Consider the following 72,089-nt stretch of genomic DNA (forward strand, 5'->3'; position numbering starts at 1 on the left):
ACCAGCAAGTTATCTAAATGGTAAATTATAGCATTACCTACTGTAGTTGTTCTCCTTGTTTTTTCTGGAATATGAATATAAAAAATGACAGACAAGCCTGGTATGGTGGTACATGCTTGTAATCTCAGCACTCAGGGAGGGAGACACAGGTGTATCACTGTGTGTTTGAGGCCAGCATGGTCTACAAAGAAGTCCAGCAGTGCCAAGGCTACATAGAGAAACCCTGTCTTGAAAAGCAAAGAAAAATGACAAGTGAATCCCAAAGTCCTTGATGAATTCTTTGCTGTAAGAACAGCTCTCCTTATTAAACAAATGCAAATAAGTATATAGAATTCTGTTCTAGGAAGCCAAAAGAAAAAGATTAAAAGTCAGATCATAGAAGGGAAAAACACATTCTAGATGTTACTGACATAAATATGTTTGATTACAAAGAACTGTATTTTTAACCCCCCCCCCCCATTTCTAACTTTTCCAGACAGAGATGAGAAATGGGATGTCTCTGTACAACTGGCACAAGGAGTATATAATAAGGCTCTAACACAGGAAGTGGAAGTACTGGCTGAATTTTTTTTCTAAGATTGGTTCCCACTGAATACTCATTCTGTAAATAAGGATGTATCAAGAAATAAACTGCCATGAGATTGAGTGCAGGGAATTTACCCTAACTTATGATTATTCGACTTGCAAAGCATGTAGTATCATTGATGTAGTTAACAACACTGATCATGTATGACCAAGACGCGAGGAAAGAACTGCATTGTGTTCACTGACATGATCCCAACACAATAGAATGGGTCTCACTGTGGCCTTTCCATGATCTTCAAGCAAAAAACAGGCCCAAACTTATACCTGAGGAAAAAATAAAAACAAAACTATCAAAGGCAATTCAAAAGAAATATTATGAAACAAAAGCAAATATCAAAATGTAGTCTTGTGGAGTGACAATTTCAACAAAATTAATTTCTAGCCTATGTAACATTAAGAACATGCAGGTGATTTTCCAATAAAATATCAGATTAGAAACTGCCTTAGTTCACACTACGGGAAGAATTAAGAGAAATATAACTCTATTCCAAAAGAGAAATCGGGAAAAAGCTTCAGAAATAGTGGTAGAACATGGCAACAGCACAGAGAAATAGAAAGGCTGTACAGTAAAAATTAAGTATTGCTGAGTATACATGACAGGGTATGGGAAGCTGAAGCCTCATTACCAAGGTAGTGTGGAGGTCCTGGTTAAAAAAGACTCAGTCAAAACCATAGGACATCCCAGAGTTCTCATAAATCTAAATCCAGTGGGAGGATTCAGTTGAATATTCTTCTTGCTTGGCAAACCATCATTAGAGAAGAAATTTGTTTGGTTACTCTCCATGTCTCTGATTGTTATAGTCATAAACCACCTTAAGAGGTGTCTACCCTTTGGGACAGTTATTCATCGGACCTGGAAGTAAGGATCAATCATAAGTCCCAGGTAGGTGATTGTTACATAAAGCAATCATGGAGTACTAGATGCAAATACACTAGGATGTTAGGTAACAGAAAGCTCAGATTTTGAAGAATACCAGGCTTTGTGACTTTAATCCGTGTGATAAGGAGAATTGGAAGGTTCATTATCTGCAAATAACTGTGGAAACTAAAAGGTCCATGTCCAGTGTCATTGGGGTGTTTGGTTTCTGGTGATAATACTTTGCCATTTTTTTTAAGTGAAAACAGGGAAGCATTCAATTACAGGAGGCTCCTCTTTTCAACACGGAAGTGATTACTATGGAGGTCCTAAAAGCTCAGACACAAGTTGTTCAAATCACATCTTGGTGCTGCATATGTTTCCTTAATGCTACAATACACTCAAGAGACAACAGATGGCTTGGATACTACACAATCCAGCTTTTACTAACTGGAATGTCTCAGGAGAGTAAGTACCTGTCCCACATATAGATTGTCAAGTGAAGTAAACATTTAGCTGACTCAGCATGCAAGGATGGAAAGCTACCAAACTCAATGTATTCCTGACAGACAATTGATGCTTGACTTGTCTTGCCTCAGCATCAGCATGAACAGTAGGAAAAAATAGAATAGTATAACCTCAATAAACCACCTTCCCAGCACCGAAAACTGCAATGTTAGCATGCCTAGACAGAAACTGTACTAAAACTTTGTCTTTCAAATGTCTTTAAGCTGGGCATGCCTTTAATTCCATCACTCAAGAAGGCAGAAAGGCAGGCAGATCACTGTGAGTTCAACTCAAACCTGGCCTACAAAATCAAGTCCATTACAGCCAAGGCTATGCAGAGAAACCTTACCTCAAAAACAACAGCAAAACATTATTTTTCTGACACTTGTATTTTTTATCAAATTATTATAATTACTTTGATGTTATTTTATGTTTTAAAAAGTCCTTGTTATTATTTCTTGTGGCTATATAACTCACTTTCTTTTTTATTGTGAAAGCAGAATATTTAAATTTTCATTTTTATGTAATTCTTGCCATACTTCTTTCAGATTCTTTTACTTAATACTGCTTTTGTCATTTCCCTGCGTGTATACTTTATTTCTTATATATACTTTCTATTTTAGCCCAGTTAATTGTTAAATTCAGAGACTAACCTAGACTGTCTTTGACTATTTTTCCAGTGTATTTAGTGATGAAAGATTTGACCTTATTTAATTTTATGCATTCTACTGTGTCTGTTTTGATGGTCTGTTCTGGTGGAATTGCTCCTACAGCAGGGTTTTTTGTTTTGTTTTGTTTTGTTTTCACTCTGTGAGTGATGGTGGAGATTGAACCCTGTTAGGAAGACTTTTTATTAGGACTACTCAATAAAAATGAACAGGAGCCTTCCACAGAGGACCTCTGAAAGACTCTACACACCAGGGTATCAAAGGAGATGCTAAGACTCATAGCCAAACTTTGGGCAGAGTTCCGGAATCCTTGGTGAAGAAGAGAGAGATAGGAAGACCTGGAGGGAACAGGAACTTCACAGAGAGAAAACCAGAACTAAAATACTTGGGCCCACGGGTTCCTGCAAAGACTGATATTCCAACTAAGGACCATGCAAGGAGAGGACCTACATACCATGTTCAAGGGAAACCAATTGGCTGCTCAGTTTCCAAGTGGGTCCTCTAGTAATGGGAACAGGGGCTGTCTCTGGCATCAACTCAGTGGCAGGCTCTTTGATCATCTCACCCTGCTGGGTGCAGCCTAAAATGAAGCAGCCAGACTTGATGAAACCTGATAAGCTAGGGTCAGATAGAAGGGGAGGAGGTTCTCCCCTATCAGGGGATTTGGAAAAGGGCATATGGGGAGAAGAGAGAGGGTGGGTGTGACTAGGAGGAGATGAAGGAGGGGGCTACAGCAGGGATACAACATGAATACACTGTAATAAATATATAAATAAAAATGAAAAAAAGCTGGAAGATAAATATCTGTAAGAACAAATGGGAATGTGACAACACAGATATACCAGAAACATTAAAACCCTAGATCAAATGATTTCTCCAAAAGAACATAATTTTCTAGTGACAGAACATAAAGGTACTGAAATTGTTAAAGTGAAGACAAATAAGAAAACTCTAATGGTAAAAGTTATAAACTCTCTCAGTAAAATACAAACAAGCAAATGAGTGAAGTTATAAAATTTAGATCACTGGAGAATCAACAAACTGCATGAGAAATTCAGCAAGGAAATTTGAGATTTTGGTGAAAAGAGAAAATTCCATTAATGTTAAAAATGACAAAACCATAGTAAATTTAAAAATATTGTGGAAATCATTATCAATAGCACAGGTAAAGCAAAAGAAAGAATATCAGTCACTGTAGGTAAAGTAAGGAAATATGATGAAGGAAAATCTTTGTATGACTACAACTTTAAAGAACTCTGGGTTGGACATAATCAAGATACAATACTTGGTAATCCATGGGAAGAGGGAGGAAGAAGCAGAGGGATATTAAGGAATATGTCCAATGTACATCATAGAGTTATATGAAAATACCCTATGTACCATATACAATAGGAATATACAATTAATTTTTTAAATTTTCTTAAATGTGTATTAAGAAAGAGAAAACAGGACAGTACAGGAGCCTGCCACAGAGGGCCTCTGAAAGGTTCTTCCCTTCAGGGTATCAAAGCAGATGCTGAGACTTATGGCCAACGTTTGGGTAGAGTGCAGGGAATCTTATGAAAGAAGTGGGAAATAGTAAGATCTGGAGAGGACAGGAGCTCCACAAGAAGGGCAACAGAACCAAAATATCTGAGCACATGGGTCTTTCCTGAGACTGATACTTAAACAAAGGACCATTCATAGAGATAACATAGATCCCTTACAGATGTAGCCCATGGCAGTTCAGTGTCCAAGTGGGTTCCATAGTAATGGGAACACGAACTGTCTCTGACATGGACTGATTGGTCTGCTCTTTGATCACCTCCCTCTGGGGACACAGAGGAAGACAATGCAGCCACTCCTGATGAGACCTGATAGACCAGGATCAAAAGGAAGGGGAGGAAGACCTCCCCTATCAGTGGACTGGAGGAGGGGCATGAGTAGAAAAGGGGGAGGGTAGGTAGGATTGGAAGGGGAGGAGGTAGGGAGCTACAGGAGTGATACAAAGTGAATAAATTGTAAAATAAAAATTAAAATAAAAAAGTTTTAAAAAGTGTATTTTATGTGTATGAGTGTTTTGCCTGCACATACATTAGTGCACTGTGTGAATGCCTGGTCCCCATGGAAGAGAAAAGAAGGCACCAGATCCTAGAACTAGAGATACAGCAGCTTGTAAGCCCCAAAGTTGTTGCTGGGAACCTAAGTAGGGTCCTTTGTAAAAACAAGAAAGTGCTCTTAACTGTGGAGTCAACTCTCCAGCCTCTAAAGTTTGTCTTATTGGTAACATGCAGCTATCTACAGAGAAAGCATCTGTGTTTCTCTCTCTCTCTTTCTTCTCTCTCTCTTATAAATGAAAATACTGAAACCTTGGAGAAGAAAGAAGAATTTAGATACAATCTAAGGACACAGAAAATCACGTTAATATAATTATAGAAGAAATTTCCTGAAATTTCAAGAAATAACCAAAAATCCAACCATATCATTTACAACTACAAACACACGATCAGAAAATAAACTTTTCATGTCAAATTATAATCAAAACGCCAAATTTTCAGACAAAATTTCAAAACAAAGAAACAATCTTAAGACCTCCAGGACAGAAATGCCAACTTATAAGGCCAAACCCATAAAATAGATATCTGTAAACATTAGGAAAGCATGCCTAAGTCACTCGTTTCCAACTCCAGCAAAACAAAATGGAAACAGCAGAAACACAACCCCCTAAAAACCCACCCCAACATAATAAAACCTACCACGAACAAAACAATATGAGACTATGAGACCTAAAGCTCTGAAGCTTCAAGCAAAAAAAAAAAAAAAAAAAAAAAAAAGACAGGATGCTTCAGGATATTGGGGGAAAGTTTTTAAAGAATACATCCAAAACATAGAAAATAGGAAAAATGGAAACTATGCAAGTTTCAAAGTTAGAACCTACAAAGCATCCATACAACAAAGGAAACAAATCACAACAAACACACAAGAAAAAAGAGAACAAGCATTCTTAAGAATGTCAAAAAAAAAAAAAAAAAGGCAACCTGTGTACTTTGTTTACAGGAAAGTACATTAATGTAATTGGTGTGGAAAACTATATGGACTGTCCTTAAACATTAAAACAGAAGTTCCACTAGTAGGTGTACAGCCACTAGAAGTAAAATAGGTATGCTGAAATAAACTAGGTCTGCACTCCATCATCATTACCACTTTTTATAAAAAAGTGGGAGGGAATGAGGGAGCGGGACACAGCTGGGATACAGAGTTAATAAAATGTAACTGATAAGACAAAAATAAAATTAAAAAAAGAAAAAAAAGAGGGCTTAAAATAAAATATTGACTTGATTGATGCTACCTTCAAATCAATCAATATTACCTAATATAATAAATTACAGTTTATTAAATCAATTAAAAAATAAAATAAAACATTCTTTTTACTGTCTTCTACTAAGTTTGGAAAAAAATAGCAAGTTCAAATCCTTTATATGAATTCCTTTTACCTTGTGTGAAAGAATAGTATAATTGCAAACTTTACTCAGTTTTGATAGCTGGTTATTCTTCTGTTACATTTCAGTAAAAGCATTGTTCTTCACTTAGTATCCTGAAAGGATATTTTGAAATTATCAGGATTTCATGTATAGGATAGCCTGGTTTAGGACATTTGCTCATTTCTAATGTTCTATTTGATTATTTTTGCAATTCCACTTACAGATACTTGAATACTGTTAATATTGGTAACACTTAATATTTACTAGGGTATGTTTTCACATATATTTTTTTTTTCTTCATCAATAGCCTATTGGCATTTTCTGTTAATGTTAAAATAACATTAACATTTAAAATCATCTTGATACTCTTCAGATATGATCTATTATGTTTCTTTTTAGAAGAATGTGGATAATCATATAATAGAAAAGAAATCTGGGGAAAAATGAACCTGTTTATAATAGTGAATATGACTCCTTTTCACAAATATATCACGATTTTCTACTTGTATTTACACTAACATCTCTAAATAGTAGTGACATATTTTAATATATTAATGTTCATTATCAGTTAATGTTAGTATAAATGAAACATGTTTATATACTTTCTTATATACAATTATATTGTATAGCATAGTATATGTACATGTCTTAAGTAATAATATTCTTCTATAGTATAATCTACATTTTAGTGTCACATTTATATTCTGTTACTACCATAAAATGTTTGATTTCAATTTTATAGCATTAATTTTTAAAATATACTTGATTATGTTTATCTTTAAAAATATTCACATATATTCTAATTTCTGTTAATGATAGTAGCTGATTTTCAAGTTTTAATCTTTATTTCGTTATTGCAGTATGTTTTAGTAACTTTTTCAAAATGTTGAATAGACACAGTGATGATAGGCATCATTTTTTATTTCCCAATTTAAAAGTGTAGCATTCATATTAAGGATGACATTTAATTTTATTAGTGCTGTTGATTCTTTGCTACTAAGGTAACATATTCTCTTATAATGAATAAATGTTTTTATAAAGCATTATTTCATATCACTTTAGGTATGAGTTTTCGTCATCTACTGTGTCTATTCGACATGTTAAGCCTGGACATATTTGCATTGACTGGGTTCATTCTTCTAGTTTCATTTCTTCTATTAGCAACTAGAAAATGTCTTAACTTTCATTTTTTAAAATGCTCTGTGCTCTCCAATATCTGCGTGGTGGCAAAATTCAGCTAGAAGTTGCCAACTACTGCACATAAGAGCCAATAAGTACTAAGGATTTTTCACCATCCTTTCTGAAGCAAGAAACTTCTATATCTTTGTCGTTCCAACTTCTTACTTATTGATCCACTATGTTTTCCCATACTACTGACCTCATATTCTAGTCTCAAATAAAAATATCTATTCTATTTCTTCTTTTATGCTAGAGGTAAGGGTTATATATTATTGTGTTTGACTACTCATGATTGGTTTATTAAGTAAATAACTACTTAAATTCCTTAGTGACATATGTGAGAGACTGTGTTAAAAAGCTGTGAACTTCACTGTGAACAGCGAATGGAACACAGTGTAAACAGTGTAAAATGATCTTCTGAAAAACTATCCTTTAAAAAATTACACAAGCTATAATAAGAGGATGCACTTTAAAACCAGGACATGTGGAGAATTCGATGACATATTCACATTATCTCTGTGGGAAATGTAAGGCCTGGGAGGAACAATCTTGGCTCTTTAACATGACCAAATATAATAAGACATAATACCAGGTGTATTCCTTTGCTGTACTTGTATTAGCTTAAGCTAACTGTAAACATCACCTCTTGCGTTGCTTGCCTTAGTAATAAAAATGAGAAGTGCTCTGTTTGCACTTCTCTTGAGCTCAAATGCCTTGAGTCCCCTGATAACCCTCAGTCAGATCTATGACATTTCCTTCAATCCATGGAGAGTTAGCCTCAATGGCTGGTGTGGATCAACAACATAGAGTAGGTTCTGCTTCCCTGATAATCTTCTCTTATCCAGTATAGTGGACTAATTATATTGACTGATTTTTCTCATGCTAAATCCTTTCAATTCTAGAAATAAACCAACCTTACCATATTATATGTGCTTGGGTATTTATTCATTTCCATATGTATGCTATAACATATATTCAAACATTGTATGAGTACAAACAAGATACTTATTCAGCTTCAAAAAACTCAAATCTCTTCATGTAAAGCTTTACAATGTGATATGAAAAAAAAAACAGTATAAGTGGTATTTCAAGGGATATTTTGGCCTGTAATAGATGTTTAAGAAAAAATATTTGCAAGATTCAAACAGTTCAAGGGTTATGAAAACAATAACATTACACCTAAGCAATTAAAATGTAGAGAAAAATGATACTAAATAAATAAATGAATTAGATAAAGCCAAATGAAGGAAGTCTGTAGGCATCTCAATCTCCTGGCGGGTTTCCTCATAAGGGGAACAGGGACTATCTCTGACATGAAGTCAGTGGGAAGTCTTTGGTCACCTCCCTGTGTATGTGTGTCTTGGGTGTGTGTGAATGCAACCTTGCCAGGCAACAGAGAAAGAAGATGCAGCCAGTCCTGATGAGACCTGATAGGCTAGGCTCAGATAGTAGGGGAGGAAGACCTCTCCTATCAGTGGACTTAGGGGACTGACATAGGGGGATAAGTGGGGGGGGTACTGGGAATGGGAGGAAATAAGTGAGGGGTCTATAGCTTGTATACACAGTGAATAAATTCATAGGATGCCTATGAGCAGTAGTTCTACATCCTCTCCATGCAGGGCCCTTGGTAGTAGCTATTGTCCTAAAGAAGCTAAGTAACAAGAAGGACCCTAGGGAAGATGCTTAATCTTCATTCAGAAGGGTAAAACAGTATTGACAACAGAAGCAGTAGAAAACAGGGAATAGGACAGGTACCTAACACAGAGGTCCTCTGAGCGAATCTACCCAGGAAGGTATTGAAGCAGATGCTAAGACTCATAGCCAAACCTTGGGCAGAGCACAAGAAATCTTATGGAAGAGGGGGGAGATAGAAAGACCTGGAAGGAACAGAAGCTCCACAAGGAGACCAAAAGAGCCAAAAAAAAAAAAAAAAAAAAAAAAAAAAAAAAAAAAAAAACCAACAACAACAACTTGGGCCCAGGGGCCCTGTAGACACAGATAATGAAGCCTAATTTTTTTCAACTTTATTTTTTTATGAATTACAGTTTATTCACTTTGTATCCCAGCTGCAGCCCCCTGCCTCATCCCCTCCCAATCCCACCCTACCTTCTTCATTTCATCCCATGCCCCTCCCCAAGTCCACTGATAGGGGAGATCCTTCTCCCATTCAATCTGATTTTAGCCAATCAGGACTCATCAAAACTAGCAACATTGTCTTCTTCTGTGGCTTGGTAAGGCTGCTCACCCCTCAGGGGGAGGTGATCAAAGAGCTAGCCACTGAGTTCATCTCAGAAACAGTCTCTATTCCCCTTACAAGGAAACCCACTTGGACACTGAGCTGCCATAGGCTACATCTGTGCAGGGGTTGTAGGATATCTCCATGTATGAACCTTGGTAGGAGTATCAGTATCAGAAAAGAACCCTTTGCCCAGATTTTTTAGTTCTATTGTTCTCCTTGTGGAGCTCCTGTTCCCTCCAGGTCTTTATATCTCCCCCTTCTTTCATAAGATTCCCTGCACTTTGCCCAAAGTCTGGCTATGAGTCCCAGGCTCTACTTGGATACCTTTCTGGATAGAGTCTTTCAAAGGCCCTCTATTGGAGGCGCTTCTAATGTTCCCTGTTTTCTCCCTCTTCAAATGTCCTTCCCGTTTGACTTTCTGAGAGAGGATTAATCATCTTACCAAGGGTTCTCCTTCTTGCTTAGCTTCTTGAGGTGTACAGATTTTAGTATGTATATCCTATATTACATGTTTAATATCCACATGTTGGTGAGTTTATACCATACATATCTTTCTGCTTCTGGGATACCTAACTCAGAATGATCTTTTCTAGATCCCACCATTTGCCTGCCAATTTCATGATTTCTTTGTTATTAATTGCTGAGTAGTATTCCACTTTGTAAATGTACCACAATTTCTGTATCCATTCATAAGCTGAAGGTCATCTGGGTTGATTCTATTACAAATAAAGCTGCTACGAACATGGTTGAACAAGTATCCTTGTGGAATACTTGATCATATTTTGGATATGTACTTAGGAGTGGTATAGCTGGATCTTGAGGTAGCACTAGTACTAATTTTCTGAGAAAGCATCAGATTGATTTCTAAAGTAGTTGTACAAGTTTACATTCCCACCAGCAATGGAGGAGTGTTCCCCTTTCTCCACATCCTCTCCAGCATGTATTGTCACTTCATTTTTTTTGATCTAGCCATTCTGATGGGTGTAAGGTGAAATCTCAGGGTCATTGTGATTTGCATTTCCATGATGATATTAGTACATCGAGCATTTCTTTGTTTCTCTTCCATTTAATATTCTTCTGTTTAGCTTGCACCCCTATCTTTAAAATGGATTACTTGATTTGTGGATTTTAACTTCTTGAGTTCTTTGTATATTCTGGATATTAGCTCTCTGTCAGATACAGCATTGGTGAAGATGCTTTCCTAATCTGTACTCTGTTGTTTGTTTTGATGACAGCTTTTCAGTTTCATGAGGTCTCATTTATTGATTGTTGATCTTAGCGTTCATGAAGTTGTCTCCTGTGCCAATAAGAACAAAGCTCTTTCCCACTTTTTCTTCAAACAGATTTAGTGTGTCTGGTTTTATGTTGAGACCTTTGATCCACTTGGACTTTAGTTTTATGCAGGGTGATAGATATGGATCTATTTGCATTTTCCTATATGTAGACACCCAGTTAGATCAGCACCATTTGTTAAAGATGCTGTCTTTTTTCCATTGTATGGTTTTGGCTTCTTTGTCAAAAGTCAAGTATCCGTAGGGGTGTTGGTTTATTTCTCGGTCTTCTATTCGATTCCATTGATTCCCCCATTCTGTTTCTATGCCAGTACCATGCAGTTTTTATTACTATTGCTCTGTAGTACAGCTTGAGATCAGGTAGGGCTATACCTCCAGAATACCTCTTCTACAGGATTGTTTTAGCAATTCTGGGTTTTCTTTTTCCATATGAAATTGAGAATTGTTCTTTCAAGGTCTGTAAAGAATTGTGTTGGCATTTTGATGGGAACTGCATTGAATTTGTAGATTGCATTTGGCAGGATGGCCATTTTCACTATGTTAATCCTACCCATCCATGAACATGGGAGATCTTTCCATCTTCTGATATTTTCTTTAATGTCTTTCTTCAGAGACTGTAAGTTTCTTACAAACAGGTCTTCCACTTGCTGTAGAGTCACACTAAAGTACTTTATGTTATTAGTGGCTATTGTGAGAGGTGTTGTTTCCCTAATTTTTTTCTCAGCCCATTTGTCTTTCCTATACAACAGGGCAACTTAGTTTTTAAATTAATTGTGTATCCATCCACTTTGCTGAAGCTGTTTATCAGCTGAAGGATTTTTCTGGTAGGATTTTTAGGATGACTCTTGTAAACTATCATATCATCTGCATATAGTGATACTTTGACTTATTCCTTTTCTGATTTTTATCTCCTTGGTCTAAGTTAGTTATCTTATTGCTCTAGCTAGGATTTCAAATCCTATGAAGAGAGTGGGCAGCCTTGCCTTGTAGCTGATTTCACTTTCTCTTCATTTAGTTTGATATTGGCTATAGGCTTACTGTATATTGTCTTTATTATGTTTAAGTATATGCCTTGTATCCATGATATCTCCAAGAATTTAAACACGAATGGCTGTTCAATTTTGTCAAATGCTTTTTTGGCATCTAAGGAGATGATCATGTGGTTTTTCTCCTTCAGTTTGTTTATATGGTGGATTATATTAATGAATTTCTGTATACTGAATCACCCCTTCATGCGTGGGATGAAGTCTACTTGGTCATAGTGGGTGGTATCTTTTAAAGAATTTTATTAGGTACATATTAAGTATCAGTTTTCAAGTATTTTACTAAGTATTTTTGCATCGATGTTCAGAAAAGAGGTATATCTGAAGTTCGCTGTTTTTGGTGGGTCTTTCTGTGGCTTAGGTATCAAGGTTACTGTGCCTTCATAGAATGATTTTGGTAATGTTTCTTCTGTTTCTATTTTGTGGAATAGTTTGAAGAGTATTGGTGTTAGCTCTTCCTTGAAGGTCTGGTAGAATTCTGCACTGAAACCATCTGGTCCTGGGCTGTTTCTGGATGAGAGACTTTTGATGACTGCTTTTATTTCCTTGGGGGATATAAGACTGTTTAATCTATTTACCTGATCTTGATTTAATTTTGATAAATAGAATCTATGAAGAAAATTGTCCATTTCATTTTGATTTCCAAATTTTGTGGCATATAGGCTTTTGTAATGAGACCTAATAGTTGTTTTAATTTCCTCAGTGTCTGTCATTATGTCCCCCTTTTCATTTCTGATTTTGCTGATTCAGATAATTCCTCTCTGCCTTTTAGTTAGTTTGGCTAAGGGTTTATCTATACTTTTTTTTTTTTTTTTCCAAAGAAACATATCTTGGCTTCATTTATTCTTTGAATTGTTTTCTTTGTTTCTAATTCATTGATTTCAGCTCTGGGTTTGATTATTTCTAATCACCTCCTATTGGTTGTATCTGCTTCTTGTTTTTCTAGGGCATTTAGGTGTGCCATTAAGTTGCTTGGAAGGCATGTCTCAAGCTTCTTTCTGGAAGCACTTAGTACTATGTACTTTCCGCTAAGCACTGCTTTCATTGTGTCCCATAAGTTTGTGTAAGTTGTACCTTCATTTTCATTGAATTTTAGGAAGTCTCTAATTTCTTCCCTAACCACAATGTCATTGTGTAGAGAGTTTTTTAATTTCATTGTATATATAGGCTTTTGTCATTTCTGTTGTTGTTGAGGTCTAGTTTTAGTCCATGGTTGTTGGCTAGGATACAAGGGATTATTTCATTCTTCTTGTATCTATTGAAGCTTGTTTTATGCCCCACTATATGATCAATTTTTGAGAAGGTTCAATGAGGTGCTGAAAAGAAGGTGTACTCTTTTAAGTTTGGGTGAAAAGTGCTGTAGACCTTTATTAGGTCCATTTGTTTAAGGACCTCTGCATGTTTCATCGTTTCCCTATTTAGCTTCTGTCTAGATGATCTATCCCTTGATGAGAGTGGAGTGTTGAAGTCTCCCACTATTATTGTATTGGGCTCGATGTGTAATTTAGGGTTTAATAATTTTTCACTTACATATGTTGGTGCTCTAGCAGTTGGCATGTAGATGTTCAGGAATGTGATATCCTCCTGGTGCCACAACAGAGCAGACAGGACCATGCTTGGGGCAGAGGCCACTGCTGGCCTCTTCTGCCAAGCAGGAGGACCTATGTTTGGGGCAATGTGAAGTGCAGGGGTATTGAGTATTCACTATTCTCAGTCCCCAGAGACATCCACGGGTGACCTGGATCCAAACTGTCCCAGCTCACAGGTTGTCCCCTCTTTCCTTGGAAGCCTAAATGTGATATTATGGCTTCAGCTACCCCTCCACTCACTTATTTCGGAGTTTTAGATCTGGTGCCCCCTCTGCACACTGGTTGCTGCCATCTTGTACTGCACACTGAAGACTTATTAGTGGCTACTAGGAAATAGGATCCACATAGAAAAAAATAGGTCACAGTGAGGCTATGCCTCTGAGGTGCATATCTTACTTTTGCCTCCTCTGGGCTCTTTCTCTTCCTCTTGACCCATATGCTATGTCTGTCTGCCTATCTCCCCCTCTGCTCATTCCTGTGTGTCAGAAATATCCAGTATTATTTTAAAAGTTGCCTTAGCTGTGTCCTGGACCTGAAGAAAAGTAGGAGAGCAGACACTGATGGGTACAGTAGTAGACAGTGGAGATGGAGTCACTCATGTCATTCCTGTGGCTGAAGGATATGTCATCAGCAGCTGTATTAAACACATTCTAATTGCAGGAAGAGATATATTTTATTCAGCAACGCTGTGAGACCTAGAAGTAGAAATCCCTCCTGAACAGTCCCTGAAAACTGTGAACGCAGTGAAGGAATGCTATAGTTATGCCTGCCCAGATTTAGTAAAAGAGTTTAACCAGTATGACAGTGTTGGGTCAAATGGATCAAACAGTACACCAGAGTCAACGCTGTCTCAAAGAAAGAGTTCTCCATTGATGTTGGCTATGAGCGATTCCTTGGATTGGAGATTTTTTCCAACCAGTGTTTGCTAATCCAGATTTTATACAGTCTATCCCAGAAGTTGGAGATGAAGTCATTCATAATTACTCTATTGATGTCAGGGATCCTCTTTACAAGAACATTGTCTTCTCTGGTGGTTCAAAAATGTTGAGGGACTATGAACATCACTTGCAAAGAGATTTGAAAAGAACTGTAGATGCAAGGCAGAAGTTAAGTGAGTTGTAGATTGAAGGCCAAGCCTATTGATGTACAAATCATTACTCACCACATGCAGTGGTATGCAGTCTGGTTTGGAGGGTCAATGCTGGCTACCAAGTATGCCACACCAAAAAAGAATATGAAGAAATTGGACCTAGTATTTGACTTCACAATCCAGTGTTTGGAGTCATGTTTTAAAGTTGACTTCTTGTTTATTGGGGTTAGGCAGATGGAAACAAAGTGATCTTTCTGATCCCCTTCCAGGAAGCCCACCCACCTAATGAGAGCACATTTAATAGAATGACTCCTGACAGAGAGTTTGTGCATAAAATGCTGAGTTGGATCCACTGCCAGAGTAAAAAGAACATGAATCTAAATGAGGGGTTTCACTACCAAAAATAAAGGGGGGGGGATCTGGTAACAATATGAATATCTATATGTGAAGTGTCACTTTAAAAGATTGGGATCTAAAAATCATGTGGCTTAGTCTCATTATTGTAGTAACCAAAAACCTTGAAAACTTGAGTGAGTATACATAATTAATAAAGAGAAGGAATACATAGACAGGCTTTTCTTCTTAAAGTTACTTTGTATTCTAAGTCCTCTTCCTTGGTCTTCGGTTTTACCTTCTTCTCCCCTCACTCCTGCTTTTCCCAGTATTTGAAGGCAGATTCTATATTTCTCAGTATTTGAAGGAGGATACTGCTCATGAATAGTTACAGATAACGACATCTGCCGGGAAATCTTTAAAGAGCCAAGAACCAAGACAATGGTTGGAATACCTGCCAATTTATGGATAAACAAATTGTTCGTAAACTTTCTCTCCCAGTTAGCCTACAAAAGGTGACTTCTAAAAGGAGATTTCAGAAAGTATGACTCCAAGTAAGGTGTCCTGACAGAGAATCAACTAAAAACCCTCCATGTATTAAATCTTGTATAAGACTGAGAAACAACACACCCTGTGCCTCAGGGGGCGCCAGAGAGGCGGGACTTCCAGTCATGCACTCTCCAAAGTCCTTGCCTTAGAGACAGCTTTGGTCACTTCCTTCTTCACTGTTTGAGGACTGAAGACTTCGAGGTGGCGAGGAGCGCTCACTAAGACTCGTGACTGTTGAAACCAGCCCCAGTTTCTGTCATTCAAGGTGAGGAGTTTCAGCTTTAAGCCACACCCTTTGGTTTGGGTCTGAGTTTTTGTCCCCTAAGACGGCCCTTCACCACCAACCGGTCCCTTTTCTCAGTGTAGTTTCACGACAAAGCGGAGAACCATTACACTGTGGCCCTGTCCACAGGCCGCTTGTTGCCAGACTGGGTCCACCACAGAATAAAGCACTCCAGCTTTATCCCTGGCAGATTCCCTCCCTTTCACCCCTACCTCTTTTCCCTGTCCTGGGTACCTTGCCCTAGTCCCACACCCCACCCGATGCTGGCATTCCCTGACTTCCTGGTTTTTCCGTCAGTCCCGAGCGCCATTTTAGACGACAGCCGGCTCTTGAAAACCAAGTTGTTGTTCTTCTTCTCTGTCCTAACCAAAGAGAATCATAATATTATCACACTACTGGAAGTCCAGGTATTATTTTCAATTTTTTCCCATCTCAAAAAACAGCCAAGGCCCAATAAAAGTATTAACTGACAGTTTCTGCCAACCTTAGGAAACTGCCGTTCTTAACTGCACCTCCATCTCAAAACATAGAAATTTTTCTTTACTTTCTACTGTGGAAAAAACCTACAGTTATCTCAGTGATGACCATTTTTGAGGTTGGTAGTTTTAAATGATTTTTTTTTTTTTTTTTTAGATTATAGTCTCATCCCATCATTTCCCCTCTTGCCTTTCCTCTCTCCATATGCCCACACCTTGTTCTTTCAAATTAGTAACTACTTTTTTTTTCAACTGCGGTTGTTGTTCTTGATGGTGGTGGTTGTGTATGTATATTACTAAATGCATAAATACGACGTGATTTGTTATAGGCATATAATGTTACATACAAATATGTTTTCAGGGCTGACTGTAGTCTGAAATTGACCAGGACAAGAAGGATAGCAATAAGTATGCTTTTGTGGAAAGAGAAAATGTCATGAGGCTCCAACCCTAGACAAGACTACAGTCAGTGACCACTATTTGTCTTTGATTATGCAGTTTGAATAATATCTGTCCCTTCCCTGCAACATATCCCCTTGTTCTCAGCCTCTGGTACTCCCACAGAATAATCCACAGCACACCTCAAGAAGATGAGCTGTATTTGCATTTGTGGAACATCTCAAAAAAATACCTTGCTTTCAATTTAGAGAAGCCCTGAGAATAGGGTAATTGAAATACGTGTCTGATTATGCCTTATGGGGCTCAAAAAAATACACCATTCAATAAAATTATGGAGCCAATATTTAGTGGAGGAAAGAAGCCTACAATAACAATACAAAATGTAGGGAAACGTAAGGGGAGATGCTAAGACCCTATTTGGGAGTCTGTGAAAGCCAAATATGGGTGTCCCATGGACATGTGCCTTCTGTTACTATTTAATTAGAGACCTGAAGCTGTTGATTTGAAGAGAAAAGTTCCTCAATTCAGGAACAGGGGCAACACTATGCTGTTTGTAGGGACTAAGAGAAGAATCTGGAGTGAGTTGAGAGGGAATTATCTGTCCCAATGCAGTCTGTTAGCTCATGTACTGCCCCTGCCATCAAACCTTGGAGGTATAAGCATGGCTATTGATTTAATTACTGTAAGAAGGGTCTTAAGTGTAATGAAATCCTTAGTATGAATGGAAGGTCCTTTAGTCAGATAACTATTCCAAACATGGTTAGCAATCAAGATATGGACTTCATGGGAGGAATCAGTGTATATCTCCCCTCCCAGGAGCCTAGATTTTCTGTGCTGTAGGAATGGGTCAGGCTTTCAATTACTCGCATGCTATAAGGTAGCATATGAAATAATAGTAAGAGATTTGAGTTAGAGAAAATAGTACTTCTTCAAGGAAGTTTGAGGAATGTCTGAAGAGAGCACATACAACAAAGTATCACAGAGAGGCAAGTGGTAGAGGAGAGAGGCTCAGGATTTCCAAGAATTTGCATGTAAATGCTCACTGGGAACTAAGAGGGTCTCTATAACTCTAACAGCTAGAAGGCATGAGTGTCAGTCCCCTACACTCAGCTAAATTCAGCACAGGCAGGAATGATGAGCTGTATCCTGAGGATTACTCTGCATTCTTACTTAGGGAATAGGCCATTGAAAACAAAAGTCAAACAGCTTTCTAAAGAAGTGCTCTCAAGAAAACATACAGAAGCTGGCTTAGTTAAACACAGGGAGGATTATCCTGATGAAGCGCTCATATAATTTCATTCTATTTCTAATCAGGCATCTGCATTACGAGCATCCTGACCACACATCTTGCTATTGTCACTCACCATGCCTAGAGGTCAGAAGAGTAAGCTCCAAGCTCAGAAGAAACACCAGCAGGCCCGATGTGAGGCTCATGCTTGTGGAGATGCTCAAGAAACAGCAGAAGAAACAGCAGAGGCAGTAGAAGAATACTCTGCTGCCACCCAGATCCAGGCTGAGCATGAGTCTTCCAGCACACCCACGGCACCTCAGAAAATAACACCATCTGCTGATTCAGATGAAAGTTCCAGTGAGGAAAGTGAGCAAAGTAAGGAAAGGGAATACCCTCCAGAGGCCAACTTATACACTACCATTCTTCATCAAGAACTGTTATCGAGAAAGGTGGTAGAACTCTTACAATACCTGCTCCACAAATACAATTTGAAGCAGCTTACTACCAAGGAAGAAATGCTGAAGGTTATCACAAAGCAGTTGGAAAAACACTTTCCTGAGATCCTCAGGAAAGCCTCCAAGAAGCTCGAAGATACCTTTGCAGTGGAAGTGAGGGAAGTCAACTCCAGTAAGCCCTCATATGACCTCATCAGCAAGCTGAAGCTCCCAAACAATGGGAGGATTCGTGCTGGCAAAGGATTACCCAAGACTGGTTTCCTGATGAGTATCCTGGGCATCATCTTTGTTAGGGGCAATTGTGTCAGTGAAGAAGCCATGTGGGAAATCCTGAAGAGCAAACAAATCTATCCAGGGAAGAAGCACCCCATCCTTGGTGAGCCTCGAAAGCTCCTGACCCAGTATTTGGTGAAGCTGAATTACCTGGAGTACCGGCAGGTGGCCAACAGCAATCCTCCACGCTATGAGTTCCTGTGGGGTTCCCAGGCCCATTCTGAAACAAGCAAAACGAAAGTCCTGGAATATTTGGCCAAGATCAACAAAACAACCCCTGGTGTCATCTCAGTCCTTTACAAAGAGGCTATGACACAAGAGCAAGAGCAAGCAGAAGCCAGAGATGAAAATAATAGTGATGCTACTGACCAAGCTAGTGAAGATTCCCCAGTTAAGTTATCAGCAGGTTCTACTATACCTATTGACATTTGAAGTTTTCCCATCATCCAGATAAGGAAACAAAGCATGAAAAAAGAGGTTTTTGTTGTTGTTGTTATATTGGTAGTTCAGTACACTGAGAGAAGCCTGGGATTAAAATATGGTTAGGCCTAGTTTCTTTGAATTGTTTTCATTATGTGGTTTGGTAAAGTTAAATGCAGTGAATGCAATGAAATGTTTTTCCTAGCTTGTAAAAAATCATAGACAAAATTCAAATGTTTATGAATTAGACTTTGTGTTTATTTACTGCTATTAAACAAATCTATATTAAATATATTATCTTTAGAAATTCATGTGAATGTTTTCCAAAGATAATATAATATTCCAGGATTTAATTTTTAACTTTTGAGCCATTTTCTGCCAAAGTGCCACTAAGACTGATTTTTCCCCTTTGTGACATAATATAAAGAAAAAGGGAGTAAGAATTATGGTGTTTCTTGTGAGAGCAATCAAGTTGAAGTTCATTGAGCTAAGCATGTGACAAATGAGGAAGAATCAAATTCCCAAAACTGGTTAGAATTTTCATCCCTCAGACATGTAGGTATTGGGCTCACTGGACTTTAAAAGTAGTGACTTAAATGCATCCCTTAAATAGTATGCCTTGGAGTTAAGGAGTAAAATGCTTTAAGTCTATGCTAGCAGTTCAGGGAAAATATACCATGGGGTTGGGGTGGAATGGAAGTGTATCACCATAACTGACATTTAATTTTCAAGGTTCTAGATGAAGAAAAATATATGTTTACATCGACAACTGACCAAATTCCAAATTCCTAACAATCCTATCCTTAATTAAGATTTTGAGTGAGGACAACAACAGGGAAGTAAAGGACAGCAGAGGTAAAGGATAAGTGAAGAAAAAGGGAAGGAAGAAAAATGGAGATAAAGAGGAAAGGAGTCAGTCAGGTAGAGGAGAAGAAAAAAGAAGAGGAGGAGGAGAGCACAAGATTGGGAAAAAAATTCTACTCAGCCTTGTTTAGTGTAGCTAATGTCAAATTAGGGGATAGCTCTCTTGCTCCATCCTAAATGAGATGTCATCAAACCCCTCCCCTAAAGGCTCAGGGATATATGTGAAAGAGGAAACAAAAAGATCTTAAGAGCCAGAGGTGGTAGTTGAGTCCAAGGAAACAGTAATCAAGACACAACTGGAATGATACACATATGAACTCAGAGAGACTGTGGCAGCATGCATAAGACCTGAACAAATGAAAACCAGATGTATTCCCAGCATCAAGAGAGTGAAGTAGACATGGGTCACACCCTTAATGGAAAAGTTCTTTGCAATTGCCTCCTGTTGGGAAAGGGAAAAGCAGTCTTCTCCAATAGAGAGTAACCATATTCTAAGGCAGGTGTCATACCCAGGAGTAGTTGGCCAAGACAAAATGAACTCCATTTTTGTGTAGGGTGTGTGGGAAGGGGATTTTAGTTTTATATGGGTAATTTTTGTCTTAGTGGGTTATGAATTTTTTGATTTCTCTTTCTTAGAGAGAGATAGAAGGATCATGAAGTTGGTGGGTAGAGAGGTTGAAAGGAGTTAAGGGAGGAGAGAAACCTGATCAAAATACATTTTATGAGAACAACTTTATAAAATCTGGAGCCACCTATCATAACACTATGGAAATATAATTACATCTTTTAGTTTTTATTTCATTTATTCATTCATTTATTTATTCATTTATTTATTTGTTTTTTTATTTATTCGAGACAGGGTTTCTCTGTCAGGCTTGGCTGACCTGGACTCATTTTGTAGACCTGGCTGGCCTCAAAATCACAGAGAGCTGCCTTGCCTCTGCCTCCCTGAATGTTGGGATTACAGGCAAGCACCACTGTGCCTATGAAAACATAATTACTTCTAAAATCCATCATTACATTCTCATTACATTTCAGAAGAGGACTTCATTTTAATTTGGAGGATACACACTTTAAATCCACAAGGACAAACTCTTATATGTAACTGGTTTGGTGGACAAATAGAACACATATCTCTTTTTGGGCAGGAATGAAAGGTGCCCTAGATTCGGCTTACAGTGTTGAAAAAAAAAATTGGTTTGAAAATAAGGTGACTAGCCGGGAGCTTTATTGTATTTTTTTTTTCTATTTTACTTTTATAGTCCCCCCACCCTGGGAATGGTGGCACACGCCTGTCTCAACAAAACTTTAAAATAAAAAGGTTCCACCAGTGTGCCTATCTCTCACACTGAGGGTGATTGGTGTGAGCAGGCCAGGCAGGTAGCTGAACTCTGCTGTCATTTCTCTTCTGCCCCCTACTCAACATTGTGGCCTCCACCCTCCGCTTAGAACCCCCCCCAAGCAAATTTTCCATCCCTCTCTGCCCTTGCCTGTAAGGTATTCTTCTTGGCTCCAGCAGGTCTGTGCAGCACTGAGCCCCACCCCCCAAGCTCCCTGCTTGCAGTTCCAACCATTATAGGACCCAGAAAAATGGCAACCACACTTCTATCTGCCTTCTATAATATCAACTTCTTGTGTAAGAAGGAGAAATCCTTGCCAGCCTCAGTCTGAATAACATGCTGGACAACAAATAGGTAGGTATGCCTATGGCTGCTGTCCCTAGGTTGAGCTTCACTCTGGGCTTCCTGTGGCACCATTTGGCCAGCAGCCTTTGTGAGCTTGCCTTCCACGCGCCCAACCTAGGCAGATGCTTGCCCAAGTTCCCAGGTGCCCCTAAGTGTGTCAGCTGCAGCCACGCAGGTGCAGGCGGGGGGGGGGGGGAGGGGGAGCATCCTCCTATGGCCAGCTCAAGGAGCCTTCAGGAGACAGTGGCACAGCACTAGTCAACAAGGACAGTAAATTCCAGGACTGCACATTCAGCAAGAACAGTGAGCAGAGCTAGCACCTCCTGTAGCTGCAGCTGCAACAGAAGGGAGCAGGGGCTCCCAGATCAATTCCAAACACTCTAAGACCTAGCTGAGCTCTGTTGACCCTTTGAGGAGAGCAGCACACGCAAGTATGGCGAGAAGTGCCAGTTGGCACATGGCTTCCATGAGCTGCTCAGCCTTGTGCTAAACTTCAAGTACAAGACAGAGCTGTGCCACATCTTCCACACCATAGGCTTCTGCTACAGCCCTTGCTGCCATTTCATCCACAAGGCTGATGAGTGGCAGCCAGCGGCATCAGGGGCTGCCTCCGGGAACCTCAGAGCCTTTGGCATGAGTGACGTGCTGCACCTGGGCTTTGCCAGGAAGCAGCAGCCCAAGCTGCACCACAGTCTCAGCTTTCTCTGGCTTCCTCTCTGGCCACCACCAGCCACCAGAGGGTCTGGAGTCACAGCTGCTGCTTGACAGCCCCATGTCTTGCAGGCTGCTACTTCCCTCCTGATCCTAGGCCTCATCCTGTTCCTCCTCTACCTCTTCATGCTCATCCTCCTTGGTGGCCTCCAAGCCCTTGTGAGCCCAGACTTTCTGCACCTGGGTGGCTTCTGCTGCAGCCACACTGCTCTAAAGCTGCAGGGGCACAGGGGACCTGCTGACCCATGGAGCCAAGTGCACCTCCTGCTCGGACATCACATGTACCAACAGTGCCTTTGCCTTCGGCCCTGAGCTGAGCAGCCTCATCACCATGCCTGCCATCCAGACACACAGCTTTGCCTCCATGGCCACCACCTACTACAGAAGCCAGCAGCAGGGCTGGGTAGGCCCCGTGCCCCCTCCCCCACTTTCAGTCCCCCACTTGGCACTCAATGCCTTAGGCTTCCTGCTGCCTAGCAGTCTGGCAGTCTGCAGAGTCACATGTGGTAGATGCATCCCCCAGACTCCTGGACTCCATGTTGGACTGTGACGGCTACCTCAGGGGCTTGTTGAGCTCAGGTAGCCTCAGTGGCTCTGAGTAGCCCAAGCCTGGATTGTGGCCTTCACCTGCACATGTTCAGCTGCCTCTCCATCTCTGAAGACTGAGGCAAGGGAGTGCCCATGAGGGGTTGGGAGAGGAACTGCAGGAGGTACCAGGCCCTGTGGGCGGGGGCACGGGGGTGGGGTGGAGAAAGACACTTCTAAAGCCAGAACTGTGTGCCTCCCAGCACTTGGACTGGAACTTTGCTGGGAAGGTACCTGCCCCTTTCCTTATGGTTTCTTCTTTCTTTCTTCTTCTTCTTTGTTTTTTTTTTTTGTTTGTTTGTTTTAATTTTTATTATTACAAAGTTTCGTTCTTGTTGAAATAAAAGCCAAAGAACTTTCTGTGTGAATGAACAAAATAAAACAGGGCATTTGTGATGCTGATAGAACAAAAGATGCCAAACACTTGTTTAGGTCTCAGATGAGTTGGAAACTCTAGTTTAAAAGAAAAATCAGCCCAGAACCAGCATCTACCAATCACCATTCCATCTCTTTCACTTAAAAGCCTTAGTTACAGTCCGGATGTGAGAGCTTTTATCTTGGAAGAGGTTCCTGATGTTTGTCACAGACCAGTGTGAGCCAGCTGGCTGCCACCTCCCTACACTTACTTTAGGATACTAAACAATGCCAAGAACATGCCTTAATCTGGTAGCTTTCATCCATGTTTGTTGCGGTTGTTTTCCTTGTTTTTGTTTAATAAAGTTAATGTGTGTCTGGGGGTGGTGGAATCCTTGCATTCCAAAGGTTGATACTGGGCTCATTGCCACCACTAGTGGATGTTCAGCTTAGAACCATCTCCTCTGCTTTCTGGAAGCCTTGGGCAGAGGGGCAGAGCTCAGTTGATAATTTTTGGAAAATGAGTGCTTCATTTTTAGCTGTTTTGAGTTGATTTGCACCACTGGACCACAACTCAATATGCAATAACTATTTAACTTATTTATTTTCTTGTGAAAAGTATACATTAAAAATGTTGTTCATATTGCATTTATCAAGTATGATGAAAAGCAATAGATATATTCTTTTATTATCTTACATTATAATTGCAATTATTAATCAGCAAGATGTGGATTTGATGTTCTTTTCATAGTCATATATGCCTTTCATAAAGTCACTTGGGTATTTTATTGTAAATGAATGAGAAAAGTCTTAATTTAAGAGATTGTATGGAATATTTATTTCATTAAGTTCTTTTAGTTTACATAAATTTCAAAAGATTGCATGATTTCTTTACAGAAATCTATATATCTTGATGCTGTGGAAGTGATTTGAGGAACATTTTGAGTTTTTCTTAGAATGTAAAATGGGTGCAGCCCATCCAACTTAACTAATGGCCACATACTTCACAGTCAGGGACACATGTGTCATGCTTTTCTAGTTCCAGCTTTATAAACCAGCAAGAACAAAATATTTGCTGATTCCACCAATTCTACTGTGACACTGACATGTAGCAATAATGAGGAAATGTTCTCAGTGCCTTTATAGGGACCGGACTTGCCTAAAACCTTCCTCAACCAAAAAAAGTATTTCATCAGTGCTTGAGAGAATTTGAATATTTGATGGGTCCACCTGCACAAAAGGAAAAGATTTTTAAAGTGAAGAAGCCATCTCTTCATGTTGAAATGATCTACAGTACATGAACTTGTTTAATGACAGCCCAAAACCTATACTTGTTTTTTTTTTTTCAAAGTAAAGGGGCAAGAATATCTCCCCAGCTTTCCTGGATGGCAGATTAATGAGAGATTGCTTAATTTGTATATGGGTACAGTTGGAACACCCTGTGTGTGCTCTGTACTATTTTTGACAGAAGAAGGTTTTTTTTAATTTTTTATTTAACTTTTATTAATTACACTTTATTCCTTTTGTATCCCCCCATAAGCCCTTCCCTCCTCCCTTCCCGGTCCTACCCTCCCCCCCTTTCTGCATGCATGCCTCTCCCTAAGTCCACTGATAGGGTAGGTCCTCCTCTCCTTCTTTCTGATCTTTTTTTTTTTTTTTTTCTATGCAGTTTATTCAGGTACCTTGAACAATCTTCTGACCCTGGGGAAAGCCAGCCCACAGCTTAAAATAGCCTCTGGGTAGCCAACCCCAGTGTGCCTCGTGGGCAATGCAGATAGGTCCACGTTCAGGGAAGCAAGCCAGATCCTCAGCCTTAGCCAAATATGGAGTTGTTTGTGACAGAGAGCACTCACCATCGGGAAGGTGGAAGGCGGAAACCAGCTCCATCTTTAAGGTGCGGCATTATGCAGCTCTCTACAGATCCCTCTTTTTGTTTTAGACAAATCAGGCAAGAGTAGAGGTCTGATCTCTGATACTAGAAATAAATTGGGACTTTGTACCAATGTTCATTTAGGTGTCATCCACCCAAAGAGCATCAGACCCGTCAGATACCTTTTTTTCAGAGGCAGGACCTGGGGCATCAACCCGCATGCAATCAGACATGCTCTTCTCTGGGTCGAAAGTGGCTGACCCTGAGTGCAGTCCTTAGCCTCAAATCCTGAGCGTAACATTTTAGCTTTTTATGGTAGCCAACCATGCTTGGGGAGACTGTCCTGCTTCAATGGCTGTAAAGGCCTGAATGGTCATGGCTGCATTACACTGTTGTGAGACTCTAATCTTGCATATACACCACAGGCAAACCAAGGAGACCAACACCAGAAGGCCTGCTAATGCTCCCATGGCCGCCCATTCCTTCAGATGATTCATGGCTGCAGCAATCCATGATGATAATCCTGTGGCTAGTCCTGCGTCCACTCTGGTAGAATTTACCGTGACAATGGCCACTCCCAGCTGCTCCATAGTAGTATCGAATTCTTCAGTCCAATTACCTAAAATATAGCTAGACAATTGTTTAGACAGATTTGGAGCATGGGAAAGATTCTCATGTTGTATGCTAGTGACACAAAGTCCAGCATACTTCCATTGACAGCCAAGTTGAGAGATTTGCCATAAGGTATCAATTTGCTCCCGCACGAGGTCAATCCTCTGATTGAACACCATCAAGTCTCCTTTTAGTTGAGCATTAATTCCTTTTTGTACATCTAGAGCATGAGCTACATTGGTTAAAAGATTATTTAGGGTCTGAGCAGTCTGCATAGTATGACTCATGGCTAATGCCGTGAGTGGTAGCTCCAACAGCCGCCAATGAGATGGCAGTAACAATGGCGGCTGTAATTCCAAGATCCCTTTTCTGTCTGAAGAGAGTCATAGCATGAGGGGCATCAATGGGCACAGGCACCCAGCGAGGCATGCGAGTAACCAGGGCATACCTAAATTCGCTAGCATTCCGGCATTGGGCAAAAAAGCAAGTATCATTACCACAATTACTTGGCTCTATCTGGCAATCAATGAATAAAAATGGGGGTTATAAACAAACAGGTGTGGACTTACAGGATATATTATGAGAAGCCTTAACCCCCTCGTTGGAACATCCTGCATCAGTTCTAGAACTAGCAGTGGTGGTGTCCGAGGTCTGAGTAGGTTTAGCAGACCATTGCCCCCAGGGGCGAGACGTGCTCCATGTAAATTAACAACTCCATGTTTTCCTCCACTTTTGAAAGTCATTTAAGGTTCTTAAATTATCTTTTTTTTTAATTTTTCGTGTTAATTTTAATTTTAAATTTAAATTTAATTTTAATTTCTTTTTTTAAAATTTTTTGTCAATTACACTTTATTCATTCTGCATCCCCCCATAAGCCCCTCCTCCTCCCCTCCCAATCCCACCCTCCCTCCCCTTTGTGCATGCATGCCACACCCCAAGTCCACTGATAGGGGAGGTTCTCTTCTCCTTTCTGATCTTAGTCCATCAGTTCACATCAAAAGTGGCTGCATTGTCCTCTACTATGGCCTGGTAAGGCTGCTCCCCCCCCAGGGGGAGGTGATCAAAGAGCAGGCCGGTCAGATGATGTCAGAGGCAATCCCTCTTCACATTACTATGTAGCCCACTTGGAGACTGAGCTGCCATGGGCTACATCTGTGCAGGGGTTCTAGGTTATCTCCATGAATAGTCCTTGGTTGGAGTATGAGTCTCTGGGAAGTTCCCTGTGTTCAAATTTTCTTGTTCTCTTGCTCTCCTTGTGGAGACCTTGTCCTCTCCAGCTCTATTTCCCAGTTCTTACATAAAATTCCATTTACTCTGCCCAACAGTTGCCCATCAGGCTCAGCATCTGCTTTGATAGTCTGTAGGGCAGAGGCTTTCAGAGGCCCTCTGTGGTAGGTTCCTAGGTTGTTTCCTGTTCTTCTTCGGATGTCCATCCTCTTTGCCTTTCAGGATGGGGATTGAGCATATTAGTTAGGGTCCTCTCTCTTGCTTAGTTTCTTTAGATGCACAGATGTTAGTGGATTTGTCATATGTTGTATGTCGATATGAGTGAGTATATACCATGTGTGTCTTTTTGCTTCTGGGACAACTCACTCAGGATGATCCTTTCCAGGTCCCACCATTTACCTGCAAATTTCAGGATTTCTTTATTTTTCACTGCTGAGTAATATTCCATTGTATAGATATACCACAATTTCTGCATCCATTCTTCAGTTGAGGGGCATCTGGGTTGTTTCCAGCTTCTGGCTATTACAAATAAAGCTGCTACAAACATGGTTGAGCAAATGTCTTTTTTGTGTACTTGAGCCTCTTTTGGATATATGCCCAGGAATGGTATGGCTGGATCTTGAGGAACCGCTATTCCTACTTGTCTGAGAAAGCGCCAGATTGATTTCCAGAGTGGTTGTACAAGTTTACATTCCCACCAGCAATCAAGGAGGGTTCCCCTTTCTCCACAACCTCTCCAGCTTGTTTGCAATCCCATCAAATTACCAACACAATTCTTTACAGACCTGGAAAGAAAAATTCTCAACTTCATATGGAATAACAAGAAACCCAGAATTGCTAAAACAATCCTCTACAATAAAAGATCTTCTGGAGGTATCTTCATCCCTGATCTTAATTTGTACTATAGAGCAACAGTTTTAAAAACTGCATGGTACTGGCCTAGAAACAGAATGGTGGATCAATGGAACCGAACAGAGGACCCAGAAATAAACCCACACACTTATGGACACCTGATATTTGACAAAGACGCCAAAACCATACAATGGAAAAAAAGATAGCATCTTCAACAAATGGTGCTGGTCCAACTGGATGTCCACATGTAGAAAAATGAAAATAGATCCACACTTATCACCCTGCACAAATCTGAAGTCCAAGTGGATTAAAGACCTCAACATAAAACCAGACACATTAAATTTGTTAGAAAAAAAAAGTGGGGAATACCCTAGAACTCATTGGTACAGGAGAAAACTTCCTGAACAGAACACCAACAGCAGAGTCTCTAAGAGCAACAATCAATAAATGGGACCTCATGAAACTGAAAAGCTTCTGCAAAGCAAAGGACACCGTCATTAAAACAAAGAGACTGCCTACAGATTGGGAAAGAATCATCACCAACCCTTTATCTGACAAAGGACTCATATCCAGTATATATAAAGAACTAAAGAAGCTGAAAAGCAGCAAACCAAGTAATCCACTTAAAAAATGGGGAACAGAGCTAAACAGAGAATTCTCGACAAAGGAATATCGAATGGCAGAGAAGCACTTAAAGAAATGCTCAACCTCATTAGCCATTAGAGAAATGCAAATCAAAACAACCCTGCGATTTCACCTTACACCCATGAGAATGGCCAAGATGAAAAACTCAAGTGACAACACATGCAGAAGAAGGTTTTTGAGTGTAACAAGGTAAGTCGACTTGAGTTGGAATATATATTGGGGAATCAGTTCACTACAAATCATGACTGAAAACATTGTACTGTAAATGTTTTATAGTTTTTCCCCAATAAAAAAATTGGAGGGAATAAAAATACTTAAAAATTAAGGAAAAGGGAAAGGAAGAAAGAAAGAAAGAAAGAAAGGAAGGAAGGAAGGAAGGAAGGAAGGAAGGAAGGAAGGAAGGAAGGAAGGAAGGAAGGGAAAAGAAAACCCAAGGGAAAGGGAAAGGGAAAGGGAAAGGGAAAGGGAAAGGGAAAGGGAAAGGGAAAGGGAAAGGGAAAGGGAAAGGGAAAGGGAAAGGGAAAGGGAAAGGGAAAGGGAAAGGGAAAGGGAAAGGGAAAGGAAAGGAAAGGAAAGGAAAGGAAAGGGAAATCAGGTGGCTGGTGCTCATTCTGGTAGTGGGAATGATCCCACAAGTAAGATGAGATCTGTAGAAGCCACTATATTGACATCATTTGAGTTGAAAAGTAGATCTTAACTGATGAGAAGAGCTTTGGTATTAGGTTATTTTAATTTACACTTTGCAAACATTTATCAATGGCTACACTCCTTTCAGTCAATAATGAGTAAAATGGGACAGTTGGACAGTCCATCATTGGGGGCACTGGAAGGATTTGTGATTTATCAGAAATTCTGAGAGCTTGAATTATCTTCTGGGACAGTGTACCTCACACTCAAATCAGCACTGTCCCGTTGGAATTTATCATGGTGGTACTTATTAGCAAGAACTTTTTCCCTGTGTACTATCATTTATGAGACTATTCTATATGTTCTACTACCTTCAGAGTATGAAAATAAGATACTGTACTGAAAGTAGATGTACCAACTGGGAACAACATAACCAACGGTTATTTTTCAAGGACTAGGAATTATTTTCCAGCTGTGCTCTCCAACCATATAATACTTCAGCAGACTTGCTGAATGTTGAGCTTGCAGTTCTCTTTATAAGACTGGTAGATAGAACAGCCAGACTAGAGCCCTGATGAACATTTGTCTAGTTCATTCTTTTACTCCTTCTACTTGAAGACACCTTCTGCCTCCAGTTTATTTTTCTCACTATTATAAAATGGCTCTCAGACAATAAATGCCACTGGTAGTCAAAGCACTGAGAACACGTCTATAAAGAGCAAGTAAATAAATAACAAATAAAATTGTAGATATTGGCCCTAGGCTCTGTTGTCCTAAGCCTGTGGTATCTCAAAGGCAACATGACAGAGGAGCTCGATGTCTGCCCACCTCCAGGTCCTTCCATATTACAGCACCCTTTCCTGAGATCTTCTCCAGTATTCAATCCTTTCACCTCTGGAGCCTGACCTGCTGGGTAGCTCTTTAATGCATCTTTCTTCGGAGGTTACATTCTATTCCCACTGGAGTGGACAGCCTCTGCCACACAACCCTGACAGAACATCCCAACTCCATGGTGGTGTCTTCCTTACCATAGATGTCTGTAATCTTCAAAGTCTACTTTACATGACATATTAGAAATATCTTTTCTCTTTCATTCTCTCTCTTCTATCTTATATTGCATTGTTTTTCTTTATAACTTTTCAAATAACCATTTTTATTAAATAGTTTAAATAGTTTCTGGGTGTGTTTCTATTTATTTATTTATTTATTTACTATAATTTATTCACTCTGTATCCGAGCTGTAGCCCCCTTCTCAGAACCTCCATCCCTCCCGCTTCCCCCCCTTCTATACCCCTCCCCTAGTCCACTGACAAGGGAGATCCTCCTCCCCTTCTATCTGACCCTAGCCAATCAGGTCTCATTAAGACTGGCTGCATTGTCTTCTTCTGTGGCCTTATAAGGCTGTCCCCAACAGGGGGAGTTGAACCAAGTGCCAGACACTGTGTTCATGTCAGACACAGCTCATACTCCCTTTACTAGGGAACCCACTTAGAGCCTCAGCTGCCATGGGCTACATATGAGCAGGGTTTTAGGTTATTTCTATGCATGGTCCTCTGGATGTGTTTCTAACTCTTTAGTCTATATACTTACTGTTACGTGTTAAGTATAAAGACAGATTTTATATTTGTGAAATAAATTTAGAAGGTTTGTTTCTGGCTTTTTTCAATCCAGAACAGTAGAAGTATTAAATTTTATGATTCTAATGTCTTTCATTAGTTTTATTTCATTCCATATACTCCAAATACAGATAGTAAAAGACACTGATATTGTTGTCGTAAAATAAAATGTTTTTAAATATTACTCTGCAAATTCTAGGATTTAAACAACAATAAAAATGCCAAAATGTACCTCGTAAATGCCGCTGGCACTGATCTTCCAGCCTATGCGTCTCTATGAACTTCTTAAACTCAAATTGAAATAATCAAGTTAATGTTCAGGAAGAATTCACCTGGCACTAGTAATACCATACCTTTTTTTTTGTTGTTGTTGTTGTTGTTCCATAATACCTTATAAGAAAATTCTCAGTGATCAGGCTGAAGGGACAAAAAGAGAGCTACAGATTGGCCTGGTGTTTCTGACAAGTCTAAGTAAATCTCATCTCAAGGCCATGTCCACCAGCTCATCCTTCATCTATTTGGGGTAGCATGGGGTGCAGTTTTTACTTCCTATTTGGAAGGAACATTCAACCTTCTCAGCAATGAAGACTTTATTGGCTGGAGAACAATAAATTTACTTGGCCTCTTTTCTGCTTAAATGAAAAACCTTTTTAGTGTTTGTGCTTTAAGTGAAGAGTTACATTCCTTCAAATAATCTTCTCAGTTGTTTTGTCTTCATACAAACTACTGTGAATATTCAGTATGAAAAAAAAATTCACAGACTAGTTTTGTTATTTTTTTTTTTTATAACCTAGCATTGAACTAGAAAGCCAAAGGCACCCAAAGTAAAGGAATTATTTCATTCTGTAAATGACAAATAAATGAAAACAAAAACAAAAATGTGGGGCTGGAGAGATGACACAGTTAATAAGCGCATTTGCTGCTTTTGCAGAAGGCCCAGGTTTGGTTCCCAACACTTATATTGGGTGGCTTACAACAGCCCATAACTCCAGTTCCAGGGAATCTAGCAGCCTCTTCAGGCCTCTGAGGGGGCCATGTATATTTTAATCTTTTAAAATTTTAATCATTTTTAATTTTAATTTTTCTTCACAATTTATTCATTATATATAACGATTAAAGACCCCTTCCTCAACTCCCCCTAGGCCCACTCTTCCTCCCTCTTCCCCCTCATCTCCTTCTTCTAGTCCACTGAAAGGAGGAGTTCTCCAATATTGCCATCTGCCCATAGCTTGTTCAGTCTCATCAGGACTGCCTGTATCCTCTTCCTTTGTGGCCTGGTAAGGCCACATCATCAGGAACAAGTGATCAAAGAGCAGCCAACTGAGTTCATGATAGAAGCAGCCCTTGCTCCCTTCACTCAGAGATCCAAATGGAGAATGAGCTGCCAATCAGCTACATCTGAGAATGGGGTCTAGGCCCTCTCCATACATGGTCCTCCATTGGTGCATCAGTCTTTTCAGACCTCCTGGGCTCAGATCTTTTAGCTTTGTTGGTCTCCTTGTGCTCCTATCCCCTCCATGTCCCTCTTTCCCCACCCCTGTTTTCTTCGATAAGACTCCCTGTGCTCTGCCCAAAGTTTGGACTTCAATCTCAGCATCTGCTTCTATCCCCTGTTGGGTGGATACTTTCAGAGGACCCTCTATAGCAGGCTCCCATCCTGTTTCCTGTCTTCCACTGCTTCTGTTGTCTATCCTGTTTGCCATTCTGGGTGAGATTTAAGCATCCTCCATAGGGTCCTCCTTAGGTCTGTAGATGGTTGTCAATTTTTTTTTTTTTTGTCTTAAGACTCCTCATATGCTTTGGTTTTCTAATTTTTTCTATTTATTTATTTCTCACATTTATGTACATGATTATATACATATCTACAAATGCCTGTTTAATCTCCCATATTTGATATTCTTTTCTCCAATTTTATAACCATTTTCAAATAAATTTCTTTTTTGACAATTCACAAATGTCTATAATGCATACTAAATATTCTAATGCCAACTCTTTCCAATTTCCCCACAACCCATATGTACTCTCCATTCCCATTCAAATCTCAGTTTCAAGTTTTTAAGTTTGTGTATGGTATTCATTGTTTTCAAAAAGCTTCATAACATATTACTCAATCAAGATTTTATTGTAGTCCTCTTAAAAGCTAATAAATGAAACTTGCTTGTTTTTGTTATTTCATTGATGCTTACAGTCCTTGACTATGACATTGATAGACCTAATAGTTTTGCATTAAAAGTGAAGAAGTACAAGCTTGCATAATGAGTGGTATTTAATTTTTTTATTAATTACACTTTATTTACTTTGTATCCCTCCTGTAGTTCCCTCCTACCTCCCCTCCCAATCACTCCCTTCCTCCCCCGTCTCCATGCATGCCCCTCCCCAAGTCCACTGGTAGGGGAGCTCTTCTTTTCCTTCCTTCTGATCCTAGTCTATTAGGTCTAACCAGGAGTGGCTAGATTGTCTTCCTCTGTGGTCTGGTAAGGCTGCTTCCCCCTCAGGGGGAGGTGAACAAATGAGTGGTTTTTAAAGCAAATATAAGCTTGCCCATGCCTCAAGATGGTTCCATTTAAGTCCACTCTGAAAATGTCTTGTGGTAAGAGCAATCAGAGCATTGCATTCTTGACATACTCAGCAAGAACTTATAGTGTCCACCAAAGCTGCCTTTCTCAACATTTATTAGACAAATTAATTCTAAGGACCCATTACAGAACAGAGGACAAGCTCATTTCTAAAGTCACAAAACATCAAAAGAGTCATTCATCCATCCTTCAGAGTGCAACAAAGGACTCCTATTTAAATGTTTATCTTTCTAAGTTTACAGCCACATGTACTCCATTCATGATCAGTTACTGGCAGTGCAAAGCATCAGACCTTTTTATCAGCCTCAGGTATTTTATCCAACATGATATTTTATATTTTAACATGATTGCCAAGTAACTTGTTCAAACTCAGCCAAAACATTAATCAAATTTTTATTTTGTTCTTTCTCCAGCCAAAGCCGGAATATTGAATATACTGTTTCAAATATTGATAACAACCACCTGCTATTTCGGTATCCAAGTTAAGATATCGTGCCACTTTCTCTGTTTCTAATACTCTAACATCAAACACATTCTATAAGCCTGGTGATATATTGTCCTTAGATATTACTTAAAACTGTTTTCTCAATAGCTACCATTATAAATTAGTACAGTAATACACATCCCTTCATCTACCAATAGCTCATTAATGAGTTTCCATGTAGTTAGCTTCATTCTTCTTCACTGCACTCTCCCCAGCAATCTAAAATTATATAGAAGTGGGGTTTTAAAAAAAGTAGGTTTTTGATTATAAGAGCGCCTGGGATCATTAAAGAAGCCGCGGTCCTCGGTGCCTGGGCTTCCGATGAGACAGGGGGCCGAAGAGGAAAAGTGATCCCCACAAAGTCCCAGAATCATTGACAAATCCGGACAAGAACACGGACTTGTAACTGCGGAGACCGGGGATTTGTATATTATCCTCAGAGGAAAGCGCTCCAAAGGTATCCGGCTGGAAAATGCCCAAAGTCAAGAGAAGCCGGAAAGCGCCGCCGGATGGCTGGGAGCTGATTGAACCAACGCTGGATGAACTGGATCAGAAGATGAGAGAGGCTGAAACTAAGCCCCACGAGGGAAAGCGGAAAGTGGAGTCTCTGTGGCCCATCTTCAGGATCCACCATCAAAAAACTCGTTACATCTTCGACCTCTTTAACCGAAGGAAAGCCATCAGCAGAGAGCTGTACGAGTATTGTATTAAAGAAGGCTACGCCGACAAGAACCTCATCATCGCCAAGTGGAAAAAGCAGGGCTATGAGAACCTGTGCTGCCTGCGCTGCATTCAGACTCGAGACACCAACTTCGGAACCAACTGCATCTGCCGCGTTCCCAAAAGCAAGCTGGAAGTGGGCCGCATCATCGAGTGCATGCACTGCGGCTGCCGGGGCTGCTCCGGGTGAGCCCGTGACCCTGGACTTTGGGGGGCTTTGGGCCTGTGGGCTCGGGCCTGTCGGGCCAAGTGCAGCATTACAAAGGAATTGCTTGTCATTGCTACCACAGGTACAAAATTAATTTCTGATGCAACTCCCTGAATAAAGTCTTTAAACAGAGGTAATGAATCTGAAATAGAGGAAACTGAGAAAAAAAAAAAGTAGGTTTTTGTGTCAGGCCTACTCTAAGTTTGTAATTCATTATAGATGTTATGTTTAATTCATGTTTGAAAAACATCCATGAAGGAAACTAAGGGGACTGAGGACTAAATATAATATGGAAACTTTAGATGGATCCTGGAACAGAAAACGCCATCAGACTGAAATGACTCTACTTCTGTCCTACTAAGTTCTGTTTTCTGTCTGTAACTATATAAGAAATGGATTTCTCTTCTTAAATAACTTATATTTACTTTTGAAAATATGTATGTGCCTGAAGTTTTGAAAGAAATAAACGAATGAGACAGTACTTAGGGTTTGTCAGCAAACTATATAGACAGTCAAGTAATAACTACAACATAACATACAGAAAAGAAGCATTCCTAGTGGAGATGAATTGATAATGTGCTTGGACCTGATTTCAGATCCTAAGAGCCCACATAACAAACTGGACACAGTAGTACACACCTGTAGTCCTAGCACTTGGGAGTCAAAGGCAAAAGGATCTGCACTGACCAGTTAGTCTTTTCGACCCATAAAATTCAGGTTCAGTGAAAGATCTTGTTTCAAAACAAACAAACAAGCACACCAACAAAACAAAACAAAAAGCAAGGTAGAAAAACATACACATGAAATATTGACTTCTAGTTGTCATGTGTGTGCATATACACATGCATACACACACAAGTACACACACCGCATACAGACTTAAAATGCTTTTATGATAGAAATCCTTAAGATCTTTATAACATGTGCTTCTACCATTCTGATTTCGAACACTTGTAAATTCAAAGCAAAAATATACTTCTACTCTATATTGACATACTTTTATCCAGACGCCATTTCTTTTTTTTTTTTTTTTTTCTTTTTTTTGTATCACTCCTTTCCTGTGTCCGGTTCTTTTTTTAAAAAAAATATTAGTTACAGTTTGTTAACTTTGTATCCCTGCTGTATCCCACTCCCTCTTTCCCTCCCAATTCCACCCTCCCACCCTCATTTCCTTCCTGACCCTTTCAAAGTCCACTGATAGGGGAGAACCTCCTCCCCTTCCATCTGATACTGGTATATCAGGTGTCTTCAGGACTGCAGATGCCATTTCTTTCCATATCCCTATTCACGAAACCCTTTTCTGAAGTCAGTAATTCACTGTTTCCTTTTGTATATGGTAGAAATAATCTTTTAATAGTATATTCTATGAAACAAATACAATACATGATGTTGGATTCTGCAGTTGGTCTTAATGTCTATGGTATCTTTGTACAATGCAAAATTATAAAGTAGAATTTTATAAAACATGCAAAATATTAGAATATATTTCATTGAAATTTTGCAACAGTTACAATGGGAATCTGCAAAGGATATTTAATGAATGAAAAACACATGATTTGGAGAATTATGTGTATTGTGAACAATTGAGATTTTGGTAAGCAGAATTTCTAATGGCTCCTTCACTCTAACCTTCTTTAACCCTGAAACCTGTGAGGTAAAATATGTGTTATTCTCTCAGGTAGGTTGCATGGGCAGAGCTTATTCTGTAGAGGGAGACTATCAAAGTCAGCCTCCAAGTCACTTGATACCTTTTCCCAGTTGCTGGCAGAAGAATGTAGAGATCCAAGTAGGAAAAGAGCTTGAAAGAAAGTACCATTGTCAATTTGAAAACAATAGGATATTGGCTAGTGAGATGGCTCAGAGAATAAAATCACTTGATACACATACCCTGGAAGGAGAAACCAATTCCCCAAAGTGTTTTCTTCTGATTTGTAGTCCTGTGCCATGGCATATGCTTGCTGACATATGTGTGCATACATGTACAACAATAATAAAAACATATATAAAAATAATAAATTAATAATGATTTTAAAGGTGAAAGGATTACATGCATTATGATTAGACTGCTATAAGGAGCTAAGAATGTTCTTCAGGAAGCAAACAGAGATCTCAGCACTGAAACTATAAGGAACTCAATTCTTCCAATAATAGAAAACATACAGAAAGATCCTGAGATGCAGGTGAGGAGACACCTGGCCAATATTTTGGACTTGGACCATCTAAATAGAGCAGATACCGTTTGTGTGTGTGTGTGTGTGTGTGTGTGTGTGTGTGTGTGTATAAGTTTGCCAGATTGCTGCCATATAGAAATCTTAGCTAATATTGTTGAAGTTCCTAAGTTTTATATAGAAACTTAATTTTAAACATCATGGTGTTTTCTCACTCATTCAGGATTCTGTATATTTTACATAAATACCCCAAAATATGCAACTATTTTTATTATGGGACTGAATAGAGTCGGGAATAAAACATTGTCCCTGATATATATATATATATATATATATATATATATATATATATATGTCATGTCCTGGAAGATATTAAAACAAAAAAAGTGTGTTAGATTCTATTTGTTAAAGGACTAAGTATAAAGTGATAACAAGGTAGGAATGGTCACATTCAGAGACAAAGCAAGAGTTCAACAAAGTCGAGGGCAAGAAGAGCAATGTAGTAAACACCCTATAGTATGAACATTATTCTAAGAATAATGGGAAGCTTCTAAATATTGAAATGCACAATGATGTAATCTTATACTTACATGCTGAGCCATCTCTCCACCCCCAGGGTTACACTTCTATCTAAGGCTCTCTGATTGTACTACTGAGTTAGAGTCTATAGGACTGCCCCTTCTAAATGAATATGCATTAGGCATTATGGAGAGGACAGAAGTTAATTTTAAGTTTTACTTTTTGGTTTGGTTCCCAGCCACATCACATTATAACTCAATGTCTTTCTTCCTCGATTACTGAAGTGTGTGGAACAATTATGGTAATTGATATTTTAATGAGTGGACAAATAACTGTTACTATTGTTGGTTCATTTTTCCCAGATCCTTTATCATTATAATCTCTTTTAATTGTTAAGCTCATAATTTATTTTGCTAGGCCCTAAAATAATTCATATAAAATTTGTTATAAGGTACATAAACTAGTTTAGAATGGATTGAAGTTTAGAAGCAGCAGTACAATTTCATGTCTCTATAGTCTATATCTCTTACTTCATATATGGAATATATGTCAGAATTTAACATTACTATGAATGGGAAAAATAATTTTAGATTTTACTTAAACAGTTTAGAAGTTATATTTGAAACCAGAAATATGCATTTCAATTAAAGTTTAGTAATATGTGCACTGTTATAGTTTAGTTTAGACCTTGGTCTCCTCCCATTTCCTTGCATTTCTTCCTTTACATCCATGTTTAGATTAAAAATTTCCCACAGTATATTCTCTCATATATTTAAATAAATAAACAAAAAGATCTAGGGATATATTAGGCTTTGCAAATCAGTGGAAAATATTTTTTCAGGTGTAGTTGTCTCCACTGTGTGTGAAATATACTGATTGGTGAAATATTTACTTCTGCATGTAGGCATTGACTAAGTGAGGTCTATTTCTACAATAGGTTCAAGGTTTAACCCTCAAGCTTCTCCTAAAACTAGCAAGTCAAAACCACAAATTTTAGCTGGGCAAGGTGGCACAAGCCTGTAATCCCAGCACTAAGAGAGGCAGAGGCATGAAGATCTCAGTGAGTTTGAGATCAGCCTGGTTTACAAAGCTAGTCAGAGAAACCCTGTCTTTAATAAAAGGAAGGAAGGAAGGATGGAAGAATGGAAGGAAAGAAGAAAGAGAGAAAGAAAGAAAGAAAGAAAGAAAGAAAGAAGGAAAGACAAGTTTATCAAGTTGTACAGATTGATAATAGAAGATTTTTGCAAATTAAAAACTGTTGTGGAAATTAAAAGCAAACAAACAAACAAAACAATAATAAAAAACTGCAATGACATGTGACTACAAAGACCTTCATTCTCTTAATGTATTTACAAAGCAGTTCTAGCCTGTCATGTGAGACATTCCACTTCTGGCCCATTTTAACATGAAAAAGAGGTAACAATTGACCTTATTTCAAGTAAGATTTTAACTTTCTGTATAAAGCGTAAATGCTCACCAGCATGAATGAGTTGTTTACTCTTCACTAATATGCTACTCAAGGCCAGGTTAATTTTAATCCTGACCAAGAAAGATGGCTTGTTTTGGCTTGAATTCTCAAAACCTTTAGAAACACTAAACACTGTTTCTATATATAACACTGTTTCTATATATAACAGTGTATAAAATGGCAGAAATCAATCACATTGGAATATGAGACAACTGTTTACCAGGGTGCAGTGTGTTAGTTAATATAATACATGGCAAGTGTTACTCTTATTATTTTGTGTTAGGTTTCCATAATTAGTTTTGTTATTTGTAGTCATAATTTCACCAGCACCTAACCTCTAAAACATAGAAGTCAGATATGCATGGAAACAAATATCCACAGTGTATTCACTAGTCGAAAAAGGAACAAAATCAAATGGGAGAATGCAGAAAACAGTAGTTATTTTTAAGCTAAGTATTTCAGGAAAGCTTTTCCGGATGAAACAAAAATATGAATTGAGTAAGAAAGATTCACTAACTTAAAATTCTGAACTCTAGGTTTTTGTTTTCTTTTTGTTGTTCTTTGTTTTTGCTTTCTTTTTTAGAGAAATATTTGTTTTTAAGGCATGGTTGATAGTAGGAATATTTTATCTTCTCATCATCTTACAGATGCTGTGATTATTTGTTTTATATCATTTTAGAGAGAACACACAAAATAATCACTTGTCCTATATAAAGCTGTTAATAACTACCCCAAATGCCATTCTTCATTAGATGAACTTTTCATTAAGCTTCTAAAACTTTAAATTCTGAAATTTTATTTTAACACCTCAAATATATGACCTAACAATAGACAACATGGTCTAAGTAAAACATAAACCATAAATCAGCCCCCCACAAAAATTAGTAGAAGAAAGGAAATAATAAACATCACAAGTACAAATCTAAACTTAACAAGAATATAAAAGCTAAATAAAATCAAAGAGTTACTTCCAGTCATTACACTAAGGACAGAGCCAAATGCTGTGTACATAAAACATTCCAACAGAATGAAGAACCTGATTTATATGATCATTTCAAACATCTAAAATAAAACGTATTCAGTGATATTTTGAATAACTTAATAATGGAAAGTCTCAATAATTTAGTCATAAAAGTACCATATCTCAAAGTAGTAAAAGTGACAGGTAGAAAAACTCACATCCAATACCATGTAAAACTGAGATATGTTGAAAGGGTTACAATCATAAAGATGAGGATGCTGAATTTGACTATTCTTATTAAATAGAGTGCTAGTTTAACAAGTTCAGTTAGGCAAAGGGTGGAAATATAGAGCATCCTAATTGGAATGAAGTTATATATGTTCATAGCCAGAGATGCGCAGAAAAAAACTAAATACTCTATTAAAAAGGTAAAATCTACTAGAACGTATAAAACTATTCTAGTAAAGTTTTGTAGTAGCAAATTAACAATACTTCATTTTATGCAATATCATGTACATTCTGGGGGGAAAAAGTTATCCAGTCACAATAGGTACAAAATAATAAACTTCTTAGGAATAAATTTAATCTCAGAATTGAAATATCTGTTCAACAATACTTATATAAGACACAATAACCAGAGATAGAAACATCAGCTAAAATAGAACATACAATTAAATGAATATATAGTTTCTTTTAAGTTCTATCAAAATTCCAATGCAAAAAAGATTCACAGAGACCAAAACACGCTACTAAAGGCATAATGTAGCCAAAGCAATGTCGAGCTAATAAAATAAATCCACAAATTGAAAACCATACAATGACTGACTTCAAAATATACTTTAGATTTGAAGTAATAAAAATATCACACTAGCTGAAAGCAGACACACAGTCAAAGGCCATAGAATTATAACATTATATCTACCTCACTTTTGATTGTTGGTATAATATTCTTGTGGAAGGTCACCTTGCTCTTTCAATGCTGATTCCTCTCCCTCACTATCTGGTTTCAATCTGGACATTGCACTGTAATATTTATTCTAAACATTACCTGTCTGAAGTTTATGTAAACACGCCATCATTTGTTCTCTGTAACTGTCAATTAAACAACCAGCCAATCTTGTACAATGGAGAAAATAGGGTGGGACATCCTGGTCCTGAGGGAGAAGAAGGAAGCCAGTGGGGGTAGAAGGCAGAGGTCAGCAAGAAAGGACTTGGAACCGTGAGAAGGAAGTGAGTAGGACGAGGAGGGCAGAGATCAGCAGACTCAAACTTGGAACCATGAGGAGGGTCTTGGAACTAGGTGGAAAGATGAACCAGACCTAAGATATGACTAAAAGCAAATATATTAGGTAAAACCTGAATGGTAGGAAACTATGCGGGCTTGGAGTTTAGGAAAGAGTAAATATTGCCCAGCATTTTTTTCTAGGTTAACTAAATACATCTTAGTCTCTGTGTGGTGATTTGGATATACAGCTGAATTAGGAATAACTACTGTTTAACTCCAGATGAATCAACAATAAATATTAATATACAACAACAAATGGCTTCCAACTAATCTAAGTCTCCATACCCTTTAAGTCATACTTTATCATAATTTGGTAAGGGGAGTCAGCTCCCAGCGATACAACACAAACTTAAAACCTAAAAACTCCCAGGTCAATTACTGTCTCTTTAAGAGAGACTTTTAAACAGGCCCTGGAACAAGACAGCCTACTGTGGGCAGACCTGAGACTTAACAAAACTGGCTGCTGCAGCAGGTTAACAGGAGGGGGACACAAGCATGGCTTCCTTATACTGTGGCTGGCTCAGCTCAGCAACCATGGCTGGAAAGAAAAAAACTAAAGGCAGACAAACCTCTAGAAAGAACTTGGCCTAAAAGTGCATCTAAAAAAAAAATGCCATGGCAGAGGGTGTTTTAATCCCTTTTGGCTTTGTTTTGGTTGTCATAGTCATGGATCTGGTTGCAATATGGTTAATGGTAATGACTTTTCTCCATGCCATCTCCACGAACGTTCAAGGAAATAAGGAAATAGGGAAATGGGGAAAAAGCTAAGGATTGGAATACTAAGTTACAAACAATAAAATGGGCACTCTCCTTAATAAAAATTAAATTAATAATAGCTAAAATTCAAAGCTCTCTGGCTGCAAGATACTTGTCTGCTCTTTCTGGTAAGGGTCCACCGATTCACTGTAACAACTAAATTCCAAAATACAACCAATTGGGTTTTGCTTGTTACAACCCAAATTGACACAACTGACCCAAAACTTAAAATTTGCTCGTGTCTTTGCTTATTTTTTAATTTTTATTTAAAAGCTTTGAGTTGCAGTGATACATAATTGAGAAAAAAAAAATATTTGAACAAGTTGGTGAAGGCACATGCCTTTAATCCCAACACAAAGTAAAAAGAAACAGGCAGATCTCTGAGTTCAAGATCAGCCTAATTTACATAATAAAAGCCAGGATGGCAACTCCTGCTGTTTAGCCACTTGCAGAAACAATCTAAGATTCAAGATAACAAAATTTCCCTTAAGGTTACTATGTAAGTTCTTTTTTCTTAATAATAAATTTTATGTCCTTACTGATCTAAAGTTTGGATTCACATCAATTTTAGGTTTATGTAAGGAAAGATGATATCACACTGCTCTACAAAAAAAGACCAGTGAATCTCAGAAAATGGGACTTCCACAAGAGAACTGGTGCCAAAGGGGGGAGCAGCCTTGGCAGGCCACAGAGGAGGACAATACAGCCATTCCTGATGAGACTTGATAAGCTAGGGTCAGAAGGAAGGAAAGGAGGACCCCCCTATCAGTGGACTTTGAGAGGAGCATGGGAGGAGTTGAGGGAAGAAGGGTAGGATTGTGAGGGAATAAGGGAGGAGGCTACAGCTGGGATACAAAGTGAATAAACTGTAATTAATATAAAAAATAAAAATGTAATAAAAAAGAGAGATGTTCTGTTGGTCAATGTAAGGTCTCAAAATTAGTCTGGGAGACAAACATGCAAACTACATACCTCCCATGTGAAAAAAACTTTTAAACGCTGACTAAATTAAAGTGTCACATTGCTCTGGAAGCAGGCTTATTCTTTAGAACATTTTCACAGGGGAAAAATGTTGATCACGCCTGATGCTAAAAAGAAACAGGAGGCTTACAGATGGCAAAGTACACACCAGCCTAATTAAGGCCTAAAAACTCAAAAATTATAATTCATATGTTTAAGAGGTGAAACTGTCCATCCCATATTTAAAAAAAGGGGCCAATCCAAAGAGAACCAAAACAAATATAAAAACCCAGGTACAAGATGCCTAGGGTATGCTTAAATGCTAAAGGTAAAAGGGAATTTATATAAGTTTAGTTATAAATGCATAACTGTCCATTCTGTATAAAAAGGGGGCAAGCCAAAAAGTAGCCACAACAAATGTAAAAACCAGGTACAAGATGCCTAGGGTATGCTTAAATGATAAATGTAAAAGAGAGTTTATATGAAGTTTGGCTATGAAGCCATAACTACCCATTCTATATAAAAAAGGGGATAAGACAAAATTAACTACAAAATATATAAAAACCTAGGCCTAAACCTCTAAACAGGTATAAGATGCCTAGGGCATGCTTAAATTCTAAATTAAAAAGGAGTTTATATAAAGCTTACTTAAAACAAACCTTTTCTATTGCTCAAGACAACCAGCTTGTCTTGCTAATGGGAGGCCTTCTCTCAAGAGATAGGATAGGAGCTTGGCCTAATACAACAGGAGCCCAAGAGCCCAAAAGATATATTTTGCCCTATACAGCCTTGTTTTGATCTCAACATTATAGTGATTCAATAATGTTCAATAATAATGGTAATTTATAATGCTAATCATCCCTTTACATGGGAACAACTCTGAAACTGACTGAGACATAAAAAATGTCTCTAGCCAGAACTTCAATAATACATGGGCAATAAATCCTTGGCTACAATATCCTCAAAATTTATTATGCCATTCTGTTAATTGGCTTAGATAAAATTGGTTTACAGTTTAGTTGCATCCTGAACATCTCATACATTTATGATTTTAGAACTATGTAATGCTTATGAAATTATATATTTGCAGAATCAAAGGACCGGACACTGGAGAAGCTGGATCAAAACTGACAGAATTCCTCCTTCCAGCATGCTGAGACTTTGACATGCTGAGACATTGACATGTCTGTTCCAGCATCTTGCATGTTCTAGCATTCTGCTTGTTCCTTCCTCAACTGCTTCAATAGTTGTTTCTCATCAAAACCTGCTCCCAAGAGAGCTTTGAAGAAAGTTACCTATCTCAATTGGTCCAGCATTTTAGACTGTTCCAAATACGAGTTCTATTAAGCATGAAATTTCTCACCATTCAAAGACTGGACCACAAATGTTATTGCTTGCTTAATTAACCATTTTTTTCCCAATTTTCTTTGGGCCTCCTAACAGGACTTCTGCGTGACCAAAATGTCAGCTAGAAGAAATCCATGAGAATGGCATCCAATTTTCCTTAAGGGGGTTGGATAGGTTTTTGGTTGTTTTCTATGGCTATGAATGTTTATTTTCATTGGAGATGGTTATACATTATTAATGGCCTTATTCAGAGGAAAACAAGGTTAAACTCAGGGATTTCTCTCTTTTTCTTTTCTCTATCTTAGATAAGGAGAAAAGGGGTTGAAAAGAAAGAAAGGGGAATATAGGGATATAGTATAGGAATAATAAGACAAAAGGTAGATTATTGAATCTACTCAACTTAAGGTTTTATTTATTATTCTCAAATAAGGTTAATTTTAACCCTGATATAGGATTTTGTATATTGATGCAAAAATAAGTATATTTTTAATACATTGGTAAATTTTAGTATATTGATATAAATTCAAGGTTACTTCCAATACTTTTAAAATGCTTTTACAAACTGGGGTAGTAGGTAATGCAAGTTAATTGCTAGTGAATCAACTCATAGTCATGTCAGACACTAGTCTATCACAGTAGTATACATCCTAGGTTTAACAGATAGATATGATTTTGTAGACAGGTCGATTACATAAAGATAGGTAGTCTTCAAAAACTTCAGAGACCTACAGAATCTGACATTTAAAAATGTCTATTATTTTAAAGATTCTTTGACAATGAGACAGGTCATCGCTTGGCAGCACCCCGCCTAACTCAAAGAAGATGATAGCATAAAAAAACAAACAAACAAACAAACAAAACTCCGTATGGAATGGCTTCAAATGTGCGGCAAACAAGCCACCCCCATTTGAAAAAAAAAATGTCCTCCTCTCATGACAGACAGAATTCTACCAAAAATGGGCAAGCTTAAATGCAGGACAAGTTGACTACTGAACTCTGCCAAGACAAGGTAAGCAGTCTTAAATAGTTACTGCTTCACATTTATGTCTGTCAAATATTCTGAGCCAGAAAGATAAAGATGATGCTCCAGTGTTATGGAGAGTTATGGGTGACTGTTCAGTCAGCAAACTGTCTATGTAATTTTTTTTTAACTTTTTGGAAGCTGCTAACATGCACTTCCTATTTACTCCAGTAACTAATTTTATTCCTTCTCAAGTCTCTGGTGGGGTTGAAGACCAAATAGTTATAGTTCCATAATTAAGCTTAAGTTGTTTAAAATTTAAGAAAATGCTTCCATAAATCTAATGCCAATAAGGATAAAAGTTAATTTATGTGTAAAACTCTAAGCTTGTATGGATAGGAGAGATGATCAAATACTTTCTCCTAAGTTGCCAAATGCACTTGAACTGGACATTGCACATGTAAATCTTACCTAATAGTTTTCATAACTGTTTAATAATTATGATTGTATTGAAAGAAAATGAGCCTTTTACTGGATTTAAAGGGGGAAATGTTGGTATAACATTCTTGTGGAATGTACCCTTGTTAATTCAAATGCTGGCTTCTCTAGCCCACTATCTGGTTTCAATCAGGACATTGCACTGTAATGTTTATTTTAAGCATCACCTGTCTCAAGTTTGTGTAAACTTGCCACCATTTGTTCTCTGTAGTGTCAATAAAACAACCAGCCACAACGATGTGTAATGGAAAGAATAGGGTGGGACATCCTGGTCCTGAGGGAGGAGAAGGAAGCCAGTGGGGGTAGAAGGTAGAGGTCAGCAGGAGAGGACTTAGAACCATGAGAAGGAAGCAGGTAGGAGGAGAAGGGCAGAGATTGGAAGGCTAAGACATGTAACCATGAGGAGGGTCTTGGAACTAGGAGGAAAGATGAACCAGACCTAAGATACGACTAACAGCAAGTATAATGGGTAAAATCTAAATAGTAGGAAACTATGTGGGTTAGGAGGTTTAGGATGGAGTAACTATTGCCCATCATTTTGCTCTAGGTTAATTAAATAAATCCTAGTCTCTGTGAGGTGATTTGGATATACAACTGGATTAGGAATAACTGGTGCTTAACTAAAAGATAAATCAATAACAAATATTAATAACCCACAACATTTGATACATGAGTCAAGATCACACAATAGAAAAAGACAGTCTATGACAGTTTGTAGAAAATATTCTTCTCAGATTCACAATCAAATCAAAATGAACCAAAAACTTTAATATGAAATGAGAAACTCCAAAATAGCCAAAAAGAAGAGAAACATGTTAAGACACTGGTATAGGTAATGATACTTTTAGATAAGATCCTCAAGACTCAGGCAAACAAGAAAATGATACAAACAAGTTTAAATGAAACAAATCAGCTTCTACATTGTAAAGAATTTAAAATACAACCTATGAATGGGAGAAAATATTTGCATGTGCTCCAACTTATAATTGAATAATATCCAGAAAACACATTGGGCTCAAATAGATGAATGTCAAAATAAAACCCCAAATAACCCCAATAAAATAGACTAAATAATTACATGGGACAGATGAAAGAATCCAGATTGAAGGCAGACATATTCCTTAGGAGAGATGCTCTGAATGGGCTTTATGTAAATCAGTTTCCTAGTTTTAATGTCACCTGACAAATTTCCTGTAATCCATTCAAATGCAGAGTACAATCATTTTACTGGAAGGTTTTAAGTAATTAGATTTTTTTCACATTATAGCAACAAATGTACAATGATATAAAAAGTATTGATGATACACACATGGCTGAAATCAGAGTTAAGTGAAAGCAATACATATCAGAAACATGGTATCAAAGACCTAGTTCTGGTGAGCATTGTTGTACCAGGCTACAATGTTGATCTGGCAATGGATATTTATCTTAACTTTGGTGAGAAAGAGAAGACAGTGTCCTTTCTAATAATATATGATGACATGGTCATCAGGCCTGATGGGCAGATGCAGTCTTGCTGTGAATATAAAAGAGCCACAAATGAGTAACTGATGACTTATTCAAAATAATTATCACATCTGAGAACAAGCAACAACTGGATTTCCCTTAGCTTCAAAACTCAAATCTCACAATTACTTAGCTAACACAAAAATCTATTTAAGTAATCTTAGGTTTGGAAAAACGTCAAAGCATCATAGTGCAACTAAAATAAAAGATCAACACATAATTGGGAAGCTCATACTAAAGAAACTAAAAATGTTTTGGATAAAATAAATATTTAATAAGTTAACTGTGATAAACGGAAAATTTATAAATGGAAAATTTTCTTTATAGTGGGTGCGTGAGAGTACTCACCCGAGCGTGGGAACACCCAACCTCTTGAATTTTTCTTCTATTTTTACTAAATGGATAACAGTGTTTGCTGTGCAAGAATACAGATATGAATTAAAATCTCCAACACCTAAATTATGAGCTGGGTGTGGCTTAATTTTGTTCGCATAAATCCAGTTCCTTAGGAAGCACAGAAAGACAAGACTCTTGGGCATGCTGCTGTCAGCCTACTTCTAGATTCAGAGGAGACAATATCTCAATGGCATAAGACAGAAAGTGAAAAAGCAGGACATCCAATGTCTTCTTCTGGCCTCTGTATATGTGCATGGGTTCTGGGACCCACATACTCAATGGACACCAAATTCACTTAGAAAGAAGAACAAATAAATAACTACTTAACACATTTATCACTTTTACATGGTTCTGAGGATAGAAACCTGTGGCTTTATGCTCTCAACTCAAGCACTTTACTATTTTTCCACGACTCTAGACCTCAGAAATGGCGTAAATTGCCTACAAAAATAAAGAACTGAAGAGGAAAATTAAAATGCACAGGTTATAACACATTGGAAGTGAGTGAATACATTTATGGTTTGTAGACCTCCTTCTTTACTTTTGTTACTTTTAAGATTGTTTAGGAGTATTATCAGCCTTAACCTCAAAACAGTACTAGGAGCTATGTGTTGACATAGTGAAACAAAAACTAGACTAAAGACAGGCTTAAATTACAAATTTGTCATCAAAGAAGTAAAAGGGACTTAAATATAATAACTTGAGTTTACACACATCGTAAGAAAAACATGATAGAAACATACTGTCACTAATTTCTTTTTCTATGAGATGTGCTAGATTCCCGAGATCACTTCTGTCTAGTGAGAGGCTATGACCAAATGGGGCCTACCAAATTAGGTTATGAAATGAAGGGATATTGAATAGGTCACATATGGAAATCTATTTTATATGGAAAAATTCACTTCATTTTTATTTTTTAAATTTAATTATTTTTTAAAAATTAAATTTGTATTTTTATATTAATTACAGTTTATTCACTTTGTATCCCAGCTGTAGCCCCCTAACTCATTTCCTCTCAATCCCATCTTCCCTTTCTCATCTCCTTCTATGTCCCTCTCCAAGTCCACCGATAGGGGAAGTCCTCTTCCACTTCCATCTGACCCTAGCTTATCAGGTCTCATCAGGACTAGCTGAATTGCCTTCCTCTGTGGCCTGGTAAAGGTGCTTCCCCCTGTATGGGAGGTTATCAAAGAGACTAAGTTCATGTCAGAGACAGTCCCTGTTCCCATTACTAGGGAACCCACTTGGACACTGAGGTACCATGGGCTACATCTATTCAAGGGTTACAAGTTATCTCCACGCATGGTCCTTGGCTGCAGTTATCAGTCTCAGAAAAGACCCCTTTGCCCATGGGTTTTGGTTCTGTAGCTCTCCTTGTGGAGCTCCTGTCCCCTCCAGGTCTTTCTATCTCCCCTGTCTTTCATAATATTCCCTGCACTCTGCCCAAAGCTTGGTTATGAGTCTCAGCATCCGTTTTGATACCCTGCTGGGTAGTCTTTCAGAGGCCCTCTGTGGGAGGTTCCTGTCCTGTTCCCTGTTTTCTAGTCTTCCAAAGTCTATCCTGTTTGCCTTTCTAAGTGAGGCTTGATCATCTTACCGATGGTCAGTTTTTTCCTTAGTTTCTTTAGGTGTACAGATTTTAGTATGTTTATCCTATATAATATATCTAATATCCACTTTTAAGTGAGTATATACCATGTGTGTCTTTTTTACTTCAGGGATACCTCACTCAGAATGATCTTTTCTAATTCCCACCATATGCCTGCAAATTTCATGATTTCCTTGTTTTTAGTTTCTCAGCATTATTTCATTGTGTAAGTGTACCAAATTTTCTATATCCATTCCTCCCTTAAGACTTCCGGGTTGTTTGCAGATTCTGGCTATTACTAATAAACCTGCTTCAAACATGGATGAGCAAATGTCCTGACTGTATACTTGAGCATAATTTGGATATATGCCTAGGAGGGGTATAGCTGTATCTTGATGTAGCACTATTTCTAATTTTCTGAAAAAAAAAAAAAAAAAAAAAAGCCAGATTGATTTCCAAAGTGGTTGTATGAGTTTACATTCCCACCAGAAACAGAAGAGGGTTTCATCATTTAAGTTTTTGATCTTAGCCATTTTGATGTATGTAAAGTGAAATCTCAGGGTCGTTTTGATTTGCATTTCCCTGATGACTGAGGATATTGAGCAATTCCTTAAGGGTTTTTTTTTTTTTTTTTGCCATTCAATATTCCTATATTAAGAATTCTCTGTTTAACTCTGTACCCCATTTTTTAATTGGATTACTTGATTTTATGTTTTTTTTAAATTCTTGAGTTCTTTACATATATTGAACATTAGCCCTGTGCCAGATATAAGGTGGTGAAGATCCTTTCCCAGTCTGTAGGCTGTTGTTTGGTATTGATGACTGTCTCCTTTGCTTTATAGAAGTTTTTCAGTTTCATGTGGTCCCATTTAGTGATTGTTGATCTTAGTGGCTGAGCTGTTGCAGTTTTGTTCAAGAAGTTGTCTCCTGTGCCAATGAGTTCCAGGCTCTTCCCCATTTTTTTTTCTAACAGATTTAGTGTGTCTGGATTTATGTTGAGGTTTTTGATCCACTTGGATTTTAGTTTTGTGCAGGGTGATAAATATGGATCTATTTGCATTTTTCTACATGTAGACATCCAGTTAGATCAGCTCCATTTGTTGAAGATGCTATCTTTTTTCCATGGTATGATTTTGGCTTCCTTGTCAAATTCAAGTGTCTGTAGGTGTGTGGGTTCATTTCTGGATTTTTGATTTGATTCCAATAATCCAAGAGTCTATTTCTATGCCAGTACTATGGAGTTTTTATTACTATTGCTCTGCAGTACAACTTGAGATCAAGGATGGAGATACCTCCAGAAGATTGTTTGTTGTACAGGACAATTTTTAGTAATTCTGGGTGTTTTGTTTTCCCATATGAAATTGAGAATTTTTCTTTCTTTCTTTATTAATTTTTATATTAATTTCAGTTTATTTACTTTGTATTCCAGCTGTAGCCCCCTCTCTCCTTCTCTCCCAATCTCACCCTCCCTCACTAATCTTCTTCCTGCCCCTCTCTAAATCCACTGATGGGGGAGGTCCTCCTCCCCTTCCATCTGATCCTAGCTCATCAGGTCTCTTTAGGGCTGGTACAATATCCTCTTCTTTGGCCTAACAAGGCTGCTCCTCCCTCGGGGGGGGGTATCAAAGAGCCAGCCATTGAGTTCATGTCCAAGACAGTCCCTGTTCCGCTAACTAGGGAACCCACTTGGATAATGAGCTGTGATGGGCTATATGGGCAGGGGTTCTAGGTTATATCCATTCATGGTCCTTGGCTGGAGAAATAGTCTCAGAAAAACCGCTGTGCCCAGATATATTTGGTCCTTACGGAAACCTGTCCTCTCCAGGTCATACTAACTCCCCCTTCTTTCATATGATTCCCTGCACTCTGCCCAAGGTTTGGCTATGAGTCGCAGCACCTGTTTTGATACACTGGTAGGTATAGTCTTTCAGGGGACCTCTGTGGTAGACTCCTGTCCTGTTACTTGTTTTCTGCTATTTCCAATACACATCCCATTTGTCTTTCTAAGTGGGAATTGATCATCCTACTCCGGGTCCTCTTTCTTGTTTATCTTTCTCAGGTGTACAGTTTTTAGTATTTTTATCCTATCTTATAGGTCTAGTACCCCCCACTTATAAGTGAGTATATTCTGGGATGCCTCACTCAGGATGATCTTTTCTAGGTCCCACCATTTGCCTGCAAATTTCATGATTTCCTTATTTTTAATTGCTGAGTAATATTCCACTGTGTAAAAGTACCACAATTTCTGTATCCATTCCTCAACAGAGGGACATCTGGATTGTTTCCAGGTTCTGGCTAATACAAATAAAGCTGCTTACAAACATGGTGGAGCAAATGGTCCTTGTGGTGTACTTGAGCATCTTTTGGATATATGCCTAGGAGTGGTATAGCTGGATCTTGAGGAAGGACTATTCCTAATTGTCCGAGAAAGCACCAGATTGATTTCCAAAATGGTTGTAAAAGTTTCCATTTCTACCAGCAATGGAGGAGTGTTCTCCTTTCTCCACAACCTCTGCAGCATGTGTTGTCACTTGGGAGTGTTTGATCTTAGCCATTTTGATGGGTGTCAGGTGAAATCTCAGGGTCGTTTTGATTTGCATCTCTCTGATGGCTAATGAGGTTGAGCATTTCTTTAATGTTTCTCTGCCATTCGATATTCCTCTACAGAGAATTCTCTGTTTAGCTCTGTACCCCATTTTTTAATCAGATTGATTGATTTGATGCTTTTTAACTTCTTTAGTTCTTCATAAATTCTGGATATCAGCCCTCTGTCAAATATAGGGTTGGGGAAGAGCCTTTCCCAGTCTGTAGGCTGTCGTTTTGTTCTGACAACAGTATCTTTTGCTTTAAAGAAACCTTTAAGTTTCATGAGATTCTGTTTATTGACTGTTGATCTTAGAGCCTGTGCTGTTGATATTCTGTTCAGGAAGTTGTTTCCTGTGTCAACGAGTTCCAGGCTCTTCCCCACTTTTTCTTCTAACCGATTTAGCGTATCTGGTTTTATGTTGAGGTCTTTGATCCACTTGGACTTTAGTTTTGTGCAGGGTGGTAAATATGGATCTATTTTCATTTTTCTGCATGTAGACATCCAGTTGGACCAGCACCATTTGTTGAAGATGCTGTCTTTTTTCCATTGAATGGTTTTTGGCTTCTTTGTCAAAAGTCAAGTATTTATAGGTGTGTGGGTTTATTTCCAGGTCTTCTATTTGTTTCCATTGATCCACCATTCTGTTTCTGTGCCTATACCATGCAGTTTTTATTACTATTACTCTATAGTACAGTTTAAGATCAGGGATGGAGATGCCTCCAGATAATCTCTTGTTGTACAGGATCATTTTGGAAATTCTGGGGTTATTTTGTTTCTCCATATGAAGATGAGAATTTTTCTTTCAAGGTCTGTAAAGAATTGCGTTGGTATTTTGATGGGAATTGCATTGAATCTGTAGATTGCTCTTGGCAGAATAGCCATTTTCACTATGTTAATTCTACCGATCCATGAGAATGGGAGATCTTTCCATCTTCTGATATCTTCTTCAATTTCTTTCTTCAGAGACTTAAAGTTTTTCTCAAACAGGTCTTTCACCTGCTTGGTTAGAGTCACACCAATGTACTTTGATGTTTGTGGCTATTGTGAAGGGTGTTGTTTCCCTAATTTCTTTCTTGGCCCCTTTATCTTTGGTATACAGGATGGCTTTTCATCCTTTTGAGTTAATGTTGTATCCTGCCATTTTGCTGAAGATGTTTATCAGCTCAAGGAGTTCTCTGGTTGAGTTTTTGGGGTTGCTCATGTATACTGCCATATCATCTACGAATAGTGAAACTTTGACCTCTTCTGTTCCAATTTGTATCCCCTTGATCTCATTTAGTTATCTTATTGCTCTAACTAGGACTTCAAGTACTAAATTGAAGAGATATGGAGAGAGTGGACAACCTTCCCTTGTCCCTGATTTCAGTGGGATTGAGTTAAGTTTGTCTCCATTGAGTTTGATATTGGCTATAGGCTTGCTATATATTGCCTTTATTATGTTTAGCTATGTGCCTTGTATCCCTGATCTCTCCAAGACTTTAAACATGAATGGGTGTTGGATTTTATCAAATGCTTTTTTTGGCATCTAAGGAGATGACCATGTGGTTTTTCTCCTTCATTTTGTTTATGTGGTGGATTGCATCGATATTGAACCATATATTGAACCACCCTTGCATGCCTGGGATGAAGTCTGCTTGATCATGTTAGATGATATCTTTAATGTGTTGTTGGATTTGGTTTGCACGTACTTTGTTGAGTATTTTGCGTCAATATTAATAAGACAGATAGGTGTGAAGTTCTATTTTTAGTTAAGTCTGTGTCTTTTAGGTATCAATTTGACTGTGGCTTCACAGAATGAGTTTGGTAATATCCTTTCTATTTCTACTTTGTGGAATAGTTTGAAGAGAATTGGAGTTAGCTCTTCTCTGAAGGTCTGGCAGAATTCTGCACTGAAACCATGTGGCCGTGTTAGTTTTGGAAGGGAGAACTTTGATAAATGCTTCTATTTCCCTGGGGGATATAAGACTACTTAAACCATTTACCTGATATTGGTTTACCTTTGGTAAGTGAAATCTTTCAAGAAAACTGTCCTTTTCATTTATATTTTCAAATCTCATGGTATATAGGCTTTTGAAGTAAGACCTAATAATTCTTTGAATTTCTTCAGTGTCTGTTGTTAGGTCCCCCTGTTTTGTTTCTAATTTTGCTTATTTGGATAGTTTCTTTCTGTCTTTATTTAGTATGGCTACAGGTTTGTCTATTTTGTTGATATTTTCAAAGAACCTGCTCTTGTTCTCATTGATTCTTTGAATTATTTTATTTGTTTCTAATTCATTGATTTAAGCTTTGAGTTTGAGTATTTCCAATGGTCTACTCCTCTTGGGTGTGTCTGCTTCATTTTTTTTTTCTAGTGCTTTCTAGTGTGCCATTAAGTTGCTTGTATGAGGTGTGGTCTACAGGCCTGTCATACTCTCCTCCTGGTATTCAAATCTGTCTGGGCTGCAGGAAATTTTTTCCTGGATTCCACTTGTAGACCTACAGAACAGGGGCTTCAGTGTTGAGAATCCTGTACCAAGGATCCTTGTGTTGCCCACAGTGGGTGTATAGGTGGGAAGGATCAGATATCTGGCTGCTAGCGTAGAGGGACCCTGGATCTTGTGTTCTGCAAGTACTTTCTTGCAGCCTTAATTGGAAGATACAGGGTTTTCCCTTGTTCTCTACTCTCAGATTTGGACCCACAGGGGCAAATAAGAGTGTAGGGGCTCTATCAGCTCAGTGGTGTCCACTATTTGACCACAGGGCAGCAAGATCCTTACTTGGTGCAGCCATCTCTGCTGTCTCAGTCAGAGAGCATGGGGGCTCCTGCTTGTGCTAATTGCTGTCCCAGTGCAGCTTCAGCCCTAGGAGCCCATACTACTGCATCCTCTGCCTTCCCAGTAATGGAGCAAGGAGACTCATGCTTGGAGCAACCACTGTGGTCTCTGTGGAGCAGGGAAGACTGTGCTTGGGGCACAGGACAGTACTCTCCCCCTCTTCCAAGCAAGGAGCCCATGCTTGGGGCAGGGTGAAGTGCAGGGGGTTGAATACTAGCCACTGTTAGTACCTGGAGATGTTCACAGGTGGCCTGGATCCAAACTGTCTTAGCTCATATATTGTCCCCTCTTGTCCAGGAAGCCTCAATGTAGATGTTCTACCTTCATCTGCCCTTTTTCTCACCAATTTCAAGTTTTGGATCCTGTGCCCCTCAGATAGAGTGTGTGCTGGTTGTCACCATCTTGGATTACTCTCCACTTTATTTTTAGTTAAAAATATAATTATATAGATTATTTATTTGTGGGCAACAAAGAAATATTTCTGTATGTTTACATGGTAGAATAATTAAATTAAGAAATCCATTAGTAGACATCTTTAGTTGGATATATAACGATTCTACAGATATACTCTGAAGACTTAAAAATAATCTCTTCTAGATTTCAAAACTATCCATGCAATCTATCACAAGCAATGCCTGTTTTGGCAGTCAAACCACACCAACATTGACATGTAGCTAAATGCATCTGTGTACATTAACACATTAAGAACAGCTTTCAGCTACTCTTACTTGTAGATATAAAAATAGGTATTTAGGGAATTGGTATCTGAAGAAACATGCATAGACAGCATGTAGTTTGAATTATTTACTAATTACTATCTTATATTATTCGTCTTAATGCTCGTATTTTACAGAAGATGAAATCAGGATTTTGTAAGCGAATTTCTTGACTAGCCCTGTCAGTGAATATTCAGCCTGGACATAAAATCTTGTCTCCTGATTCACAAAGGAGATAGTGGATTTCAAGTGATAAAATCAAGTTCAGTTTGAGCACACTATGCTAATTATGTCAAATTTTTTTTTACCTCCAGTGTTTCTCAGTGATCCTATAATTGCAAAGTATAATCTCTAATTAATTACAGCACAGTTAGGATATACATTCAAATATGTTCAAGTATGAATGTTGTTTTTATCGATAGAAATCTTTCTGTAGACCAGTGAAATAAATTTTCAAAAGCTTATAACTAATTTGGTAAAGAGCACAGCTATAAGACAAAGTTTATTTTGTACAATCATTTTATATTAACATTTTCTTTATATAAAATAATAGACTTATTGTGATACTTTCATGCAAGCACACATATATGCATACATATAAACAAACATGCATATATACGTGTATAAAGCACTTTATTTCATGGCACAAGAATTTTTGGATTCTTTTTTAGCAGATATTGTTGCTGTCTCAAGTTAATGTAGTATAGAGTTTCTTGAGGTGAAACTTTGTTTCTGAATTTTCATTTTCCCTGTGTATTCTCATGTGAAGCTCTGAGTAGGTATATAATACTTTACTAGTGCTGTAGTGCTCATGTGAGGAGCCAGGGATTTTTCTTTTAAATTTTCAGGTTTCATCATAAAGAGAATTACAATAGATTTATTGTATATAGGAAGTAAGTTATGATGTGTGTTCTTTTACATATATTTTTTTATTTTACTCATTATTATTATTGTAATTTATTACAATTCATTCAATTTGTATCCCAGCTGTGACCCCCTGCCTCATCTCCTCACAATCCCACAGTTGCTCCTTCTTCTATGCCCCTTGCCTAGTCCACTGATAGGTGAGAACTTCCTCCCCTTCTATTTGACCCTAGCTTATCAGGTCTCATTAGAACTGGTTACATTGTTTTCCTCTGTGGCCCAACAAGGCTACACCCCCCAAGAGGAGGTGATCAGAGATCCTGTCACTGAGTTCATGATAGAGAAAAGCCCATGCTTCCCTTATTAGGAAACCTACTTGGACACTGAGTATATGGGCTACATCTGAGCCAGGGTTTTAGGTTTTCTCAATGCATTGTTTTTGGTTGGGCGATCAGTTTCTGCAGGGCACCCAGGGTTCAGTTTTTCTTTACTTTTTTTTTTTTTTTTTTTTTTTTTGCTTTGTTGTTCTCCTTTTGGAGCTCCTATCCCCTCCAGGTGTTTCTATCTCTTCCTTCTTTATCAGATTACCTGCACTCTGACCAAAGTTTGGCGATGAATTTCAGCCTCTTCTTTGATACCTCGATTAATAGAGTCTTCAGAGGCCCTATATGCTAGGCTTCTATCCTGTTCCTTGTCTTTTCTTTCTTCCAATGTCTATTACATTTGTCCTTCTGAATGCTGATTGAGCATCTTCCCTAGAATATTCCATGTTTTTCTTTTTTTAATTTTAATTTTAACTTTTTTATTATTAGTTACATTTTATTAACTCTGTATCCCACTCCCTCATTCCCTTCCACATCCTCCCTCCCTCATCTCCTCCCTGCCCCTTTCCAAGTCCACTGATTGGGGAGGACCTCCTCCCCTTCCATCTGACCTTGTTTTATCAGGTATCTTCAGGACTGGCTGCAAAGTCCTCCTCTGTGGCCTAGTAGGACTGCTTCTCCCTTGGGGGGTGGGGAGGTAAAAAAGCCTGACATTGAGTTCTTGTCAGAAATAGTCCCTCTTCCCCTTATATGGGAAAGCAATTGGTTACTGAGTTACCACGGGCTTCATCCAAGCAGAGGCTCTAGGTTATATCCATACATGTTCGTTGATAGAGTGACCGTCTCAGAAAAGACCCCTGTGCCCAGATATATTTGGTCCTTGTGGAGCTCCTATCCTTTCCACATCATACTAACTCCCCCTTCTTGCGTATGATTCCCTGCTCTCTGCCGAAGGTTTGGTTATGAGTCTTAGGATCTGCTTTGATACACTGCTAGGTAGAGTTTTCAGGGGCCCTCTGCGGTAGCCTCCTGTCCTGTTGCTTGTTTTCTCCTATGTTCAATGTACCTCCCATTTGTCTTTCTAAGTGAGGATTGATTGTCTTACCCTGGGTCCTCTTTCTTGTTTATCTTCTTTAGGTGTATAGATTTCATTATGTTTATCACATCTTATAGGACTATATGAGTGAGTATATACCATGTTTGTGTCTTTCTCCTTCTGGGATACCTCACTCATGATGATCTTTTCTAGATCCCACCATTTTCCTGCAAATTTCATGATTTCCTCATTTTTGGTTGCTGAGTAGTATTCCATTGTGTAAAAATACTACAATTTCTGTATCCATTCCTCAACTGAAGGACATCTGGATTTTTGTTTCCAGGTTCTGGCTATTATGAATAAAGCTGCTACAAACATGGTTGAGCAAATGTCTTTGCTGTGTACTTTAGCAAATTTTGCATATATGCCTAGGAGTGGTGTAGATGGATCTTGAGGAAGTACTATTCCTAATTGTCTGAGAAAGCAACGGATTCACATCCAAAGTGATTGTACCAGTTTACATTCCCACCAGCAATAAAGGAGGGTTCCCCTTTCTCCACAACCTCTCCAGAATGTGTTGTAACTTGAGTTATTCGTCTTAGCCATTCTGATGTGTGTCAGGTGAAATCTCAGGGTCGTTTTGATTTGCATCTCCCTGATGGCTAAGAACGTTGAGCATTTCTTTAATGTTTCTCTGCCATTCCATAATCCTCTACAGAGGAATTCTTTGTTTAGCTCCATACCCCATTTTTTTTTTCATACCCATTTTTTTAACTGGATTACTTCATTTATTGCTATTTAACTTCTTTAGTTCTTTATATATGTTGGATATCAGCCCTCTGTCAGATATAGGGTTGGTGAAGAGCCTTTCCCGGTCTGTAGGCTGTCATTTTGTTCCGACAACAGTGTCTTTTGCTTTGCAGAAGCTTTTCAGTTTCATGAGGTTCCATTTATTGATTGTTGCTCTTAGAGCTTGTATTGTTGGTGTTCTGTTCAGGAAGTTGTCTCCTGTGGCAATGAGTTCTAGGCTGTTCCCCACTTTTTCTTTTAACCGATTTAGAGTATCTGGTTTTATGTTGAGGTTTTTGATCCACTTGGACTTTAGTTTTGTGGAGGATGATCAATATGGATCTATTTTCATTTTTCTGCATGTAGACATCCAGTTGGACCAGCACCATTTGTTGAAGATGCTGTCTTTTTTCCACTGAATTGTTTTGGCTTCTTTGTCAAAAATCAAATATCCATAGGTATGTGGGTTTAATTTTGGGTCTTCTATTCAGTTCCATTGATCCACTATTTTATTTCAATGCCAATACCATGCAGTTTTTATTACTATTGTTTTGTAGTACAGCTTGAGATCGGGGACAAAGATACCTCCAGATGATCTATTGTTGTACAGGATCGTTTTGGAGATTCTGGGTTTTTTGTTTCTCCATTTGAAGCTAAGAATCTTTTTTTCAAGGTCTGTAAAGAATTGAGTTGGTATGTTGATTTGAATTGCGTTGCATCTGTAGATTGCTTTTGGAAGAATAGCCATTTTCACTATGTTAATTCTACCAATCCATGAGAATGGGAGATCTTTCCATCTTCAATTTCTTTCTTCAGAGAGTTAATTTTTTTCTCAAACAGGTCTTTAACTTGCTTGGCTAGTGTCACCCCAAGGTATTTTATATTATTAGTGGCTATTGTGAAGGGTGTTGTTTCCCTGATTTCTTTCTTGGTCCTTTGTCTTTGGTATCATGGAGGGCTTCTGATTTTTTTTTTTTGAGTTGATTTTGTATCCAGCCCCTTTGCTCAAGGGTTTTCTCAGTTTGTGTTTTCTTTATTGATTCTAAATCTGTTTTCATGCCTTGCACCATTTTCTTCATCTGTTTGAATGTGGATTTCTGTCTCTCTACAATGGTCTCTATTTTTTTGTTCATTTCCTCTCTATATGCCACTAATTGTATCTCTACTTGTGCTTCTATTTGTTTCGCCATATTTGCCTGTTTTTCTTTAAGAATTTTGGTCATTTCCTCTTTCTTTGCCTCCAATTGACTGGCCAAATCTTTGATAGAGTTGTTCATTTCATCTTTAACTATCTGAATTTGCATGCCTATTGTTCTGAGAGAATTGCTTGTTTCCTCTTTATAAGCCTCAAATAATTGGGTAAGCATAGCTTTAAAGTCATTTTACTGTGCTTCTGATGAACTGGAGTATCCATCAATTTTGGGGTTTGCCGGTGAAGTCATGATGTTCTGATTTATGTTGGATGTGTTTTTTCACATATCCCTGGCTATTGGCTTACCTGAAACCTTCCCTGTTTGTTTCTGGATTCTGTAGTTCAGACTGGTACTGTCTCTCTCTGCCGTCTGGAGAGTTCTTCAGGAAGCCAAGAGAGGTTCTGTGGCCTCAGCATGTACGTTGGTGTACTACCTGTATCTGTGGGAGGAAAGTACACGGGCACAGAAGGGCAAATGCAGGCTAGCTTTCATGCTCACGTGCACGTGTATGTGTGTGTGTGTGTGTGTGTGTGTGTGTGTGTGTGTGTGTGTGTGTAAGTGTGCATGGAAGTGTGTCTTGAGGGACAGAGTGATAGCGAATGTTGAACCCTTGAGTGTGTGGGAGGAATTCTGCCTTGCAGGCTTCTAGGTGGTTATTTGTGCATGCACTGTGTATTTAGCAGGCTCTGGTGATGGTCGCTTCACAATTTCCAACATTACCTGCTAATGCCTTAACTCTTCAGTTGGACCCACAGCGCAGGGGCTTCAGTGTCCCAAGTGATCCTCTGTTTCCCACAATGGGTATGTGGGTGAGGGGAGTCTGATGCCTGGCTTCTATTTTAGAAGGACCCTGTATCTGGGGCTCTGCAGATACTCAAGGGTGCACTCACTCTCAAGCAGGTCACATCGGCAGGGATCAGGGTATATGTACTCTTTGCTCTCTCGTTTGGCCCTGCTTGGTCTTATGCAGGAGGGCTGATGTGTTCCACCAGCTCAGTGCTGCTGCTGATGCCAGGTTAGGAAGTCCAGCTGCAGCTGGAGGCTTGGACACTGGTCCAGATGCCTTCTGGGAAGTCCTGGGGACCCTCCACTGTGCTCTCCAAGCCTGGGAGGTTCAGCGCCTGGTATGCCTAGATTGTATGTTGGGTCTGCTGGGCTTTGGTGGGCATGTAGTGTATTATCTGTCACTGAGGGTTTGGGCGTGCCATTCAGTAAGTTCTCTGAGAGAACTTGCAGAGCCAGTATGGTGGCTAGCAGACCTGGGACCCTGGGAGGATGGTGCCATGTGTCTGGTACTCCTAAGACTGGTACAGCTGGTAGTTACCACTAAGGGGCTAGGAGCTCTGCCTCAGCCACTGCAGACCCCAGGCAGTTAGGTCTGAGCTGAGAACCTTGGTGAGTCAGGTGTGCTGAGGAGGAGGGAGGTCTGAGAAAGGGGAATGCTGGGAGATCAAAGGATCATTTCTCTCCTTCCCCAAACAAGTCCCCGGGTGACCGGAGACCAAAGTTCTCACCTCCTGTGATGTTCCCTGTCCTTTAGAAAGCCTCTTTTTTCATTTCCCTGACTTCAGAAGTCCTTCCACTCATCCACTCAGGCGTTCAGCTCTTCCACAGCTCAGAAACTGTGTGTGCTAGTTGCCATCTTGGCTCCACCCCCAGAATCTTCCATTTTAACACCAAATCTTTCTTGAAAATTTGGTGTTGGTGGAAAAGAACACTGTCAGTTGAACAAGAAAATCATTTTTTTGAGCCCAGAATTTCCCATAAACTCAGTCTTCCTTGAAGAGTTATTGATTTTTATTGGCTTATGAGTCGCCAGTAAGACTAAAAGGATCAAAGGCAAAATTAAAAGTATATACATCATAGTGAGCAAAAAGCTAACCTTTTTTTTTTAATCCTCTTTGATTGACTATGGTTAAAGTACAGAAAGATCTCTGAAGGCATACTTGAATAATTTTATTTTGCAGGAGTCAGATCCTTCCCCTGAAAATACCAATTATTAATAACAAGGTAAAACATGTACAAATAATGGATCTAAGATGGCAGCACTGACCAGGCAGGGTATCTGGCTCAGCAGCTCAGCAGCTCAGCAGTGAGAACAGGGTAACCCAGCAGGCTGTACTGTGGATCCCAGGACCCTGATATCTGTGTTTCTCAGGTGAGAGGAGAATCCATGGGGATACTTCAGGCCACCTTGCTAATACCAGGAAAAGTTCCCAGGCTCTCGCGAGGCACTGCCTCAACCCTAGGCCACCTGCCTAATCCCACTATCTGTGGACACCTTCCTGGGACCAGTGGCAACTGGCTGGGCTCTGACCTTGAAGCCCTAGGCTACTCTCCCTAACTCACCATCTATGGACATATTCCTGGGACAGGCAGCAGTGGCATATTACAGGGTGGGGGCATGCTCCTATCCTGCACCCTTGGACCACCTGCTAGAACCCACTGGGACCAGAAGCAGTGGTTCTCTCAGCTCTGACCCAGCAGCCCTAGGTCAACTGTCTGAACCTGATCTGTGGATACCTTTCTGGAAACAGCTGTGGTAGTTAGCTCAGCTCTGACCCCACAACCTTAGGGTACACATCAGAACCCACCATCAGTGGATGTTTTCCTGGAACCTGCTGCTTGCATGTGAGGTTCCTACCCTACAGCCTTCAGCCACCCACCTGCACAAACACACCATTTGTGGATACCTTCCTGGACAGGCAGAGGAGAGGCATGTGTGGTTCTGACCCCGCAGCCTATGTCACCCACCTCCCAAGCCCACTTTCTGTGGATAACTTCCTAGAAAGAGAGAATGGCAGCTCTGACCTTGGGAACTCACTCTCAATGCTTGTGAAGTGAATACTTTCCTATACTGTGGGTGAGACTCCAAACCTTGGTGCCTACTCTCATAGTGATGTGACACCTTCTGGGTATTAGAGGCTCCAGTTTCCAAATGAGGGAAACCATACTCAACATACTGTGGAAACCTTTCTGATTGAAGCAGTAAGTGACACTCACTCTCACCTCCCAGTGGAGAGGATACATTCTGGTATTGTTAGGGAGGTGCAACTCCATTCTGCCTACTCCCCTCCTGCCTGGTTCATCCAGGTCAGAATCAGCCAGCACAGCACAGAGAGTGAACAGAGATGAGCTGAGCTAGATTCTATTCCCAAACATCTAAAAGAAGCCTGTGGGACAATGCAGCAGCTCTAGGCAAAAAGATCTATCTGCCCGTGCCCCAGCAGCCTGGCTTACATAGGTCAGAATCAGTGAGCCCAGCACAGACAGAGAACCCAGTGTAGCTGAGCTAGGCAACTGACACAAGTTCCATTGTCCTCCTCCCGAAAGAGACATGTGGGATACTGGAGTAACTCTAGGCTCAGAGATCGTTTCCCTGCTCCCCAGGAGGCCAGCGATGGTAGGAAACAACACAGCCAGTACAGCTAGTGAACCCTGCAGAGCTGAGCCAGGCCTGAGACCCAAATCTCATCCTCTACCTTCTTTTTTAATTTTAATTTTATTTTTATTAATTACAATTTATTCACTTTGTATCTCAGCTGTAGCCCCCTCCCCATCTCCTCTCAATGCCACCTTCCCTCCCTTTTCTTTTCCTATGCCCCTCCCCCAGTCCAATGATAGGGGAGGTCTTCCTCCCCTTCATCTACCTTCTTAAGGAAGCCTATGGGACACTAGAGCAACTCTAGACTCAGATCTTTCAGACTGTGCTCCAGCTATCTGGTCACAAACACTGAGCCAGCAAGACAGTGATTCCAGAGGGGACTACTCAAGATTCCAGAAAAATGTGGATCCAGTGCAGTACAGGCTCCAAAAATAATCAGTCAAGGTGACAGACCACCAGATGGCTAGAGGCCGGTGTAAGAATAAAGACAGCCAAAACCAGGACATTATTTCTTCACCAGTATCTCCAAAAAATCAATGGATATTCTACTGCAGCTGAAACATAGGAAAATGATCATAAATCTATAGTTATGCAATTATTCAAGGTACATGAAAGGAGATGAGCAAAATATGGAGGCACATATAAAGATACATAAAGAGGAAATGAGCAAAAAAAAAAAAATAGAGGCCATCATAGACAGACAGGAATACACATTCAAATAGGTGAAAGAAATGGTGCAAAATATGAAAACAGAATGATATTTAATAAAACACAACCAGAGAAGACCCTGGAGTTAGAGAACTTAGAGAAGAGATCAGGAAACCCAAAAGTAAGTATCACTAACAGAATACAAGAGATGGAAGAGATAATCTCTGGCACTAAAGATACAAATGCAGAAACTGATATCTCTCAAAGAAAACCAAAATTGGAAAAGTAACAAAAAACATCCAAGAAACCAAGGACACCATGAAAAGATGAAACCTAAGAATATTTGGAATAGGAGAAAAAGAAGATTCCCATCACCAAGGTCCAGAAAAATATTTTCAAGAAAATCATGGAAGCAAATTTCTCCAACCTTAAGAAAGATATACACATAAACATACACGAGGCCAGCAGAATACCAAATAGACTAGACAAGAAACAAAAATCCCCCTGCCACATAATAATCCAAAAAGTCAATGTACAGAACAAAGAAAAATACTAAAAGTGACAAGGGGCAAAGGCCAAGTAACATATAAAGGAAAACCTATCAGAATCACACTGGACTTCTCAACAGACACAACGAAAGACATAAAGGCCTGGATAGATATCATGCAAAAAGTTAGAGATCAAAGATGCCAACACAGACTACTATATCCAGCAAAACTTTCAATCAACATAGATGGAGAAAAGAAAATATTCCAGGATATAACTAAATTTAAATGATATATAAGCAATGCAGCCCTACGGAATACACTAGAAGCAAAACTTCAACCCAGGGAGATCAACTACACCTAAGAAAATAGAGGATAAAGACACCATCACATCAAAAAAGCAAAAGAAAACAAGTATACAAACAGAGTTACCACCAACTCCACAGTAAAAGAAACTAACAATAATAGTAACTATTGTTAGTCACTATTATCTATTAATATCAATGGTCTCAAGTCTCCAATAAAATGACACAGACTAATGGATTGGTTGTGGGTACTGGATCCAACATTCTGCCACATTCAAGAGACACACCTCTGCAACAAAGATAGATAGTACCTCAGAATAAAGGGCTAGAAAAAGGTTTTCCAAGCAAAAGGACACAGCAACCACACTGGAGTAGACATCTTGATATCTAATAAAATAGAATTTCAAACAAAATTAATCAAAAGAGATGGAGAGGGACATTTCATTCTCACCAAAGGAAAAAAATCCACCAGGAGAACATCACAACCCTGAACATCTGTGCACCAAACAAAGGGCCCCTGCACTTGTCAGAGAGACATTATGATAGCTTAAATCACATGTTCATCCCAGCACTTTAATAATGGGAGATTTCAACATCCCACTCTTTCCAAGGGACAGATCATTGAGAAAGAAACTAAACAGAGAAATAATGACACTTACACAGGTCTTAAGTCAAATGGGCCTAATATATGTCTACAGCACCTTTCACTCAAACACAAAAGAGTACAGAAGATTCTTCTCAGCATCTCGTGGAACCTTCTCCAAAACTGACCATATATTTGGGCACAAAGCAAGCCTCAACAGATATAAGAAGACTGAAACAATTTCATGTATCATATCAGACCACTACTGTCTAAAGCTAGATATCAACAATAACAGAAAGAGCAAAAAAACCTATACACACATGGAAAGTGAACAGTTCTCTACTCAATGACAACTGGGTCAGGAAGGAAAAAAGAAACAAATTAAAGACTTCCTAGAACTTAATGAAAATGAAGGTACAATCTACCTTAACTTATCGGACACGATGAAAACAGCATAAAGAGGAAATTTCAAATAGCTGAGTAGTATTCCTTTGTGTAAATGTACCACATTTTCTGTATCCATTCCTCTGTTGAGGGATGTCTAGGTCATGTCTAGCTTCTGCCTACTACGAATAGATCTGCTATGAACATGGATGAGCAATTGTCCTTGTTGTAATGCAGAACACATTTTGGATATATGGCTAGGAGTAGTATAGCTGGATCTCCAGGAAGCACTATTCCCAATTTTTTCAGAAAGTGCCAGATTAATTTCCAAAGTTGCTGTATAAGGTTACATCCCCACAATCAATGAAGAAGGGTTCCTCTTTCTCCACATCCTCTCCAGCATGTGTTGTCACTTGAGTTTTTTAATTTAGTCATTCTGATGGGTGTAAGTTGAGATCTCAGGGTTGTTTTGATTTGCAGTTCTCTGATGACTAAGGACATTGAATGTTTCTTAAGTTTTCTCTGCCATTTGATATTCATCTATTGAAAATTCTCTGTTTAGCACTGTAACCCATTTTTTAAATTAGATTACTTGGTTTGTTGGTGTTTAACTTCTAAAGTTCTTTATAAATATTCTGTATATTAACATTCTGTCAGATATAACATAGATGAAGAACTGTTCCCTATCTGTAGACTGTCATTTTGTTCTGATGACATTGTCCTTTGCTTTACAGAAGCATGATTTGTTAGCACAGTGAAACCACCATTTAGGACACAATGAAAGGACTGCTAAAAGGATATGTCATAGCAGTAAGTGCCTTCAGAAAAAAAATTGAGACATCTCACACAAGCAAGTTAAGGGAACATCGGAAAGCCGTTAGGGGGGAAAAAAGAAGAAAGACGCAGACACAAACAAGATTTGTTGACAGGTGGAAATAATCAAACTCATCGCTGTAATGAATGCACTAGGAATAAAGAGAACAATTCAAAGAATCAAGGAAACCAAGAGCTGGTTTTTTGAAAAAATTAACAAGATAAACAAACCCTTAGCCAAACAAACTAAAAGGCAGAGGGATACTGTCCAAATTAAAAAAAAAGTCAGAATTGAAAAGGCAGACATAACAAGAGACACTGCAGAAATTCAAGGAATATTTCAGTCCTACTTCAAAGGCCTATATACAACAAAATTTCAAAATATAAATGAAATGGACAATTTTCTTAACAGATTACATTTACCAAAGCTGAATCAAGATCAGGTAAATAAATTAAATATTCCTATATCCCCCTAAGAAAACAGAAGCTTTCATCAAAATCGCCCCTCCACAAAAATCCCAGGGCCAGTTTCAGTGCTGAATTCTACCAGACTTTCTAAGAAGAGCTAACACCAATACTCTTCAAATTACTCCACAAAATACAAACAGAAGGAACATTACCACCCTCATTCTATGAGGCCACATCCATGTTGATACCTAAACCACACAAAGACTCAACTGTGAAAGAGAACTTCAGACCAATCTTGCTTATTAACATTTACACAAAAATACTCAATAAAATACTTGCAAACCAAATCCAAGAACAAAATAAAGATATCGTCTAACATGACCAAGTAGGCTTCATCACAGTCATACAGGGGTGGTTCAACATATGAAAATCTATAAATGTATCCCACCATATACACAAACAGAAAGAACAAAACCCACATGACCATCTACTTAGATACTGAAAAAGCATTTGAAAAAAAATTGACCACCAGTTCATGTTTAAAGTTTAAAAGAGACAAGGAATAAAAGACACATACCTAAACATAGTAAAGACAATATACAGCAAGCATATAGCAATATCAAACCAAATGGAAAGAAACTTAAATCAATCCCACTGAAATAAGGGACAAGGCAAGGCTGCCTATTCTCTTCTTATCTCTTCAACATTGTTCTTGAAGTCCTAGCTTGAGCAATAAGACAACTAAAGGAGAGCAAAGGGATACAAATTGGAAAGAAAGAAGTCATAGTATCACTATACACAGATGATATGATAGTATACATGAACGACTCCAAAAATTCTACCAGAGAACTCCCTCAGCTGATAAACACCTTCAGCAAAGTGTCTGGATAGAAAATTAATTTTGAAGCCCCCTAGTATACAAAAGACAAACAGGCTGAGAAAGTAATTATCGAAATAATACCCTTCACAATAGCTGAAAATATCATAAAGTACCATGGTGTTACTCTAACCAAGTATGTGAAAGACCTATATGAAAAAACCTTCAGGTCTTTCAAGAAAGAAATTGAAGAAGATATCAGAAGATTGAAAGATGTCCCATGCTCATGGATTGGTCGAATTAACATAGTGAAAATGGCTATACTACCAATAGCAATCTACATATTGAATGCAATTCCCATCAAAATACCAACACAATTTTTAACAGAACTTGAAAGAACCATTCTCAGTTTCATATGTAAATTAAACAAAAAACCCAGAATAGTTAAAACAATCCTGTTAAATAAAAGGTCTTCTGAAGGAATCTCCATCCCAGATCTCAAGCTGTATTATAGAACAAAAGTAATAAAAAAATGTCAGGTAATGGCACAGAAACAAACTCTTGGACCATTGGAATTGAATCAAAGACATAGAAATAAACCAACACACCTATGGAAACTCACTTGTTGATAAAGAAACCAAACCATACAATGGAAAAGAGACAGCATCTTTAACAAATGGTGATTGTCTCACTGAATTTCTAACTGGATTTCTACATGTATAAATTGCAAATAGAATCATATTTATCACCCTTCACAAAGTGAAAGTCCAAGTGGATCAAACACTTCAACATAAAACCAGACACACTAAACCTGTTAGAAGAAAAATTAGGGAAAACTCTTGACCTCACTGGGACAGGAGACAACTTCTTGAACAGAACATCACCAGCACAATCTTATAGATCAAGAATTAATAAATTAGACCTCATGAAATTGAGAAGTTTTCTGTAAAGCAAAGGGCACTCTAATCAGAACAAAATGACAGCCTGTAGACTGGGAAAAGTTCTTCACCAATCCTATATCTGACAGTGGCCGAATACCCAGAAGATATAAAGAACTGTAGAAGTTAAACACCAACAAAACATGTAATCCAATTTAAAAATGGGGTACAAAGCTAAACAGAATATGTTCAACAGAGCGATATCAAATGGCAGTGAAACACTTAAGGAAATGTTCAACAACTTAGTCAGTTGGGAAATGCAAATCAAAACTACCCTGAGATTTCACCTCACACCCATCAGAATGGCCAAGACCAAAACTCAATGAATGATGCATGCTGGAGAGGCTTTGGGGAAAGGGGAACCCTCCTCCATTGCTGGGAGTGCAAACTTTTACAAACACTTTGGAAAACAATGTGGAGCTTTCTCCACATTGTTAGGAATAGTGCTACCTCAAGATCCAGCTATACCACAATTAGGAATAGTGTTACTTCAAGATCCAGCTATACCACTCCTAGGCATATACCCAAAAGACGCACCATCATTCTTTAAGGACATTTGCTCAACCACGTTCATAGCAGCTTTATTTGTAATAGACAGAATCTGCAAAGAAACGAGATGTCCTCCATTGAGGAATGGATAAAGAAATTGTGATAGATTTATACAATGGAATAGTACTTAGGTATTAAAAACAAGGAAATCATGAAATATGCAGGCAAGTGGTGGGAACTAGAGAAGACCATCCTGAGTGAGGTATCCCAGAAGCAGAAAGACACACATAGTATATACTCACTTATAGGTGGATATTAGACATAATATAGGAAAATCATACTGAAATAGGTACACTTAAAGAAGCTAAACAAAAGGAGGACCATGGGTAAGATGCTTAATCCTCATTCAGAAAGGCAAAGGAGATAGACATGGAAGAGGGAGAAAACAGAGAAAAGGACAGGAGTCTACCACAGAGGGCCTCTGAAAGACTTTGCCCAGCAGGGTATTGAAGCAAATGCTGATCCCTGTAGCTATACTTTGGTCATAGTCCAGGAAATTTTATTAAAGAACGGGGAGATAGAAAGACCTGGAGAGAACAGGAGCTCTATAAGCAGAACAACAGAACCAAAACCCTGGGCCCAGGGGCCTTTTCTGTTACTGATACTCCAACCAAGGACCATTCCTGGAGTTAACTTAAAACCCCTGCACAGATATAACTTATGGAAGCTCAGTATACAAGGGGGTATCCTAGTAAGGGTATCCTAGTAAGGCTGTCTGGGACATGAACTAAGTGGCTGGCTCTTTTATCACCTCCATTGGGAGAGGTGCAGCCTTACCAGTCCATGGAGGAAGACAAGTCAGTCCAGATGAGACCTGATAGACTCGAGTCAAATAGAAGGGGAGGAGGACCTCCCCTACCAGTGGACATGTGGAGGGGCGTGGGAGGAGTAGAGGAAGGAAGTGTGGGATTGGGAGGGAACTAGAGAGGTGGCTATAGCTGGGATATATACTGGATACACTGTATTTACTATAAACAAAATAAAAAAAATAATTAGAAAATGTTGAGTCAGCAAGCATTTTCTGCTAAGTCTGGTGACCTGGATTCAATCACCAAGACCCACTTAGTAGAAAAAGAGAACCCGTTTCTGCTTCTTGTCTTGTGATGTCCACATACATGTTCTTAGTGCACATATGCCCGCACAAAAATAAATAAATGTAATGACATTTTTAATTACAAACAAGTATAAAGTGTTTAGCTTATTGTAAGTACTTACAGGTATTACTAATGCTGTTATTGTTTTTATCTGAGTAGTAAAAAGCCATAAAACAGGTTGTCTATTTAGGACAGGAATTTAATAACAAGAAAAATAACTGTGATTTTCCTGAAAGATTTCAAATAACTTCAACAAACTTCTGGTGCCATATCAGGAAACTCTTCAAGGAAAGAATTTCCACAAACCATGCAGTCTAACTTGAAACATACTTGTGTGGTTGTAGGTGGAGCTTGTTCCCATGTTTGTTTACCACTTCCATAAAAAGCAATGTCCTAAGTACCTCCAATTGCAAAGAGAATGGCAGACTCAGAGAATATTTGTGCCCTCATGGCAAACAACTGAGTTAAATGACATCCTAGATAAACTGTTCCTGGAGATAGCCACAGAATAGTCCACCTAAACAGTGAAAATTACAGTCTTCTTGACAGCGCCTGAGACTTTCTCTAAGCTACATAATAGGACAGAATAACAACAACAACAAAACAAGCATTAACAAACATAGAATAACTGAAATAATTTATTATATTCTATCAGACCACAGAGGGTTAAATCTAGAAATGAACAGTAAGAGAAACTAGAGAACATACACAAACTCATGAACAATGACCAACATACTGAATGATGGTCATGAAAAGAAGAATGCATGCTAGGAAGATGGCTCACTGGGTAAAGTGCTTTCTGCACAAGCATGAGGACCTGAGTTGGAATCCCACACTATTTATTTTAAAAGGTGGGCATGATGAAATCTGTAACCCTAACAGTGGAGACAATAGAGAACAGTGGTCTTCAGAACTCTGGTCAGCCTCTCTGGCCAAAGCAGTGATCTCAAAGTTCAGGTAAAGACCTTGTCTCAAAAAGTAATGGAGAGTCTAATAGCAGAAGACACCTGATGTTAATGTCTGGCTTCCACTTGCACATGCACAGGCAAGTACACCAGCAGGCATACACATATATGCCTGTATCACATATAAAGAACATGTGCACACATACATGGATGGAGAGAGAGAGAGAGAGAGAGAGAGAGAGAGAGAGAGAGAGAGAGAGAGGAATAAAGGAGAGAAAGCACAAGTGCTAGGGGAATTAAAAAGCAGGTACAAAAAATCAAAAAGAATTTCTAAGAAGATAAAATAAAATGAAAATAAAACATACCAAAATCAATGAGATAGAATAAAATTTTAGAGATTTCAAGTAACAATGTTCCTCTGAGCCTAGGATCACTAAAATAAAAGTAAAAACTAGCATATGAAGAAATTAAAGTCAGGGCAGAAATCAATGAAATGGAAATAAAAAATACAACTAATAATGAATCCAAGTGTTGTTTATTTGAAAAGGTAAACAATAATGAGAAAAACAAAGCCAAGCTAACAAGAATAAGTGAAAACAGTTCAAGCCTTGTACTGTTGCCACAGACTTCTCTGAGTTCATGTGTACATAGATAAACTCTTTTATTTCTGGAAATAGCTGTTTATTTTGAGTCATCCCACAGATCTGCTTTGCAGTTGTGGGTCTTCCTGTTAGTGAAGAAGTTTCTCTGGTAAGTTTTGAGCTATATATCACTCTGAATGAAGTAACTCAACCCAGAAAGAAAACATTGCAGGAATTATTCTATATGTGGATGTTAATTTTTATGAATATCCACAGAGATTAGGTAACCGAGAGGAATCAGGGGATCTTCCAAGGAAGGGAAGGTTGGATGTTCTTTAAAACAAGGTTATAAAATATATAAATGGAATTTTCTTTAAAATGGTTTTAAAGTAGATATATCTGATTTAGCTATACCTTGATTATTATCATATGGGCTTGTATCTTGATGTTTGTCTTTTAGTTGTTTATCTCACCAATCTAAGAAATATGGAAAAAAACAAATGTAATTTCATTCAAAATTTTTAAAAAATTTTAAATTAAGTTTTGTTATTGTCACTGGTGTTGTTTTTGTGGTACTATCTTGCTAGATGGCCTTTACACAACTTGAATTGCTTTCCTCCTCTTTTAGCCATGCACTAGCACTCCAGGACAGATTTTCTTTCACATAAAAAGCACATAAATTTGTGCATTATTAATTGGATAATATGGGTTTTTAGTTATACTTCTCTGACATGTATAACTTAGAGATTTATAGTTACACTCACATAAAAGCATCAATTAAAAATCTAGTTAACTTTTTTTAAGACACTATATTTTTTTTATTCATTTTGTATCCCCCCATAAGCCCCACTCTCCTCCCCCTCCCGGTCCCAACCTCCCCCCTTTCTGCATGCATG

At 38.6% G+C, this 72,089-nt stretch overlaps 2 protein-coding genes and 2 pseudogenes across 2 annotated transcripts; all 4 read left to right on the plus strand.

Annotated features, from left to right (window-relative positions):
- The first annotated feature begins 12,130 nt into the window (after positions 1-12,130).
- LOC110544232 (actin-related protein 3-like) lies at positions 12,131-14,712 on the plus strand (annotated as a pseudogene).
- A 3,202-nt stretch (positions 14,713-17,914) lies between these two features.
- On the plus strand, positions 17,915-18,940 carry LOC132651504 (melanoma-associated antigen B5-like). The gene has a single exon (XM_060376766.1). The coding sequence runs from the start codon at positions 17,915-17,917 to the stop codon at positions 18,938-18,940; it is 1,026 nt and encodes a 341-aa protein (XP_060232749.1).
- Positions 18,941-21,382: 2,442 nt separating this feature from the next.
- Positions 21,383-22,854, plus strand: LOC132651488 (mRNA decay activator protein ZFP36L2-like; annotated as a pseudogene).
- An 11,057-nt stretch (positions 22,855-33,911) lies between these two features.
- On the plus strand, positions 33,912-34,711 carry LOC132651475 (protein BUD31 homolog). The gene has a single exon (XM_060376707.1). It carries the CDS (start codon positions 34,109-34,111, stop codon positions 34,544-34,546), a length of 438 nt encoding a protein of 145 aa, XP_060232690.1. The 5' UTR covers positions 33,912-34,108; the 3' UTR covers positions 34,547-34,711.
- The last annotated feature ends 37,378 nt before the right edge of the window (positions 34,712-72,089 follow it).

This window comes from Meriones unguiculatus (genome assembly GCF_030254825.1).
Source record: "Meriones unguiculatus strain TT.TT164.6M chromosome X unlocalized genomic scaffold, Bangor_MerUng_6.1 ChrX_unordered_Scaffold_30, whole genome shotgun sequence".
Lineage (NCBI taxonomy): Eukaryota > Metazoa > Chordata > Mammalia > Rodentia > Muridae > Meriones > Meriones unguiculatus.

Coding starts and splice junctions, on each gene's coding strand:
- LOC132651504 (XM_060376766.1), top strand. CDS start 17,915: ATGCCTAGAGGTCAGAAGAGTAAGCTCCAAGCTCAGAAGAAACACCAG.
- LOC132651475 (XM_060376707.1), top strand. CDS start 34,109: ATGCCCAAAGTCAAGAGAAGCCGGAAAGCGCCGCCGGATGGCTGGGAG.